Below are 72,089 nucleotides of genomic sequence, written 5' to 3'. Positions count from 1 at the left end.
CAGACCTTCGGCTGGTGGGGGAGGCTAGGGCATCCAAACAAGGTCAGCTTTTTCCTCCCGAAAACCTCGTCGCAGGGCTGAGTTTCCAAAATGACGAACCCGGCTGCATTTCATGAAACCCAGGCCCTCGCTCAACATCATTTTTTTTTTTAAGACGCATTACCCGTGTCGGACCTGTACGTACGATCAAAAGGCGAGATTATTCATCCGTTCATTCAGTTGTATTTTATTAAGCGCTTACAGTGTGCAGGGCATTGTGCTAAGCGCTTGAGAGAGTACAATAGAACAGTAAGCAGACACATTCCCTGCCCAAAACGAATCTCCCCTCCACCTGCCCCTGGTAGATAGGGAGCTTATATAGATAGGGAACTTGTTTAATTCTGTTATATTGGACTCTTCCAAACGCTTAACACAGTGCTTTCCACTTAGTAAGTGCTCAGGAAATACCATTGACTGATCTGCTGTCTGGATCATTTTTCTACAAAAATGTTCAGTCCTTGTTTCTTCCCTCCTCAAGAACCTCCAGTGTTTGCCCAGCCGCCTCCGCATCGGACAGAAACTCCTTATTGTCGGCTTTAAAGCCCTTAATCTTCGTGCCCCTATCTACCGAGAACCGAGTGTACTAAGTGCTGAGAGCTGCTGCTGGAGTATTTCTTTTTAAATAATATTAGCATGGTCCTTGCGATTTATTAGTCCTTTCTGAAGCCTGTGTCTACAGTAGAGTTTGTCTGCTGTGTGACCTTGTGCAAGTCGCTTAACTTCTCTGTGCCTCAGTTACCTCATCTGTAAAATGGGGACGAAACTGTGAGCCTCACGTGGGACAACCTGATTACCTTGTATCCATCCCAGTGCTTAGAACAGTGCTTGGCACATCGTAAGCGCTTAAAAAATACCAACATTATTAAAAGCTCCCTCCTTTCCTACTCCAACCCAGCCCACGCCTGCCTCCTTCCTCCCTGTTCCCTTGTTTTCGTGGAGGATTTTAGAGGCTCTTTCTCGCTCTATAATACGAAGGCGTCAAAAGAATTAATTTGTATTTTCAATCCTCAGGGCTGGTTGCACCTGGCTTTCCTTGCGGGAAAGTTATTGATGACCATGTTTATTTTCAAAGCAATTTCCCTGTCAGTTTCCCTCTGAAAACCAGGACCCCAAACCCTCCCCACCCCTACATCCCACGCACGTTTCAGTTCCTTTTAAATATTTGATTTTCACCCCACCTTCAGCCCCACAGCGCTTAAGTACATCTCTAATTTATTTTCATTCATTCATTCAATAGTATTTATTGAGCGCTTACTATGTGCAGAGCACTGTACTAAGCGCTTGGGATGAACAAGTCGGCAACAGATAGAGACAGTCCCTGCCGTTTGACGGGATTACGGTCTAATCGGGGGAGACGGACAGACGAGAACGATGGCACTAAACAGCGTCAAGGGGAAGAACATCTCGTAAAAACAATGGCGACTAAATAGAATCGAGGCGATGTACAATTCATTAACAAAATAAATAGGGTAACGAAAATATATACAGTTGAGCGGACGAGTACAGTGCCGTGGGGATGGGAAGGGAGAGGTGGAGGAGCAGAGGGAAAAGGGGAAAATGAGGCTTTAGCTGCGGAGAGGTAAAGGGGGGATGGCAGAGGGAGTAGAGGGGGAAGAGGAGCTCGGTCTGGGAAGGCCTCTCGGAGGAGGTGATTTTTAAGTAAGGTTTTGAAGAGGGAAAGAGAATCAGTTTGGCGGAGGTGAGGAGGGAGGGCGTTCCGGGACCGCGGGAGGACGTGACCCGGGGGTCGACGGCGGGACAGGCGAGACCGAGGGACGGCGAGGAGGTGGGCGGCAGAGGAGCGGAGCGTGCGGGGTGGGCGGTAGAAAGAGAGAAGGGAGGAGAGGTAGGAAGGGGCAAGGTGATGGAAGGTCACTCGATCAGCCATTCCTATTTATTGAGTGCTTACTGTGTGCAGAGCACTGGACTGAACGCTTGGGAGAGTACGCTGTAACAATAAAAAGACATGTTCCCGGCCCATAACGACTTTACAATCTCCCCCTCTAGACTGTAGCCTCCTGGAGGGTAGCGGATGAGTCTTCCAACCCAGTTGTACATTTCCGAGGTTTCAGTACAGTGCTCAATAAATACCGATGATTAACCAATCGATCAGTCTGTTGAGTGCCTAGGGAAATTAGCATGGCGTAGTGGATAGGGCCCAGGCCTGGGAGTCACCAGGACTTGGGTTCTAATCCCAGCTCCCCCACTTGTCTGCTGGATGACCTTGAACCAGTCACTTCTCTTCCCTGGATCTCAGTTACCGCGGCTGTAAAATGGGGATAGAGACTGTGAGGTCCACGTGGGACAGGGACTGTGTCCAGCCTGACTTGCTCGTATCCACCCTCGCACCTATAACAATGCCTGCTACGTAGTCATGCTTAAATACCATAATAATTATTATTATTGATTGAAGTTGGAGTACGGTGTTGTGCCGTGGGTTGAGTGGTCCCCAAAACCTGTGCTAGCCACCATTTCTCCCAAGATAACTAACCTCTCCCCGTGAGGGAGATCGTGACTGAGCCCCTCCTTTCCTCTTCTCCCACTCCCTTCTCCGACAACCTGTCTTGCCCCCTTTATTCACCCCCTCTCCCAGCCCAACACCTCTTATGCCCCTATTTGTCATTTATTTATTTTTATTAGTGCTTGTCTCTTCTTCCAGACTGTAAGTTGGCTTTTGTCAGGAAATGTATCTGTTATATTGTTGCATTATACTCTCCCAAGCGCTTTGTACAGTCTTCTGCACACATTAAGTGCTCAATAAATGCAATTGATTGATTAATTGGTAGGGACCTGCAGAATGTCCCTCTCCAAACCATCACTCGGTGGTATTTATCGAGAGTTTACTCTGTTTAGTGCATTTCACTAAGCACTTGGGACAGTACAATACCCTCAGCACTGTGCTCTTTTGTATATATTTTTATTACCCTATTTATTTTGTTAATGAGGTATACATCCCCTTGATTCTATTTATCAGGATTAAGTGGTCTTGTTTTTGTCCAACTGTCTCCCCTGATTAGACTGTAAGCTCGTCAATGAGCAGGGATTGTCTCTATCTGTTGCCGAATTGTACAATCCAAGCGCTTAGTACAGTGCTGTGCGCATAGTAAGCGCTCAGTAAATACTACCGAATGAATGAGTGAATGAACAGAGTTGGAGGACGTGCTCTCCGTGTCCGTCGTTGATGATTTGTGCCGCGATACTAGCCGTCGCGGTGATACCGATATCTTTTAAGTGGTAGATGGAGGGGATACGCATTTCTGCTCCAAAGGTCAGAGGTAATTTTCTCCAATTCCCCAATTATCATCAAGGAAGTGAGGAATGTATCGAGACCCATTTCTCTTAATGAATTGTTTCTAATCATTTTGATGTTACCAGTGCCAGCGTTTCTCAGAGTGATTAATTTTAATCTTCCCAGGTCTCGCAAAAGGGCACTGAAATTGCTTTTGTCACTGGGGGAGTGATAGGTTCAGATGCTTCTGGCTGTGGGTAGCCAGAGCCTTAAGCAGCATGACGTAGCGGGTAGAGCCCGGACCAGGGAGTCGGAAGGTCGTGGGTTCTAATTCCGACTCCACCCCGTGTCTGCTGCGTGGCCTTGGGCAATTCATTTCACTTCTCTGGGCCTCAGTTACCTCGTCTTTAAAATGGGGATTGAGTCTGTGAGCCCCACGAGGGGCAGGGACTAATTTGGTTGTATCATCCCAGTGCTTAGTTCAGTGCCTGGCACGTAGTAAGCGCTTAACGAACACCACGGTTATTATCAGTATGGCCACAGAAAAATGTAGTCAATTGGGGCTTTGGGAGGGCATGTGTGGCTGATTTACTTGGATGAGACGTATTTTATTTGATGATCAAGAGTGAGAGGTTTTCATAGCCGCATTACTCAGGCACACCAATGGCCTAGTGGAAAGAGCAAGGGCCTGGGAGTCAGAGGGCCTGGGTTCTAATCCTGTCTCTGCCACAAGTCTGCTGTATGACCTTGGGCAAGTCACTTTCCTTCTCTGTGCCTTCGTTACCCCATCTGCAAAATGGGGATTCAACACCTGTCCTCCCTCCTACTTAAACCGTCAATCAGGCGTATATACCGAGTGCTTCTTGTGTGCAGAGCACTGCACAGAGCGCTGGGGAGAGTACATTAAAACAATGTAACAGGCACATGACCTGCCCACAATGACTTACAATCTCCACTGTGAGCCCCATGTGGGACCTGATTATCTGGTATCTCCCCAGTGCTTAATACAGTGCTATAGTAAGCACTTAACAAATGCCACAATTATTCAATCATTCATTCATTAAACTATTTATTGAGCACTTACTGTGTGCAGAGCACCAAACTAAGACACGTGCCCTGCCCACAACAAGCTGACAGTCTAGAGGGGAGGCAGACATGAATAGACATAGAGAAATTAATAATTTATGAAATAATGGGGGGCTGGGGGATGTGACAGCCTAGGAGGGGAGCATTCATTCACTCAGTCATATTTATTGAGCACTTACAGTGTGCAAAGCACTGTACTGAGCGCTTGGGAGAGTATGGTAGAACAACAAACAGACACATTCCCTGCCCACATGGAGTGTACAGTCTAGAGGGGGAGACAGACAAATAGGTAAATGAATAAATAACAAATGTGTAAAATAACGGGGAATGGAGATTTGGTGTTCTGGGACTGGGTAAGGGGTGGTGAGGGGATGGGGGCTGTGACTGTCCGGGGCTTATGTCTATTAAGTGCTTAGAACAGGGCTTGGTAAATAATAGGCGCTTAAATACCATCATTATTATTGTCTCTGTCATTTTTACATTTCTATTAATGCCTGACTCCCCTTCTAGACTGTGAGCTTGTTGTGGGCAGGAATGTGTCTGTGTGTTCTAGTGTGCTCTCCTAAGCGCTTGGTACAGTGCTTTGCACACAGTAAGTGCTAAGTAAATATGGTTGAGTGATTGAATGAGAAGCGAGGTGACTTGCCCTAGGTCACACAGCAGACCCGGGGCGGAGCTGGGATTAGAACCCAGGTCCTCTGACTCCCAGGCCTTTGCTCTTTACACTAGACCTCTTTCCAATGAAGAGGATTGAGAGTGAGGATTAAATGGGGACCGTGGCTGATATTGATGACTCTAAGATGATGTAGTGACTGTTAATAATAATAATAATAATAATTGTGGTATTGGTTAATCACTTACTTTGTTCCTAGCACTGTACTAATTGCCGGGGTGGATCCAAGCAAATCAGATTGGACACAGTCCCTGTCCCTCATGGGGCTCATAGTCTCAATCCCCGTTTTACAGATGAGGTAACTGAGGCGCAGAGAAATGAAGTGATTTGCCCAGGTCAGCAGACAAGCGGCAGAGCCGGGATTAGAACCCACTTCCAGTGATTCCCAAGCCCATGCTCTAGCTACTATGCCGTGCTATGTCCATGTGTGTCTGTTCCCTGTTTATTTTTGCCTGTTATCAACTCGATAGCCTCTGTCCTTAATCCAGTACACTGTATCGACAACCAAAATTGCTTGGCTTCATGTGATTGCTTTTTTTTAATGGTATTTGTTAAGCGCTTAGTTTGTGCCAGGCACTGTACTAAGCGCTGGGGTAGGTACAAGTTGGACACAGTCCCTATCTCACAGCTCAGTCTTAAACCCCATTTGATCGATGAAGTAACTGAAGCAAAGAGAAGTGAATGATTTGCCCGAGGTCATACAGCGGACAAATGGCAGAGCCAGGATTAGAACTCACGTCCTGCTGATTCTCAGGCCCGGGGTCTCTCCACTGGGCCATGCTGCTTCTCTGTCTGTACTGGAAACAAGAGTTCCAGCTCGCTTTCAACCAGTCCACCAGAAAGCTGGGTTTCTGCTCCCCTTTGTCCTCCATTCGATCGTATTTACTGAGCGCTTACCCCTCCCTGGCTATCTCTCTTTTCCCTCTCTTCTCTCTCTCCCACTTTTCCCTCTTTTCTTGTCTCGTTTTCTCTCTTCCTTCTCTTCCGTCTCCTCTCTCCCCTTCTCTTTCTCCTCTCTCCTCTCCTCTCATCTCTCTCTCTCCTTTTCCCTCTCCTTTTCCCTCTCCTTTTCCCTCTCTTTTTCCCTCTCCTTTTCCCTCTCCTTTTCCCTCTCCTTTTCCCTCTCCTTTTCCCCTCTTTCTTAGACAGTTGCCACAGGAGGGCTCCACTAGGACATCTGTATTCTCCTTGTGACTTTAGAGTCAAGTCTGATGCAGTCTGGCCGAGGGCAGGAAAACACGAAACAGTGTCACTTTCCTACTCCCTCTAATTTTCCCTTGTCAATACACAGATAAAGATTGGATTTTGGGCTGTGGGATTCAGCACTATGGGAGGGTGGACTCCATCAACTTTGACCGCTCAGGAGATAACAGAATCCTGGCTGTTTTTCCCTTCCTGTGAGCTTCCCTTTGCTGAGGAAATTAAAACTGCGTTCCTGCCTTTCATTCCCAGTCGGAGCTCACAGTTTTCCTGTTTGCCCCGAGGAAGTCTCCCCCCCCCCCCCAGTTGACTTCTTTTAAGATGTGAGATGGACACAATTGTTGCTGTGAGAGAAACCCCCAAAACAGATCCATCAATCAAGCAAGGGTATTTTTTGAGCACTTACTGGGTGCAGAGCACTGTACGAAGCGCTTGGGAGAGTACAGTGTTACAGGGTTGAGAGACATTTTCCCTGCCCTCAACGAGCACACAGTCTAGAAAGGCAGCATGCATAGTGGATGGAGCACAGGCCTGGGAGTCCGAAGGTCATGGGTTCTAATCCCGGCTCCGTCTCTTGTCTGCTGCGTGACCGTGGGCCAAGTCTCTGTGCCTCAGTTACCTCATCTGTCAAATGGGGATTGAGACTTTGAGCCCCATGTGAAGCGGGGATTGTGTCCAACCTGATTTGCTCGTATCTGCGCCGGCTTTCAGTGCAGTGCCTGGCACCTAGTAAGTGCTTAACAAATATCATCATCATGATTATTATTATTATTATTAATAGTCGGGGTGAAGAACCTGACAAAACAGATAAAACTGGCAATCTTCTGCTGGAGAGAAAGCTACAAAATGCTGGTTTCTGAGGACACTGACTATGATATATATATGTGTTTTTATATATATATATATATATGCGTGAGATTCCAAGGAAATAAAAAATTATCTAGTACACTTCCGTGGGGGCTTCCTACATGATCTTAATTTAGACTTGGTTTTAAATGGACATTGCCACTGTTATAATGCTTACAGTTTTTTTTTTCCATGCAAAAGAGAAGCAGCATAACCTAGAGGATAGGGCCTTGGATTCAGAAGGACTTGGATTCTAACCCTGTCTCTACAAACTTGTCTGCTGTGTGACCTTGAGGAAGTCATTTCACTTCTCTGGGCCTCAGTCACCTCATCTCTAAGATGGGGTTTTAAAGCTGTGCACTTCATATGAGCTTCCCACAGAGAAGCTTCCCCAGAGAAGCAGCGTGGCTTAGTGGAAAGAGCACGGGATTGGGAGTCGGTGGTAATGGATTCTAATCCAGGCTCCGCCACTTATCCACTGTGTGACTTTGAGCACTGAAGTCGCTTCACTTCTCTGTGCCTCAGTTACCTCATCTGTAAAATAAGGATGAAGACTGTGAGCCCCACGTGGGACAACCTGATTACCATGTGTCTACCCCAGTGCTTAGAAGAGTACTTGGCACACAGTAAGCGCTGAACAAATAACTGTTGTTATCATTATTATGTGGGACAGGGACTGTGTCCAACCTAATTAACATGTACCTACCCCAGTGCCTAAATTAGTGTTTGATACATAGTTAGCAGTTAAATACAATTTAAAAAGGACCATCAAGTTGGGGGCACAGCCTCTGTCCTATTTAGGATTCCCAACTTAAGTGGGAGGGAGTCTAGGTATCGAATCCCTGTTTTACAGATGAGGAAATGGAGGCTCAGCAAAGTTAGTGACTTGCCCAGGGTCACCCAGAAGGTTAGACTAGAGAGCCCGACTCCTCTATCTGCTGGGTGACTTTGGTCTGGTCACTTCACCTCTCTGTGCCTCAGGTAATCTGTAAAGTGGAGATTAAACCCGAGTCCCCGGCGGAACAGAGACCGTGTCCAACCTCATTGCTTAGTATCTACCCAGGACTCAGGGCAGTGCTTGGCACAGTAATTGCTTAACAAATGCCATTGGGAAAAAAACCAAATGGGACATTGCCTCTAGGTCCTGCTGAGATTCCGTTGAGGTCAAAATGCAAGTGCACATAATTAAAACGAGTGCAGTAAAGAGAAGGGAACCGGGACTAGAATCTCCCAAGCATTTAGAACGGTGTCCTGTAATAATAATGTCGGTATCTGTTAAGCGCTTAATATGTGCAGAGCACTGTTCTAAGCGCTGGGGTAGATACGGGGTCATCAGGTCGTTCCACGTGAGGCTCACAGTTAATCCCCATTTTACAAATGAGGTAACTGAGGCACAGTCACACAGCTGACAAGTGGCAGAGCCGGGAGTCGAACCCATGACCTCTGACTCCGAAGCCCAGGCTCTTTCCACTGAGCCACGCTGCTACCTATGAAGTGCTCCGTTTAATAACGTCGATTGATTGGAACCCAGGTCGTCTGACACCCAGGCCTGTTGTCTTTCCAAGAGGCCACACGGCTAATCAATCAGTCTGTCCTCTTGACTCATCCAAGGTGCCCTTGGATATCGGTAGAAAAGCATCGTTTTACTGTCCTCTGGGAGTGCAGGCAAAGAGGATCATTCAGTAGTATTTATCGAGCGCTTACTATGTGCAGAGAACTGTACTAAGCGCTTGCAGTGTACAGTTCGGCAACAGATAGAGACAATCCCTGCCCATGGACGGGCTTACGGTCTAGTCGAGTAGGTGGACAAGGCATGGAGCAGAAGCAGCGTGGGATCTAGAATTTCCCTCCCGCTCCTCATTCCCTGGTTTCTTATCCCATTCCTTCTCCCGCCTAATCCTAATCATAATTAGTCATAATAGTTCTTGCCGAGCACTGTTCTAAGTGCTGGGATAGGTAAAAGTTCATCAGATTGGGCACGGTCTTCATCCCCATTTTCCAGATGAGGCCCTTGAGGGCCAGAGCAGTGAAGTGACTTGTCCAAGGCCACCCAGCAGACGGGTGGCCTGGATTCGAACCCAGGTGACATGGTTCCTTCCGGGACAGTCAGAGCTGAGTGGTATAGGCGAGTTCTTGGGGCTCTAAAAGTTCTTTCAGGACTCGTAACGAAAAACCGATAAGAAACGGAAAAAGTCTCGGTGCAGTTTTCCGATCAAGATGGGGCTTTCGCACAGATGCCTGTGCTGATTAAGGAGGGCGTGTTTAATGGACGGCCGTCTCCGAAGGCGGAATTATGTCTAAATGCGGAGTGCGTTTCCATGTTTTCAGGGGCTCCAGCTGCAGTTGGAGGAATGCTGTTAGCATTGACAAGTCACTTCTCCAACGGAATCTGTGTGCTCAGCTCATGTTCTTTGGAGAAACTCGTCAGAACAAAGGCTTTAATGCCGTTTTCTTATAAATACTCTCACAGGAAGTGCCAGCAAAAGCAGAATTTAAAAAGCCCCTAACGAGTGAGATTCTAAAGCCAGCTTGTTTCCATGTGGGAAGAAAGAGAAAACTAAGTGGAATTTTTCGGGTTTTTTTTTTTAATGGTATTTAAGTACTTACTTGGTGCCAGGTATTGCACAAAACGCTGGGATAGATAGAGGCTAATCAAGTTGGACCCAATCCCTGTACCACATGAGGCTCACGGTCTTCATCCCCATTTTACAGTTGAGGTAAGTGAGGTCCAGTGAAGTGACTCGACCAAGGTCACTCGGCAGACACGTGGCGGAGCTGGGTGAAGAGCCCAGGTCCTTGGATTCTCCGGCCCGAGCTCTTTCCACTGGACCATGCTGCTTCTCTGAATCATCCTGGTATCTGAAACTCTTCCACTAATCCTCTTCACTCGTGATTTTCCCTCGTGACAGTTCCCCATTGGGACGACCGGAGAAACTCTTGCAGTTCCGCTTCGCCGAGGGTGAATCAGCCAACGTGGCCTAGTGGAGAGAGCGCGGGCCTTGTCTCCTGTGTGACCTTGGTCAAGTCACTCCACTTTTCTGGACCTCAGTGACCTCATCTATAAAATGGGGTTGAGTCTGGGAGCCCCATGTGGGACGGGAACTGGGTCCAACCCGATTGATTATCTTCTAATAATAATAATAATAATGTTGGTATTTGTTAAGCGCTTACTATGTGCCGAGCACTGTTCTAAGCGCTGGGGTAGACATAGGGGAATCAGGTTGTCCCACGTGGGGCTCACAGTCTTAATCCCCATTTTACAGATGAGGGAACTGAGGCACGGAGAAGTTAAGTGACTCGCCCACAGTCACACAGCCGACAAGTGGCAGAGCTGGGATTCGAACTCATGAGCCCTGACTCCAAAGCCCGTGCTCTTTCCACTGAGCCACGCCGCTGCTCTTGTTGAAAAGAGCATGGGCCTGGGGGACTGAGCATGGCTCAGTGGAAAGAGCCCGGGCTTGGGAGTCAGAGGTCATGGGTTCTAATCCCGGCTCCGCCGCTTGCCATCTATGTGACTTTGGGCAAGTCACTTAACTTCTCTGTGCCTCAGTGACCTCATCTGTGATATGGGGATGGAGACCGTGAGCCTCACGTGGGACAACCTGATAAGCCTGTATCTACCCCAGCGCTTAGAACAGTGCTCTGCACATAGTAAGCGCTTAACAAATACCAACATTATTATTATTGGTAGTATTTATTGAGCACTGACTCGGGGCAGAGCACTATGTACTATACAGTGGGATTAGTAGACAGCTTCCCTGCCCCCAACTCGCCTCCAGTCTAGAGGAGGAGACAGATGTGAATTCGAATCAATCGATTATTGAGCAATTACCGTGTGCAGAGGCTCTGTACTAGGTGTTTGAGAAAGTAATAATAATAATAATGTTGGTATTTGTTAAGCGCTTACTATGTGCAGAGCACTGTTTTAAGCGCTGGGGTAGACACAGGGGAATCAGGTTGTCCCACGTGGGGCTCACAGTCTTAATCCCCATTTTACAGATGAGGTAACTGAGGCACAGAGAAGTTAAGTGACTTGCCCACAGTCACACAGCTGACAAGCGGCAGAGCCGGGATTAGAACCCATGACCTCTGACTCCAAAGCCCGTGCTCTTTCCACTGAGCCACGCTGCTTCTCTCCTTCCATTATAGATGAATTGATGGTCTTTATCGAGCACCGACTGGGTGCAGAGCACTGTACTAGGTGCTTGGGGGAGAGTGCCATGCAACAGAGTTGGTAGACACATTCCCTGACCACAAATAGCTTATAGTCCAGAGGGGAGACAGATAGTAATCAAAATTACAGATATGTATATAAGTGCTGTGGGATTTAGAGTGGGGTGACAAAAGGATGCAAAGCCCAGATCAAGGGCGACTCAGGAGGGATTGGGAGAAAAGGAGATGATGGTTTATTTGGGGAAGGCCTCTTGGAGGAGACGTTCCTTGAATAAGGCTTTGAAGGTGGGGAGAGCGATGGTCTGTCGGATATGAAGAGGGAAGTAGAGTTGGTAGACATGTTTCTTGCCCACAAAGAACTTATAGTCTAGAGAGAGTTTATGGTCTAAAGTGCAAGAATATAGGCCCGGGAGTCAGGAGACCTGGGTTCTCATCCCAGCCCTGCCCCTTACTGGCTGTTGGATCCCGGGCAAGCCATTTGACTTCCCTGGTGCCTCAGTTTCCTCATCTGTAAAATGGGGTTTAAATGCCATTTCTCTCCCTCCAGTTTAGATTGTGAGTCCTATTTTGGATGAAGAGGGAAGGGTGTTCCAGGCCAGAGGCAGGACGTGGGCCAGAGTTTGGTGGCGAGATGGACAAGATGGAGGCACAGTGAGAAGGGTAGCGCTACAGGAGCGAGCGTGCGGCCTGCGTCGCAGTAGAAGAGGGAGTAGCAAGGTGAGGTGGGAGGGGGCAAGGGGATTGAACACTTGGGAGAGGATAATTTAACAGACACATTTCCTGCCCACGATGAGCTTACAGACTGGGGGGGAGCAGACATTAATATAAATAAATTAAATTATGGATATAGATATATACCCAAGTACATACTAGAATTCAAAATCTTGCGCAAGGATGATGCAGAAGGGAGTGGGAGAAGAGGAAATGAGGGCTTAACCGGGGAGAGCCTTTGAGGAAGAACCGAGTGAAGAAACGACATTTCCTTAATCGGTTTTCCAGAGTCATGAGGAATGGCAAATGATTACCTTAAGGTAAAATAGGTTTCTCTGCGGGAGCTGTTTGTCTGTCTCTTCTTATGCAGTTGCATCAGGTTACCGACACCCCATTCTCTGCCCATTTTGACGAAGTTTCTTGCAGCTCCCACAGAACTGAGAAGCGGCGTGGCCTAGTGGACCGAGCCCGGGCCTGGGAGTCAGAAGGACCTGAGTTCTAATCCCGGCTCTGCCACTTGTCTACTGTGGGACTTCGGGAAAGTCCTTGTGGGGAGCGAACTTATCTGTTGTATTATCGGGCTCTGCAAAGCGATTAGTACAGCGCTCTGCACGAGGTAAGCTCTCAGTAGGTACGATTGTTTAACCGACTTCACTTTTCTAGACCTCGCTTAGCACATAATAATAATGTTGGTATTTGTTAAGCGCTTACTATGTGCAGAGCACTGTTCTAAGCGCTGGGGTAGACACAGGGCAATCAGGTTGTCCCACGTGGGGCTCACAGTCTTAATCCCCATTTTAGTAGTTGTAGTAGTAGTATAGTAGTAGTAGTATTTAGTATTTATTGAGCGCTTACTATGTGCAGAGCACTGTACTAAGCGCTTGGAATGAACAAGTCGGCAGCAGATAGAGACGGTCCCTGCCGTTTGACGGGCTTACGGTCTAATCGGGGGAGACGGACAGACGAGAACGATGGCAATAAATAGAGTCAAAGGGAAGAACATCTTGTAAGAACAATGGCAACTAAATAGAATCAAGGCAATGTACATTTCATTAACAAAATAAATAGGGTAATGGAAATATATACAGTTGAGGTACCTCATTTTACAGATGAGGTACCTGAGGCCCAGAGAAGTGAAGTGACTCGCCCACAGTCACACAGCCGACAAGTGGCAGAGCTGGGATTCGAACTCATGACCCCGGACTCCAAAGCCCGTGCTCTTTCCACTGAGCCACGCTGCTTCTCATCTTTTCAGGGAGGATTAAGACTCTGAGCCTCACATGGGACAGGGACCGCGTCCAACCCGATTAGTTTGTATCTACCCCAGCGCTTGTTATAGTGCCTGGCATAGAGTCAACACTTAAGAAAGACCATAAAAAACCCCCCAAAGCCAAAACGTTAGGGCGTGAAAAATGGGCGTGAATGACTCTCAGCAGAGAACTGGGGCCCCTCTCCTGAGACCCATAGTTTTTATTTTTATAGGGTTGAGATTATTTACAGTTTGACTACCTCAGGCTGACACAGAGACAGCTAGCCGTTTATCAGCCTGCCTGGGCTTTAATTTTGCTCGGGTTCGATCGCTGTGTTCCTTTCTCGTCGGGCCTTGGAATCGGGGGCCTCTGAAGGGCTGTATTTTTTTGCCGCAAATAAGATTGTTTTCCACTTTCCTGTGTGTAATCTATAAATCATACAAATCCGCTTCGCCATCTCCGTCTCTTTATGGAATTACAGGGGAGGTGAGAGAATCGGAATGGGAGGACTCGCCCCGAGACGTCCTTTGGGGCACCATGTTCTGAAGGAATCCCTCACCCTGTAGACCGTATTTAAAAGAAAAAGAAAAAAAAGGTATTTAAGCACTTATTACGTACCAGAGACTGCATTAAGCGCCGGGGTAGATAAAAGATAACTAGGGTGGACACAGTCTCCATCCCACATGGGGCTCACAATCTTAATCCCCATTTTACAGATGAGGGAAGCGAGTCAAGGAGAAGTGAAGTGACTTGCCTGAGGTCACCCAGCAGAGGAGTAATAATAATAATAATAATGTTGGTATTTGTTAAGCGCTTACTATGTGCAGAGCACTGTTCTAAGCGCTGGGGGAGATACAGGGGAATCAGGTCGTCCCACGTGAGGCTCACAGTTTTCCAGATGAGGTAACTGAGGCCCAGAGAAGTGAAGTGATTTGCCCACAGTCACACAGCCGACAAGTGGCCGAGCGGGGATTCGAACCCACGACATCTGACTCCCGATCCCGGGCTCTTTCCACGGAGCCCCGCTACTTCTCTAGGCCCATGTGCCATCCACTAGGCTACGCTGGTTCTTTGGGAAGCCACTCTCCCCGGCCCAGGGCATTAAGGGCATCTAATCCCGACTCTGCCGCTCGCCAGCTGTGTGACTGTGGGCGAGTCACTTAACTTCTCTGTGCCTCAGTTCCCTCATCTGGAAAATGGGGATTAAAACTGTGAGCCCCACGTGGGACAACCTGATGACCTTGTATCCCCCCAGCGCTTAGAACGGTGCTTTGCACATAGTAAGCGCTTAACAGATACCACCATTATTATTACTATTATTATTAAGGCCGGGAAGCAGGACATTCTGGGTAGGAGCGGCTTTTGGATTGGCCCTGCGGTCTTCCCTACGGGAGGTTGAGGTTTCTGCCATCGGCAGCGTTGCGGACGCCCCCGGGGTAGGTTCTGGATACCTTGAAGGGGAGCGAAAAGAGTCGTCGATAAACGGAAGGACCACCGCTGGTCTGCAGTGTGGCCTTGGGCAAGTCTAGGCCTGTTACCTTGACAGGAAGTGATGCCATTTGGGACGCGGAGCCTCCGCGATCGAGACGATGAGATCGTCCTTGAGCCCCTGACACTCATCCATCCATTCAATCCTATTTATTGAGCGCTTACTGCGTGCAGAGCAGCGTGGCTCAGTGGAAAGAGCCTGGGCTTCGGAGTCAGGGGTCATGGGTTCGACTCCTGGCTCTGCCACCTGCCAGCTGTGTGACTGCGGGCGAGTCACTTCACTTCTCTGTGCCTCAGTGACCTCATCTGTCAAATGGGGATTAACTGTGACGTGGGACGACCTGATGACCCTGTATCTCCCCCGGCGCTTAGAACAGTGCTCTGCACATAGTAAGCGCTTAACAAATACCAACATTATTATTATTATTACTAAGCCCTTGGGAAGTACAGTTCAGCAACCAGTAGAGACAGTCTCTGCCCACAACGGGCTCACAGTCTAGAAGGGCGGAGACAGATTTCAAAACGAGAAAACAGGCGTCAGTGGCGACATTATAAATAAATAGAATGTTATACACATCATTAATAAAAATAAATAGAATTATAAATAGGTACATTTAGACCCAGGTGCAGTGGGGCGGTAGGTGGAGCAAAGGGAGCGAGTCGGGGCGATGGTTGGGAGAGGAAAAGGGGGGTTTAATCTGAAAAGGCCCCCGGACGTAAGGCAGGTACCACACCCCTAAGGCAGGGAGAAGGGGTGACCAGAAATTTCGGGCTCCACCCTCTCTGAGCACTGTGCGTGGATTCATTCCATCCATCCACCCATCCGTCCATCCATGCCGAGAAGCAGCGCGGCTCAGTGGAAAGAGCCCGGGCTTGGGAGTCAGAGGTCATGGGTTCTAATCCCCGCCCCGCCGCTTGCCAGCTGTGTGACTTTGGGCAAGTCACTTCACATCTCTGTGCCTCAGTTCCCTCATCTGGAAAATGGGGATTAAAACTGTGAGCCCCACGTGGGACAACCTGTTCACCTTGTATCCCCCCAGCGCTTAGAAGAGTGCTTGGCACATAGTAAGCACTTAACAAATACTACATTATTATGATTATTATTATCCATCCATTCTCCACGAGGAAGCTGGAACAAGCCAATCTGAGCGACAGCCGCTGTTGGCAAGGGAAAGTCTGTGTGGCCCATTTATTCATTCAGTCGTATTTATTGAGCGCTTACTGTGTGCAGAGCGCTGTACTAAGTGCTTGGAGAAGAAACATGGAGTACTGGGTAGGATACGGACCTGGGAGTCGGAGGTCAAGGGTTTTAATCCCGGCTCGGTCACTTGTCCGCTGTGTGACTCTGGGCAAGTCACTTCACTTCTCTGGACCTCAGTTCCCTCATCTGTAAAATGGGGATGGAGATTGTGACACAGTCCAACTCAATTTGCGTGTAATAATAATGTTGGTATTTGTTAAGCACTTACTATGTGCCGAGCACTGTTCTAAGCGCTGGGGTAGATACAGGGGAATCAGGTCGTCCCGTGTGAGGCTCACAGTTAATCCCCATTTTACAGACGAGGGAACTGAGGCACAGAGAAGTGAAGTGACTTGCCCACAGTCACACAGCTGACGAGTGGCAGAGCCGGGAGTCGAACCCATGACCTCTGACTCCGAAGCCCGGGCTCTTTCCACTGAGCCACGCTCCTTCCCCCAGTGCTTAGTACAGTGTCTGGCCCAGAGTAAGAACTTAACAAATATGATAATTATTAATATTATAAAAGTACAATAGAGCAAAAACTTAACTTCTCTGTGCCTCAGTTACCTCATCTGTAAAATGGGGATTAAGACTGTGAGCCCCATGTGGGACGACCTGATCACCTTGTATCCTCCCAGTGCTTAGAACAGTGCTTTGCACATAGTAAGTGCTTAACAAATGCCATCATCATCAAAAAAGAGAAAATCCCTGCCCACAACGGGCTTACAGTCTAGAGGGGAGGAAGAGAAACACCATGGCCTAGTAAAAAGAGCCTGGATCTGGGAGTCAGAAGGACCTGGGTTCCAATTCCCACTCCTCAGTTTGTCTGCTGTGTGACTTTGGGCAGGTCATTTCACCTCTCTGTGCCTCAGTTAACCTCATCTGTAAAGTGGGGATTAAACCCGAGTCCCAGGCGGGACAGGGACTATGTCCAACCTCATTGCCTAGCATCTACCCAGGGCTTGGCGCATAGCGCTTAACAAATTCCGTTGGGAAAAAAAAAAATGGGACATTGCCTCTAGGTCCTGCTGAGATTTCATTGGGGGGCAAAATAAACATTCAAGTGCACGGAATTAAAACGAGCGCTGTAAAGAGAAATCACGTTATGGGCGTGTTTATGGAAATTAAAGCCTTCTTGTCTTGACTTATGCCGTCGAGTCGTCTCTGACCCGAAGCGACTCCGTGGATACATCTGTTCCAGAACGCCCCACCTCCATCTGCAATCATTCCGGTAGTGGATCCGTAGAGTTTTCTTAAATTTGGAAAAATAGGTCCCTGAATCGAAGGAAGGGGTTGGTTTTAAAGGTCCTTTAAGTACGGCTGAACCTTGACATGCTGTTGGACCCTAATCCTTGTGAGATGGGAAGGAGGCCAATCAAGAGGCCTCCAGTGGGTAGAGGAAATGCGGGCTTTCCTGAGGACGGCTTCTTGGAGGGGATTCATTCATTCAATCGTATTTCTTGAGCGCCTCTTGTGTGCAGAGCCTTGTACTAAGCGCTTGGGAGAGGGCAGTACAACAGTCAACAGAAACATTTATTTTTGGGGGGGTGTTTGAAGAAAAAGTAGTGGCCTGTTGGAGAAGAAGGGGGGTAAGGAGTTCCTCATCTGAGGAAGCAGCGTGATCTAGTGGATAGGGCACAGGCTTGGAAGTGCGCAGACCTGAGTTCTAATCCTGCTAGGCCACTTTTTTTTTAAAAAAAACGCTATTGGTTAAGTGCTTACTATGTTCCAGTCACTGTACTAAATGCTGGAATAGATACAAAGCAATCAGGTAGGACATAGACCCCCTCATCGCTCTCAGTCTTAATCCCCATTTTACAGCTGAGGGAACTGAGGCACGGAGACGTGATTTTCCTTTTTTCCCCCCAGGTCACACAGCAGACAAGCGGCAGAGGAACGCACGCTCATCCTGGGCTGCGAATGTGTCTGTCTGCTGTTCGTTCATTCAGCAGTATTTATTGAGCGCTTGCTATGTGCAGAGCACTGTACTAAGCGCTTGGAGTGGACAGTTGGGCAACGGATAGAGACAATCCCTGCTCATTGCTGGGCTTACGGTCTAATCGGGGGAGTCAGACGGACAAAAACAAGATAGTTAATCACGATAAATAGAATCAAGGGGATGTACACCTCATTAACAAAATAAATAGGGTAATAAAAATATATACAAATGAGCACAGTGCTGAGGGTATTGTACTGTCCCAAGCGCTTAGTGAAATGCACTACACGAGTAAGCGCTCGGTAAATACCACCCATTGATGGATTGGAGAGAGACTTTCTGCAGGTCCCTACCAATTAATCAATTGCATTTATTGAGCACCCACTGGGCGCAGAAGACTGTACGAAGCGCTTGGGAGAGTATAGTGCAACGGTCTAACAGATACATTGCATTATATTCTCCCACGTGCTTAGTACAGTGCTCTGCACACAGTAAGCGCTCAGTAAATAAGATTGACCGACAGTAAATATAATTGATGGGTAATAACCCAACTCCTTCTGACTCCCAGGCCTGGATTGTATCCCCCAGGGCAGCGCTTTTTCTTCAGTGACCTTGTCTCAGACTTGCGCCAGGACTGTGATGGAGCGAGGCCCGTCGTCGTCTTCCCATTTTGCGGACGGTAAACCCGAGGCCCAGAGAGGAGATGTCAGGACCTGGGTCACACAGCAGGCAAGTGGCAGAGCTGTGGCCAATTTTTCCCCATCTTCCTGACTCCTGTATATTTTAATAATAATGATGTTGGTGTTTAAGTGCTTACTATGTGCCAAGCACTTGTCCGAGCGCTGGGGTAGATATAAGCTGATGAGTTTGTCCCACGTGGGGCTCCCGGCCTTCATCCCCATTTTCCAGATGACGTAACTGAGGCACAGAGAAGTTAAGTGACTTGTCCAAGGTCACACAGCTGACAAGTGGCAGAGCCGGGAGTCGAACCCATGACCTCTGACTCCCAAGCCCGGGCTCTTTCCACTGAGCCGTGCCGCTTCTCTTGAAAGGTGTACTTTCCAAGCGCTTAGTACAGTCCTCTGCACACAGTAAGCGCTCAATAAATAGGACTGAAAGAATGAATGGATGTCCAAATCGACGTCACCATCATTCACCTTGGCTTCTCGGCTCTGTACCTTCCCTCCCAAACGTGCCCAATTTGCTTGTATCCACCCCAGCGCTTAGTGCGCTGCCTCGCACATCTCAAGTGCTTAACAAATATCGTTATTAGTCAGAGGTCATGAGTTCAAATCCCGGCTCTGCCGCTTGTCAGCTGTGTGACTGTGGGCAAGTCACTTAACTTCTCTGGGCCTCAGTTACCTCATTTGTCAAATGGGGATGAACTGTGAGCCTCACGTGGGACAACCTGAAGAGCCTGTATCTACCCCAACGCTTAGAATGGTGCTCTGCACATAGCGGGGCTCAGTGGAAAGAGCACGGGCTTTGGAATCAGAGGTCATGGGTTGGAATCCCGGCTCTGCCACTTGTCAGCTGTGTGACTGTGGGCGAGTCACTTCACTTCCCTGGGCCTCAGTTCCCTCATCTGCAAAATGGGGATTAAGACTGTGAGCCCCACGTGGGACAACCTGACTGCCGTGTGTCTACCCCAGCGCTTAGAACAGTGCTCCGCACATAGTAAGCTCCGCACATAGTAGCGCTTAACAAATACAAATACCAACATTATTATTAAGCACTTAACAAATACCAATATTATTATTATTATTATTATTATTATTAGTTTGTGCGGTGCATTAATTGATTCAACGGAATTTACTGAGTGCTTCCTGGGTGCTGAGCACTGTACTAAGCACTTGGGAGAGAACAGTGCAAGAGGAATAGCAGGCCCCTTCCCCGCCCATGATGAAGTAACAGTCTAGAGGGGGAGACGGGAGTGAATATGAATCAAAAAGTCTTTTATAATCTGCGATTTAAGATGTGGTGTGTTGTGTGTCTCCAGGCGGCTCAACTGTATATATTTTCATCACCCTATTTATTTTGTTAATGAGATGTACATCGCCTTGATTCTATTTATTTGCTATTGTCTGTAACCCCGTCAAAGGAGAGGGACTGTCTCTATCTGTTACCGATTTGTCCATTCCAAGCGCTTAGTACAGTGCTCTGCACATAGTAAGCGCTCAATAAATGCTATTGAATGAATCTTAATGAGATGTTCATCCCCTTGAGTCTATTTATTGCTATTGTTATTGTTTGTCTCCCCCGATTAGATTGTAAGCCTGTCATAGGGCAGGGGCTGTCTCTATCTGTTACCGATTAGTTCATTCAAGCGCTTAGTCCAGTGCTCTGCACATAGTAAGCGCTCAATAAATACTATTGAATGAATGAATCTTAATGAGATGTTCATCCCCTTGAGTCTATTTATTGCTATTGTTCTTGTCTGTCTCCCCCGATTAGACCGTAAGCCCGTCAAGGGGCAGGGACTGTCTCTGTTACCGATTTGTTTATTCCAAGCGCTTAGTCCAGTGCTCTGCACATAGTAAGCGCTCAATAAATACTATTGAATGAATCAATGCATCTTAATGAGATGTTCATCCCCTTGAATCTATTCATTGCTAGTGTTCTTGTCTGTCTCCCCCGATTAGACCGTAAGCCCGTCAAAGGGCAGGGACTGTCTCTGTTACCGATTTGTTTACTCCAAGCGCTTAGTCCAGTGCTCTGCACATAGTAAGCGCTCAATAAATACTATTGAATGAATGAATGCATCTTAATGAGATGTTCATCCCCTTGAATCTATTCATTGCTAGTGTTCTTGTCTGTCTCCCCCGATTAGACCGTAAACCCGTCAAAGGGCAGGGACTGTCTCTCTCTGTTACCGATTTGTTTATTCCAAACGCTTAGTCCAGTGCTCTGCACATAGTAAGCGCTCAATAAATACTATTGAATGAATGAATGCATCTTAATGAGATGTTCATCCCCTTGAATCTATTCATTGCTATTGTTCTTGTCTGTCTCCCCCGATTAGACCGTAAGCCCGTCAAAGGGCAGGGACTGTCTCTCTCTGTTACCGATTTGTTCATTCCAAACGCTTAGTCCAGTGCTCTGCACATAGTAAGCGCTCAATAAATACTATTGAATGAATGAATGAATGCATCTTAATGAGATGTTCATCCCCTTGAATCTATTCATTGCTATTGTTCTTGTCTGTCTCCCCCGATTAGACCGTAAGCCCGTCAAAGGGCAGGGACTGTCTCTGTTACCGATTTGTTTACTCCAAGCGCTTAGTCCAGTGCTCTGCACATAGTAAGCGCTCAATAAATACTATTGAATGAATGAATGCATCTTAATGAGATGTTCATCCCCTTGAATCTATTCATTGCTAGTGTTCTTGTCTGTCTCCCCCGATTAGACCGTAAACCCGTCAAAGGGCAGGGACTGTCTCTCTCTGTTACCGATTTGTTTATTCCAAACGCTTAGTCCAGTGCTCTGCACATAGTAAGCGCTCAATAAATACTATTGAATGAATGAATGAATGAATGAATGAATGCATCTTAATGAGATGTTCATCCCCTTGAATCTATTCATTGCTATTGTTCTTGTCTGTCTCCCCCGATTAGACCGTAAGCCCGTCAAAGGGCAGGGACTGTCTCTCTCTGTTACCGATTTGTTCATTCCAAACGCTTAGTCCAGTGCTCTGCACATAGTAAGCGCTCAATAAATACTATTGAATGAATGAATGAATGCATCTTAATGAGATGTTCATCCCCTTGAATCTATTCATTGCTATTGTTCTTGTCTGTCTCCCCCGATTAGACCGTAAGCCCGTCAAAGGGCAGGGACTGTCTCTATCTGTTACCGATTTGTTCATTCCAAGCGCTTAGTCCAGTGCTCTGCACATAGTAAGCGCTCAATAAATACTACTGAATGAATGAATTGTGATGTGGTTGATGTTTGGTGGTGCATTCTCTCGCGGTAGCAGCAGGTGGCGCTGCAGCCCGCGCAGCGTTATCACCTTGGTTTCCTCTAGAACGTCGATTTCTAAAGCGCTCTTCCCTTCAGTCCTAATTAATAATAATAATAATAGTAATATTAATAATGTTGGTATTTGGTAAGCGCTTACCATGTGCAGAGCACTGTTCTAAGCGCTTGGGTAGATACAGGGTCATCAAGTTGTCCCACGTGAGGCTCACAGTTAATCCCCATTTTCCAGATGAGGGAACTGAGGCCCAGAGAAGTTAAGTGACTTGCCCACAGTCACATATAATAACACTTGTGGTATTGGTTAAGCGCTTACTCTGTGCCAGGCACTGTACTAAGCGCTGGGGAGGATACAAGCGAGTCAGGTTGGATCCAGTCCCTGTCCCCCATGGGGCTCACGGTCTCCGTCCCCATTTGCCAGATGATGTAACTGAGGCCCAGAGAATTCATTCATTCATTCAATAGTATTTATTGAGCGCTTACTATATGCAGAGCACTGTACTAAGCGCTTGGAATGTACAATGCGGCAACAGATACAGACAATCCCTGCCTATTGACGGGTTTACAGTCTAGTCGGGGGAGATAGATGGACAAAAACAAGACAACTTAATAGCAATAAATAGAATCAAGGGGATGGACACCTCTCTAACATTCATTCATTCAGTACAATTAATTGAGCGCTTACTATGTGCAGAGCACTGTACTAAGCGCTTGGAATGTACAATTTGGCAACAGATAGAGACAATCCCTGCCTACTGACGGGCTTACAGTCTAGACGGGGGAGACAGATGGTCAAAAACAAGACAACTTAATAGCAATAAATCGAATCAAGGGGATGGACACCTCTTTAACAAAATTAATAGGGTAATAAAAATCTATCCACATGAGCACAGTTCTGAGGGGAGGGGAAGGGAGAGGGGGAGGAGCAGAGGGGAAGGGGGGAAAGGGGGCTTAGCTGAGGGGAGGTGAAGGGGGGGCAGAGAGGCAGCAGAGGGAAAAGGGGATGCTCAGTCTGGGAAGGCCTCTTGGAGGAGGTGAGCTCTCAGTAGGGGGAGGTGAGCTCTCAGTAGGGCTGAGAAGTAAAGTGATTAGTCCAAGGTCACACGGCAGACGAGTGGCAGGGTTGGGATTAGAATCCATGACCTTCTGCCTCCCAGACCCGCGCTCCATCCGGTACACCATGCCGCTGTGTGGAGAGCACTGTACTGAGAAGCAGCGTGGCTCAGCGGAAAGAGCACGGGCTTTGGAGTCAGAGGTCCTGGGTTCAAATCCCGGCTCGGCCATTTGTCAGCTGTGTGACTTTGGGCAAGTCACTTAACTTCTCGGTGCCTCAGTTACCTCATCTGTAAAATGGGGATGAAGACTGTGAGCCCCACGTGGGACAACCTGATTCCCCTGTGTCTACCCCAGCGCTTAGAACAGTGCTCGGCACATAGTAAGCGCTTAACAAATACCAACATTATTATTATTATTAAGCGCTGGGGAGAGCACAATATAACAATAAACAGGCATTATTCCCTGCCCACAGTGAGCTTACAGTCTCAAAGCAGTGTGGCTTAGTGGATAGAGCCCGGATCTGGGGGTCAGAAGGAGCTGGGGCCTAGTCCCGACTCCGCCTCGTGTATGTTGGGGGACTTCGGGCAAGTCACTTCACTTCTCTGGGCCTCAGTTCCCTCATCTGGAAAATGGGGATGAAGACTGTGAGCCCCACATAGAACAGGGACTGTTTCCAACCTGATGAACTTATAATGAGAGTAATTAATAATTATGGTATTTGTTAGCACTTACTATATGGTTATGCTTATGGTTACAGATGGTACCTACCACCTTCATTCATTCACTCAGCCGTATTTATTGAGCGCTAACTGTGTGCAGAGCACTGTACTAAGGAAGTGGGAGAGTACAGTACAACAGTAATCAGACACATTCCCTGCCCGAAATTAGCTTGCAGTCTGGCGTCGGGCGGGAGGGGGAGTGTATTGGACTTTTCCAAGCGCTTAGTATCTAGTCATTTATTCAATCGTATTTATGAGCACTTACTGTATGTAGAGCACTGTACTAAACGTTTGGAAAGTACAGTTTGGCAATAAGTAGAGACGATCCCTACACATCAATGGTCTCACAGCCTAGAAGGGGGGAGAAAGACAACAAAACAAGTAGAAAGGCATCAGTAGCGTCAGTATAAATAGAATTAGTACAGTGGTCTCCCTATTAAGTACTCAATAAATACCTTTGCTGGATTGAAAAGTACTGGGGAACAATTACAATGAAAATGCCCCAGTCATCCAGCGAGCGGTGGCTTAGACTAAGCCCATCCGAAAGTTTTTAAGTGATGAAGAAATGAGTCCCTTGAAATTAATAGAGGGTGAGCAGGATTTGGCCTTATCCGAAGAGAGGTGATTTGCAATTAATAGAGCCTATTAACCTCAGCGAATATGGGTGAGGACGCTGATTTGGGTGAGCTATTTTAGAGACATCAGTCAAACTACCCCCTGAATTTCCTGCCGTTGGCTCCGGGGCTGGGGCAGTCTTGGGAAAACCACCCGTCTGAGCCTCTGTAATAATAATACCCAGACTAAGCCCCCCTTTCCTTCAGCTCCCCTTTTCCTCCCCGACACCCCGACTTGCCCCATTTGCTCTCCCCCTCAGCCCCCCAGCACTTGTGTATATATATGTATATACCTATAATTCTATTTATTTATATTAATGCCTGTTTACTTGTTCTGATGTGTGTATACAGCTCATTCTATTTTTAATGATGCTATTGATTCCTTTTTACTTGTTTTCATGTCTGTCTCCCCCCCTCCTAGGCTGTGAGCCCATTGTGGGCAGGGATTGTTTCTTTTTGTGTCTGAATTGTACTTTCCAAGCACTTAGCGTGGTGCTTTCCACAGAGTAAGCGCTCAGTAAATATGAATGAATGAAAAATAATAATAATAATGTTGGTATCTGTTAAGCGCTTACTATGTGCAGAGCACTGTTCTAAGTGCTGGGGTAGATAGAGGGTAATCAGGTAGTCCCACGTGAGGCTCAGTTAATCCCCATTTTACAGATGACGTAACTGAGGCCCAGAGAAGTGTAGTGACTTGCCCACAGTCACACAGCTGACGAGTGGCTACCAGTTCTAACCGTGTGGGAAGGGGATGTAGCTACCAACTCTGTTGTGTTATACTTTGATTCATTCCGTCATATTTATGGCGTGCTTATATTTGCAGAACACTGTACTAAGCGCTTGGGAGAGTATACTAGGGGAGTGTTTTGCCTCACTTTCTCAAGAAGGTGCGAATAGATGTCAAATCTACTCCTGTTATTCTTTTTCCTGGTGAAGTTGCTCTTTTCACCTTTGTATCGGACATTTTAGGAACTAAAATTTATTGCTATTGTTCTTGTTTTATTGCTATTGTTCTTGTTTTATTTCTATTGTTCTTGTCTGTCCGTCTCCCCTGATTAGACTGTAAGCCTGTCAAAGGGCAGGGACTGTCTCCATCTTTTACCGATTTGTACATTCCAAGCGCTTAGTACAGTATTCTGCACATAGTAAGCGCTCAATAAATACTATTGAATGAAGAAATGAATGAACTGCGTGAAGTGAGGGGAAAAACTCCACACATTCAGCTTTATTTTTCTCTACTCTGTAAGCTCGTGATGGGCAGGGAACGTGTCCGCAAATCCTGTTGGTATCAGACCCTCCCGAGCACTTAGTACTGGGCTCATCTCACCGTAAGCGCTCAATAAATACGATTGAACGTTTTCTTTCGGTTCCCTGAAGGAGAATCAGAGTCAGAGATATAAGGTCTTCTCTAAAACGTGGATAGGGAGGGGGGAAATGCCTTTTTATCCCGTGAATGAGAGAAGATGGTGTTAGAATGGATTTGCTCTGATGCTAAGTCTTTACTCCAAAACATTGGTTAAAATGTGAGCTGAGCTGGGAAATGGAGTTGTTAGAGTTTGAATAGATGGTAAGTGGCTCTAATGCTATTTAAGTGTCTTAACCTTGATTTTTAAGAAAAATCTGACATTGCCTATGCTTAATAGAATGGAAATAGGGTGGAATTATTAATAACCATAGCAAACACCAGAACGGACCCTCTCGCAGCAAATCTGATGCTCCGGGTGTGAGGTCTAAGAGAAGCTGCACGACAAAGTGGATAGAGCTGAGGCCTGCGAGTCAGAGGGTCATGGGTTCTAATCCCGGCTCTGCCACTTTTCTGCTGTGTGACCTTGGGCAAGTCACTTCACTTCTCTGGTTCTCGGTTACCTCTCTGTAAAATGGAGAATGAGACTGTGAGACCCACGTGGGACAGGAACTGTGTCCAACTTGATTTGCTTGTATTCTCCCCAGCGCTTAGTACAGTGCCTGGCCCATAATAAGCAGTTAATTATTATTACTAGTTGGGCAGTGGACCCAGGAAACGTCAAAATGGCAAGGGCAGCAGGAATTAGGGGAAAGCGTCCAGATTTGGGATCAGGAGATATGGGTATGAATTCGCGTTGATAGGGGATTTGGGGCGTAGCGGAGGAGGAAATTATGTTGTGGAGACGTTGCGGAAATTGTGTGGCGGGTTGTCGTAACGGTGATGCAGAGTTCTTTCCTATCCATCGGTATTCACTGAACGCTTATTATGTGCAGATCGCTAGACTAAGCAGTCGGAAGAGGACAGTGCAGTTGGTAAGCTCTCTGCCCACGAGGAGCTTAGATTCTGCTGCGTTCAGAACCCGGTGCCAAGCACTGGGGAGAGCCCATCCGAATTAGTGGATACGTTCCTTGTCCACTAGTAGCTTACAATCCACTGTGTGCAGAGCACTGTGGTAAGCACTCGGGAGGGTATGACCAAGTTGGTGGACGTGATCCGTGTCTCCGGGGAGCTTGGAGTCTACTGCGGGCAGAACCGTGAGCCAAGATGGTGGCTGGAAAGACCTCCAGGGCCTGTGTTGTCTTTCTTTGGCTCAGGTGTGGCATTTCCCCTTGTCGACTTTTAATAGCGGACCGTCTCGGTGCCATTAATTTCTTCTTTAAGTCGTTTGTGGGGCTCCTGGAAACTCTGTCAGAGCTTTCTAAGCATCTTGGCCAGACTGTAAGCTTGCTGTGGGCAGGGAATGCGTCTGTTTATTGTTGTATTGTCATCTCCCAAGCGTCTAGTACAGTGCTCTGCACACAGTAAGCACTCAATAAATACAATTGAAGGAATCGTCTCTTCCGTAGGCTTCCTCCGCACAATCCCGCTTCTCCATTCCCTGAACCTACACCGAAAAAGATTACTCAACTCAGGCTTTTCCTACTCTTCCGGCGACAGTACATGCCGAATCAAAGGGATAGCGTTTTCTTTGTCTTGGATGGTTTTTATAATGCGTTTTATATGCGTGATTACATTTTCAACTTAATTTTCCTTATCATTCACCAGCATGTGACACTTAATGAAATATTTAAGCAACTACTTTTGTTCAAGCAACAAATGGAGTCCGCGTTATTAAATCTAATCTTGGAGAAACTATGCCCAAAAGGAGCTCTTGATCTAAATCAGAGATCGGGCTTGGGTCTTGTAAATGAGATCTTTTAGCAAGTTTTTCTTGTAGTAAGCACTTAGTACGGTGCCCTGCACACAGTAAGGACTCAGTAATTAGAGAAGCAGCATGGCCTAGTGAATAGAGCATGAGCCCGGGAGTCAGAAGGACCTGGGTTTTAATCCTGGCTCCGCCGCGTCTCTGCTGTATGACCTCGGACAAGTCACTTGACCTCTCTGGGCTTCAGGTGCTTCACCTATAAAATGGGGATTAATGCTGTGAGCTCCCTGTGGGACAAGGACGGTGTCCAGCCTGATTAACTTTTATCTACTCCAATGTTTAGCACAGTGCCTGGCACATGACAAGCGCTCAGCCAACACCATTAAACAATTTAAATGACAGAATAAGTGAGAAGCAGCATGGCCTAGTGGAAAGACCCAGGTCCTGGGTTCTAATGCTGCCCTCGTTGAGGGCAGGGAATGTGTCTGTTTATTATTGTATTCTACTCTCCCAAGCGCTTAGTACAGTGGTCTGCACACAGTAAGGGGCTAATAAATGCGATTGAATGAATGAATGATTGACCCTGTCATTTTTTTATGGTTTTTATGTGCTTCCTATGTGTCAAACACTGTACTAAGCACTAGGTACATGTTAAGTAGGCTGGACGCAATCACGGTCCTGCATGGGGCTTAAGGTCTAAGAAGGAGGGAGAGCAGGTATTTCATCCCCATTTTACATTTAAGGGCACTGAAGCCTGCGCAAGTCAAATGAATTGCCCAAGGTCCCACAGCAAGCTACTGACAAAATCGGGTTTAAAACCTCGGTCTTCTGACTCTCAGTCCCCTGCTCTTTCCCATAGTCAGTGAGTCAGTTGTCTTAACTGAGCTTTTACCGTGTGCAGAGCACTGTACTAAGCACTTGGGAGAGGGCAATAGAACAATAAATGGACATTCCCTGCCCACAGCGAGCTTAGGCTGCTTTTCAAATTGCACTTATTCCTCCCCAACCTTTCCAGAGAATTCCAACTTAATCACAAAGTAGCCTAAGGGGGTTTTCTAGGAGAGCTCGCAAAGGGAACTTGAATAATAATAATGCTAATGCTAGTACTAATATTGATAATTATGGTATTTGTTAAGCACTTACTCTGTGCCAAGCACTGTTCAAAGTGCTGGGGTAGATAATAGGTAATCAGGTTGGACACAGTCGCATCCCACACAGGGCTCACAGTCTCAATCCCCATTTTCCAGATGAGTGAACTGAGGCCCAGAGAAGTGAGGTGACTTGCCCGAGATCACACAGCAGACAAGCGGCGGAGCCGGGATTAGAACCCACGTCCTCTGACTCCCAAGCCCGGGCTCTTGCCACCAGGACGTGCCGCTTAGCATCGTCGGGTTGGCCGAAAACCCTCAGGATGCAGGGATCCGCGTTTGGGTGGCGGGAATCCTCGTGCTCTGGATTTATCCATCATTTCTTCAGTGTCCCTTTGACGGGGTTCTGCGGATGAGAAGTGGCGGGCCGTTTAACCTCTCGGCAGCTGACCTTTCTCCTCTCCTCTGGCGGAGCGGCGAAGGCTGCAGAAACGTTGGGAATGGAGCGGGTGGGTGGTCCGAAGGGGAAGAGAGAGAGAAGGATATCGATCTATAGATCCCTGGGGACCGATTTTGCCGGGTTCCGTGTGAGCAGATGGCAGGCCCGGGGCACGAACTCTGCCGGCGCCGCCACCGACGTTCAGAAAGGGGAAACATATGGTTTTCCCTGAGAGATCGCATTATCCCCTCATTTGCAGCTCCGCGTTAATTTGCGAACTATTTAGTGTTCTTCAAAGAAGGTGACACTCGGTTTTCTTCGGAGCAGGTCGAGTGGAGGCGGAAATGGTGGGAGGGTCTTTGAGCTGACAGCTCGGGGTAAGGGGAGTTGGGGAAACTCCTCTGCTCTCCCTCCGGGTTTGCGGGGGAAGACTAGGCTAGGGAGGCAGCGTGGCCTAGTGGATAGAGCGCGACCCGGGAGCCAGAATTCCTCGTTTCTCCTCCTGGCTTCGCCACTTGCCTTCTGCGTGACCTTGGGCAACTCAACTCCAGACAGTAAGCTCACTGTGAGCAGGGAATGTGTCTGTTGTTCTCACCCAAGTGCTTAGTACAGCCTCTGAACACAGCAAGCGCTCAATAAGTATGATTTATTGAGCAGCAGAGTGGCCTTGTGGAAAGAGCACGCGCCTGGGAGTCAGAGGTCCCGGGTTCTAATCCTGGCTCCGCCACATGCCTGACGGGTGGCCTGGGGTAAGTCACTTCACCTCTTTGGGCCTCAGTTACCTCATGTGGAAAATGGGGATTGAAAGTGAGAACCCCAAGTGGGACAGGGACTTCTCGTATCCACCTCATCGCTTAGTACAGTGCCTGGCACAAAGTAAGCACTTAATAAATACCACAATTATTATTATTATTGTTCCTCTGACACCCAGACCCACGTTCTTAGCTGCGCTTCTGTCTTTGTCTCATATTTCTTCTCAGACATGGGATGTGAGCAAGCTTTCGAGCAATTTAGACTTCCGGATTTATTTCCCCTATTATTTATTCATAAATTTTACATGTAATAATTTCTCCATTTTCTTTTAAGCAAGTAGTAAATAAAACTCGTCCTCCGTCCACCCACCATCCGTCCTTAAAGATTCATTCACCTCGGCATGTTTTAAGATCGATTTCCTCAGGTCAGCTTTACAAATAGCTTTTATAACAACCACGTTGGCTATCGTGTACGGACCTCGCCTTTCAAATTAATTCCCCAAACCATTCCTGGGAGAGCACTTGATTTATGTTTTGATTATTTAAAATGTCACTTCTGGGAAGTCAGAACGGAGGGACAAATATAGGCCCGTTTCTGGAGCAAGGAATCACAGGACATCGTTGCGTAGCGTTCATTCAGTTCTTTCGATCATATTTTTTGAGTGCTTACTGTGTGCGGAGCACTGTACTAAGGGCTTGGTAGTGGAAAGAACCCGGGCCTGGGAGTCAGAAGGTCATGGGTTCTAATCCGGCCACCGCCACTTGTCTGCTATGTGACCTTGGGCAAGTTACTTCACTTCTCTGGGCCTCAGTTACCTCATCTGGAAAATGGGGAGGAAGACCGTGAACCCTATATGGGACAGGGACTGTGTCCAACACAGACGTCTTGTATCCACCCCGGCGCTTAGCGCAGTGCCATGATAATAATGATTATTATCAGGGTGGGAGAGCGTGAGCAAGGGGGAAGCAGGAGGATCAGGGAACGAGGGGGTCCGAGTCGGGAGCGTTGCGAGGTGACATTTTGGGAGGAGCTTGGGGAGAGAACCGATAAGAAGCAGCGAGGTGGTGGAGAACCTTGAAACCCGTGGTCGGTACTCACTACGTCGGCATCGGCTCTGTGGTTGTGGTAATGCTTTTTGTTGAGCGGCGACAGTGTTCAGTGCGCTAGACGTTGTGGCCTAGTGGAAAGAGTTTGGGGCTGACAGGAGATCAGGGTTCTAATCCCACCTCTGTCTCTGCTCCGTTGCCGTGGTCTTGGTCTGGTCATTTAACCTCTTCGAACCTCAGTTTCCTCATTTATAAAATGGGGATAAGAAACCATCCTCTTGCAAGCTCTCTACCAAGTATCCTACTATTTTAGGTCTAATAATGATAACTGTGTTATCTGCCAAGCGATTACTATGTGCTAAGGGCTGGGGGCGGGTAGAATAATAACAATAATGATGGTATTTGTCAAGTGCTCACTAGGTGCCAGGCACTGTACTAAACCTTGGGGTGGATACGAGCAAATCGGGTTGGACGCAGTCCGTGTCCCACGTGGGACTCACGGTCTCACTCTCCATTTTACAGATGAGGTAACTGAGGCCCAGACAATAATAATAATTTTGGTATTTGTTAAGCGCTTACTCGGTTGTACCAAGCGCTGTAGTTGATACAAGCAAATCGGGTTGAGCACATTCCCTGTCCCACAGAGGGCTCACAGTCTCTGTCCCCATTTGACAGATGAGGAAACTAAGGCACAGAGAAGGGAAGTGCCTTGCCCAAGGTCACACAGCAGACAAGTGGCCGAGCCGGGATTAGAATCACTGTCATCAGGTCCCATATAAAGCTCACAGTCTAAGTAGGAGGCCTTCTGGAAAAAGACTTTGGCCAGAAAGTCAGGACACCTGGGTTTTAATCTCTTTCTGTTTTTTAAAGGTTATTTGTTAAGTGTTTACTTGGTTCCAGACACTAAACTAAGCACTGGGGTAGTTACAAACTAATCAGGTTGGACATAGTCCCCATTCCCCATGGGGCTCACAACCTTCATCCCCATTTTACAGGAGGTAATAGCGTGGCTCAGTGGAAAGAGCTTGGGCTTCGGAGTCGGAGGTCATGGGTTCGACTCCCGGCTCTGCCACTTGTCAGCTGTGTGACTGTGGGCGAGTCACTTGGCTTCTCTGTGCCTCAGTTACCTCATCTGCAAAATGGGGATTAACTGGGAGCCTCACGTGGGACAACCTGATGACCCCGTATCTCCCCCGGCGTTTAGAACAGTGCTCTGCACATCGTAAGCGCTTAACAAATACCAACGTTATTATTATTAATGGCAGCCCGGAGAAGTGAAGTGACTTGCCCAAAGTCACACACAGCAGTCAAGTGGCGGAGCCAGCATTCGAACCCACGTCCCTCTGACTCCAAGGCCCGGGCTATAGCCACTAGGCCTTAACTTCTCTGTGCCTCAGTTCCCTCATCTGGACAATGGGGATTAAACCTGTGAGCCCCACGGGGGACAGCCTGATTGCCGTGCGTCTACCCCAGCGCCTGCAACATAATGAACGCTTAACAAATACCATCATTTTTATAATTTATTAATAGGCCACGCAACTTGTTTTGATCTGAAACCCACAGGAGGTTTACTTCCTGCAGGAGGTGGCACCTCAGCCTCCTCCACTGAGGCGGGGGTGGGCAAGGGATGGCCAAGCTGCCCTTATTAGTGAAGCAGGTGGTGCTTTTGCCCGGCAAACTAAGAGAACACCGGAGTGAGTCAGTCAGTAGTATTTATTGAGCGCTTAGTGTGGGCAGGGTACTGTACTGAACCCTGCGAAAATACAACAGTAAACAGAATCGTTTCCTGCCCACAGTGAGCTTTTACAGTCCAGAGGGGCAGACAGACCTTAATTATGATGATGATGATGGTATTTGTTAAGCAGCTAGACAAGCAGCATGGCTCAGTGGAAAGAGCCCGGGCTTGGGAGTCGGAGGTCATGGGTTCAAATCCCGGCTCTGCCACTTGTCAGCTGTGTGACTGTGGGCAAGTCACTTCACTTCTCTGGGCCTCAGTTACCTCATCTGTAAAATGGGGATTAACTGTGAGCCTCATGGGGGACAACCTGATTATCCTGTATCTACTCCAGCGCTTAGAACAGTGCTCTGCACATAGTAAGCGCTTAATAAATGCCAACATTATTATTATTATTATTATTACTTCTCTGGGCCTCAGATACCTGGTCTGTAAAATGGGGATGAAGACTGTGAGCCTCACTTGGGACAACCTGATTATCCTATATCTCCCCCAGCGCTTAGAACCGTGCTCTGCACACATTAAGCGCTTAACAAATACCAGCATTTTTATTTTATTTTAAGCTCTTACTCTGTGCCAAACACCGTTCTAAGCGCTGGTGTAGTTGCACGTTAATCAGGTTGTCCTTCGTGGGGTGCACAGTCTTAATCCTCGCTTTACAGATGAGGTGACCGAGGCACGGAGAAGTTAAGTGACTTGTCCGAGGTCCCACAGCAAACAAGCGGCAGAGCCGGGTTTAAAACCCGGGCCCTCTGACTCCCAGGCCCGTGCTCTGTCCGTTAAGCCACACTGCTTCCCCTAGGCCATGCAGGAGAATTTGTGGCAGAGGCTTTGCCTATTGCAAGAGCTCGAAGCCTCTAAAGGAAGAGTATTTTATATTTAACGTTGTCCTTAAAAATCGGCTAGCTCTTTGGAGAGGAAAGACAGACTAGTCTCGGATGAGGATCGGAATATAAGGAGTGCTGAACCGATTCAGAAGTCCCGAGCTGAGGGATCCTGTTTGCTGTTTTTCTCTCCGCAGCTTCTTGACACCAAGTTAAGGGTGAATTATTTTGTTTACAAAGACCGAAATAAGCCAGAATTGGAGCCCGAAAGCCCAGCGCGCGCCGTTCGTCTTGGTTGCGGCCGAAGGGAATGGGTGAAAACCCCGAACCCTCGTGGCAAACGAGCGATCGATGGCAACCTCCCCGGTGACGGCCCGTCCCGTCTGCCACCCTGACCCGCCGGTCACCGCGGTGACTCGGTCCGGGAGCCGGCCCCAAGATTCACCCAGCCGAGATTCACCACCACTCAAATCCCCATAGCGACGCTTCGACTTGTTAGGATGGAAAAATACTCTTGAGGGCAGCAGAATGCTGATTTTCTGTCTGTAGGGTAGACCCAGGACTCTCCTTTTCTCTCTGTTTTCTCTTTTCTCTATTCCTTTCTACCTCTTTTTCCCTCTCTTGCTTTCTTTTATCATCTCTGACTTTTTCTCCTCTCCTTCACTCTCTCCTTTCTTCCTCTCCTTTTCCTTTTTCTCTTTTCCTCCATCTCTCTCACCCTTTCTCTCCCTTTGTCTCCTTGCCTCTCTCTTCCTCCCCCCTTCCTCATCCTTTTTCTCCCTCCCTTCTCACCCTTTCTCTCCCCCCCTTTTCTCTCACCTTTTCTCTCCCTCTCTCTCTCAATTTATGATAGCTCTCCTTCGTGATGTGTGGAGAATCCATAGTGCCCTGAGAGAGCAGGGGTTGCCCTCCCACCCCCCGGGACAGAGCTGGACACGCGGAGCCGAGGATGTCCGGCGTGGAAGGACGGGAATGGAGGCCGACGGGCTAGGACAGAGCCTCATTTCCAGCTGGGATTGATCGTTGCTGTCGTCTCATTGCCCGCATGTGAATTCCCCTAAGCCGAGTCCTTGGTGACAGGCTGCGAGCTCATTGTGGACAAAGAACGCGCCTGTTCTATTTTTATATTGGATTCTCCCAAGCGCTTAGTACAGTGTTCTGTACTCAGTAAGCGCTTAATAAATATGATTGATTTTCTTCTTTCCTCAGCCCACCTGGGGTCCGTAGGTGGGAGATGGCTCTCTCCAAACCCTTGGGGTGACTCGCCAAGCCCCCCTTCTCTCTGGAGGATTGATTATCTTTCTACAACCTTGTCATGGACTCTTGGTGCCTTTATTGTTTGGGAGGATGAATGGGCTCGTTTAGCGTGGTTCAGTGGAAAGAGCCTGGGCTTGAGAGTCAGAGGTCGTGGGTTCGACTCCCGGCTCTGCCACTCGTCAGCTGTGTGACTGTGGGCGAGTCACTTCACTTCTCTGTGCCTCAGTTCCCTCATCTGTAAAATGGGGATTAACTGTGAGCCTCAGGTGGGACGACCTGATTAACCCTGTACTCCAGCGCTTAGAACAGTGCTCTGCACATAGTAAGCGCTTAACAAATACCAACATTATGGGGATTAACTGAGAGCCCCACGTGGGACAACCTGATTACTCTGTATCTACCCCAGCACTTAGAACAGTGCTCGGCACATAGTTAGCACTTAACAAATGCCAACATTATTATTATTATTATCATTATTGTTATTTACGTCTATCATCCCCCACCCCCCGCAAGACCGTAAACTCGTTGTGGCAGGGAATACGTCTGTTTGTTGTTCTATTTTACTCCCCCAAGTTCTTAGTACAGTACTCTGCACACAGTAAATGCTCAATAAATACCACTGAATGATTGGTTTTTAAAAATTTCAAGAGTTTCTATTTATTTTACACTGTAATGAGATGTGAATTTTTTTTCTAAATGTAGTAACATAAAGGAATAGGCTCATCTCTAGTCCTCTAGGCTGTAAGTTCATTACGGCAGGAAACTTGTCTGCAAATTCGGTTGTATTGTACACTCCAAAGTACTAAAGTCAGTGCTCTTTACACGGTAAATACACTGAATAAATGACAAATCTCTACAACATTTTCCCTGAGCTGGTCTGTCCGATAGTGGATAAAGTCCGGGCCTGGGAGTTGGGAGGACCTGGGTTCTAATCCCGGTTCCAACACTTGTTTGACATGTAACCGGGGTAAGTCCCTTCACTTGTCTGTGCCTCAGTTACCTTATCTGTAAAATGGAGATGAAGACTGTGAGCCCCATATGGGACAGGGACTGTGTCCCAACTGATTAGCTTATATCCACCCCAGCGCTTAGTACGGTGCCTGGCATATAGTAAGTGCTTAACAAATACCGTTTAGCAAAAAAAAAAAAGACACCAGTGATGCTGTCACAGGGACACGAGTGATGATGTCGCAGATTTTTTTTTCCAATTTATTGCATTCTGATGATGGATCCCATCTCCAGTCCCAGAGACTCAGAGATTTCCAAAAGCAGCTTCTTGGTTGCTATAGTAACCGCCGGTTTGCTTTCATCTCCCTTAGAGAGCTTCACCCTCAGTCGGCCTTGGGCGAACATCACAACTGACCAACGTTCGCCAGGGATGAGTAGCCTCGGCCCTGAGGCTCCCGGGTCGAGAAGTCAGTTAGTTGTATTTGCTGAGCACTTACTGTGTGCAGAGAACTTTACTAGGCGCTTTGGAGAGTACAGTGTAACAGTAAACAGACACATACCCTTCCCACGGCGAGCTAGAAGAACCCGATAGCAGAGGATGGTTCTCATCTATCGATCACTGGGTTATGGGCCCAGCATGCTTCTGCCGTAATAATAATGATGGTTTTTGTTAAGCGCTTAGTATGTACCAGGCGCTGTACTAAGAACTGGGGTGGACCCAACCAAACCCAGCGGGTCAAAGGTCCAAGTCCTAGGTGGAGCTCACGGTCTCAATCCCCATTTTACAGATGAAGAAAGCGAGGCCCAGAGAAGCGAGGTGACTTGCCCGAGGCCACAGAGCAGACAAGTGACAGATCGGGGATTAGAACTAATGACGTTCTGACTCGCGGGCCCGTGCTGTGTCGACTGTGCCATGCTGCATCGGGTCCTATGTAAGGCTCACAGTGTAGGGAGATCGGGTGTTGAACCCCCAGTTTTCACATGAGGAAACTGAGGCCCAGAGGTCCGTCTTTGGAGTGTGACCTTGGGCAAGTCACTTCACTTCTCTGGGCCTCAGTTCCCTCATCTGTCAAATGGGGATTCAGAATGTGAGCCCCAAGTGGGGCAGGGACTGTGTCCAACCTGATTAACTTGGATCTACCCCAGCTTTTCGAGTAGTGCTTGGCACAGAGAGAGCACTTAAAAAATACCGTTATTATTATTATTATCCTAATTTCTAGGCTGTTTTCACTAGGCCACGCTGTTTCTCACTATCATCCTTCCTATTCATCTCTCTGAAAGATGGCCTGTCATGGATATATTTCTGCTCTTATGCTCAATCTCTCTGATGCTAAACAACCCCAATCCATTCATTTTCCCCCACATTCCCTATTTACTCCTTTTAATTATCTCTGTGGCTCTTTTCCAAACCTCACCCTGGCTCTTTGGGGTTCTAGGATCCAGAACGGGTTACCTGTCGTCTTCCTTGGCTTTCACCCCTTCTTATTAATTCAAAATAGTTAAAAAATGATGATCAATATAGCAATTGTGCTCTTTGGTAAGCGTCTGCTAGGTACGAAGCACCAGGTTAGTCAGAGGACAGTCAGACTGCAGTCTCTGTCCCATGTGGGGCTCACAGTTTCAGAGGGAGGGAGTACAGGTATTGAATACCCATTTTGCAGAGGAGGAAACTGAGGCCCGGAGAAGACTTGTCCACGTGACAGACCTGGGGTTAGAACCCAGATCCTCTGACTCCGAGGGCTGTGTTCTATCCATTGGGCCACACTGCTTCCAGACGAGTGGGTATGAAGGAACCAACTGCCTTAGAGTCACTTCTATTAGCCTCCGTCCCTTAATAATGATGGTATTTGTTAAATGCTTACTATGTGTAAAGCACTGTTCTAAACGCTGGGGTGGCTACAAGCTAATCAGGTTGGACTCCGTCCCTGTCCCACGTGGAGCCATGGAGTTCACGGTCTTAATCCCCATTTTACAGATGAGGTAACTGAGGCCCGGAGAAGTGACTTGCCCAAAGTCACACGGCAGACATGTGGATTAGAACCCATGTCCTCCGACTCCCAAGCCAGGGCTCTTTCCACTAAGCCCACGCATTGTCTCTCTCTATTGCTCTATTGTACTTTCTAAGCACTTAGGATACAGGCTAATGGGGTTGGACACAGTCCCTGTCGCACGTGGGGCTCACGGTCTTAATCCCCATTTTACAGATGAGGGAACTGAGGCACAGAGATGTCAAGTGACTTCCCCAAGGTCACACAGCTGACAGTGGTGGAGCCGGGATTGGAACCCAGGTTCTTCTGACTCCCAGGCCCGCCCTCTATTCACTTTTTTATGGTACTGGCGAAGAACCTCCTATGCGTCCAACACTGTTCTAAGCGCTTTCGTCTTCCCACAGCCGCCGTCCCGTGGAGCAGGGAGGTCGGATCGACTTCTCGCCGCAGAATCCGACTCCCAGAGCGGTTGGAGGGATCCTGTGGCGAGAAAACGACTGAGTGTTGCCCAAGTAAATTCCGAATTCCAATTTTTGAGGAGTTGGGGAGAAAGTTAGACGGTGTTTTGCCTCGGTAGGAGCCTTAGTGAATAATAATGAATAATTATGGTATTTGTTAAGTGCTTACTATGTGCCAGGCACTGTACTAAGTGCTGGATGATCACAATACCTTGGTATGCTACAGCACTTTTATTACCAAAGAGCTCTCAGGTTAATTAGTTCGTTTCAACCCTCACAACAACCCTGTGAGGCAGGGAACTTGTCTGCCAGTTGTGTTTTATCATTCGCTCCCCAGGACTTAGTAGAGTACTCTGCGCCCAGTAGGCACTCAGTAAATAGCACCGGGTAATTGATCTTAATAATATTTTGCCCACGTGGGTCTGATCAGTAATGGATAGAGTTGAGGGCTGGGAGTCGGAAGGCCCTGGGTTCTAATCCCGGCTCCGCCACTTGTCTGCGCTGTCACCTTGGGCAAGTCACTTGACTTCTCCGAGCCTCAGTTACCTCATGTGTAAAATCGGGATTAAGATTGTGAGCCCCATGTGGGACGTGGACGGTGTCCCATCTGATCAGCTTGTATCTACCTCGTGCTTAGTATAGTGCCTGGCACCTAGTAAGCGCTTAGCCAATACCATTAAAAATAAAAAAGACACCAGTGATGATGTCGCAGAAGAATTTGTTCTTTATCGCATTCTGATGATGGATCCCACCTCCCCAATGCCTTTTGACTGTGGGCGAGTCGCATCTCGGGACCTCAGTTTCCCCATCTGTAAAATGGAGTCGATGATACAGGCCTTGTCTTTCGATGGCTGCTCTCCAGCCTGGTCAGTCCGCTGTAGCGGTCTCCCAGCGTCCTCCGCTTTAGGGGAGCGATCCCCGCTCCCATCCAAACGGCCTATGTCTCTGCTGGGATCCCAGCAGGTCTCTCGGCAGCTTGCTTGCGTCAAAGAACAAGATGCTCTGAACAGTCCCAGGGTCCCCGCGGGAGCCCTCGGTTGCCTGCGATGGCTCAGAATACCACCGGCACAGCTTTGTCTCGGAATCTGCCCGCACGGGGACGTCTGCTCTTGGCCGTGGCAGGGTTCAAAAGGAGAAGGGAACAGAGACTGCTTTGTTCTACAGCTCCCGCAGATTTGGAGGGGAGGTAGAGCCAAGGAGCGGTGCCTCCCTTACCGCACGCTCTGCTCGTGGGTGGGCTGCCCGTCCCCCGCTTCCCCAGGGCCGGTGGGAGAGGTGGGATCCTCTCAGGCGGAGGAACCGGCTCACAGTGGACCACCCACTCAAGGTCAGGGGGTCGGCGAGGGCGTGCCAGGCTAGAGGAAGGATGTGGGCGAGAGGTCGGCAGCGAGCCGGACGAGATGGAGGTACGGTGAGAAGGTCAGCTGCGGCCCCCTCGCCTGATTGCCGCTTGCCGGGCTGCTCGGTCCATTGTGGCCGTTTCCCACCTTCCTCTGCTCGAGGTGAGCAGCCCCTCTCCCGCTTGCCAGGCTCATCTGCCCATAGTCTCCTCCTATGCGCTACCCATTTTTGAACAGTTCTACAGAAAGCGAATGACTTTTCCTCGAATTCCTTCTATGGATTTGACATCCATTTTGGTCCTCCCGCCTCCATGTACGTCGAAGGAACCGGACTGCATCTTTTTGGTAATTGAGACTAATGCCCCTGATGCACGGAGAACTCGGAAATCTATTAGTTTCCCATTAGTTGCAGGGAAATGATGAAAATTTTTACGTGGAGGCAGATATCAGCTGTTGAACTTCAGGTTGTCACAGAGACCCATCGAGAGCTATTAATTAAGCCACTCTTGGCAGTCTTTTGATGATTCGATGCTGTAACCTAGTCGCTAGGTTGCTAATGTAGAAAACGTTTCATTTGCTTCTTAAATGAGGAGTAACGAGGGTCGCCAAACATAGGCTGTGATGAATAAACAGAGGTAAAAAGTACCCTCTTTAAATATGTCTCTCACGTACCATTTGGAAGAGCTGAATTCCATCTAGCTTGGAGACTTCGTCAGCGTTGGATGGTAAAAATGGACTTGATTCGTTCAGTTCCACAGTCCTCCGTCAGTCTCATAAAATTAGCTTTGCAGGTAAGTCGAAAAGATGTAACTGGGTCATGGAATTTTTATTTCTCGTCCTTTTTAAACAGCATCGTCTTCAATCTGCAGTAGGGGCAGCATGGTATAGTGGAATAGACACGAGAGAGAACCAGGAGCCCTGGCTCTTCTAGTTTCTAGCTTCGCCACTGGCTTGCTAAGTGACCTTGGACTTGTCATTTTGCCTCACTGGGCCTCGGTTTCCTCATCTGCATGGTGGAGATACTAAAAACCTAGTCTCCCCCTCACAGGAATGTTCTGAGGACAAAACAGAAATAAGGTAAAAGCATTTGGGGACTAAAAGCGCTATATAAAATCAAGCCATCGTCATTTATGTAGTACCACTTGGGAAAAGAGCACTGTGAAGCATGCTTAGGAGAGAGTAGAAGAGTAGAAAAGGGCTTGTGTTCCCTCAATTTTCTAAGCCTCTCAGCCCAGCTTACCCAGTCTGTATTTGATGAAAAAGACAATTCATCTAAGCAAGATTGATCCCTTTCACCTCATCACGTTTGGCTCTAGGCCTGTGGCTAAACTCTTGTTAGCGTTTTTTTTCTGACTCTCTGTTCTCAGCAAGTCCCGTTGGTTTATCTGAGCCAAAGTCACTCTCCCAGATGTGCCCATGTCCCCAAATCCTAGAGTCTCTGGATTCTTAATGCCATCCACCTTTTAAATTATTTTTTTATGCTATTTAACTGCTTCCTAGGTGTCAAACCGTGGGGTAGATAGAAGTTTGGACATAGCCCCTGTCCCATGTAGCGCTCACGGTCTAAATCGTGATGATCCAGATCGTAAATCTGGACGATTTAATCCCCATTTTCCAGATAAGGTAATTGAGGAACAGCAAAATGACTTGCCCAGCGTCTCATGGCAAGGAATCGGCAGAGTCAGGACTAGAACCCAGATCCTCTGACTCTCAGGTCCATGCTCTGTCCACCAGGCTATGCTGTTTCCACTTAAAACCAGTACCTTATACAGGAATCCAAGTTTATTGTTTATATCATGGCATTACGGCAGGATATCATGGTAGTTGTCTCATTTTCCTACAAGACAGTCCGAGTTTCCCCAGTCCTTAAACACCTCCTGGGGTTGCCCATCCATTTCCACATCGTACCGAAACTCCTCACCGTCGGCTTTAAAGCCTTCACTCAACTTGCCCCCTCCTACCTCATGTGGTTACTGTCCTACTGCAGCTCCGCCCACGCACTTGGCTCCTCTAATGCCAACCTTCTCACTGTGCCTCCATCTCGTCTGTCTCGCCGCCGACCTCTCGCCCACGTCCTGCCTCTGGCCTGGAACGCCCTCCCTCCTCATTTCCGACAGACGATCGCTCGCCCCACCTTCAAAGCCTTATTGAAGGCCCATCTCCTCCGAGAGGCCTTCCCTGACTGAGCCCCCCTTTCTTCTCCCACTCCCTTCTGCGTCACCCTGACTTGCTCCGTTTATTCACCCCCCTTCCTTGCCCCCCTGTACTTATGTCCAGATCTGTCATTTATTCATTTATATTAATGTCTGTCTCCCCCTCTAGACTGTGAGCTCCTTGTGGCAGGGAATGTGTCTGTTTGTTGTTCTATTGTACTCTCCCAAGGGCTTAGTACAGTGCTTTCTACACAGTGAGCGCTCAGTAAATATGATTGAGTGAAGGGACTGTAAACTCACTGTGGGTAAGGAGCGTGTCTACCGACATTGTTGTACTCTCCCATTGCTTTGTGCTGTGCTCTGTACACAGTTAAGTGCTCAATGAATCTGATTGATTGGTTGATTGATTGATCGACAAGCCCAGGGTCAGACCTTGTCTTCACAGAGTGGATAGAGCCCAAGCCTGGGAGTCAGAAGGTCACGGGTTCTACTCCCAGCTTCTCCACTCATCTGCTGTGTGAGCTTGGACCAGTCACTTCACTTCTCTGGGCCTCAGTTACCTCATCTGTAAAATGGCGATTAAGACTGTGAGGCCCACGTGGGACGAGGACCGTTCCAACCCACTTTGCTTGTATCCACCGCAGCGCTTTGTCCAGGGCCTGGCACCTAGTAAGCACTTAAAAAATACCATAATTATTAATCACCGTTATACCTACTCAAATAAATGAATGCCAATCACGTAAGTGATGGTAGTTTGCTCTGACATCCAACAGGATGTCCACTCCAGGAATTCTCTGATTCCAAAAGTTTGTTGAAAGCAGCTTGCCTTCCTCTCCTTTCCCCTTCCCACCCCCAGAAGATCTGTTCCTTTCCGCGATTATTATTCCTCAGCCCTTATGTGCATATCTTTAAATTATGCGTTATAAATGACTTATTTATCCATATTAATATCTATCTCCCCCTCTAAACTGTAAGCTCATTTTGGGCAGTGATCCTATCTGCTAAATCTGTGGTATTGGACTCTCCCCAACTCTTAGTACGGTGCTCTGCACATAGTAAGCGCCCATTAAATAACACTGATGGATCCCAGCAGGCTGCCTCACGCGCTTGCTTCCACCTAACCTCAGAACCCACTCGAGAGAGGCTGTCTTAACGAGTCGGGCGAAGGAGGCGGATTTTGGAATAGAGTCTATTTTCTCGTTGAGAAAGCTGAGATTCCGTCTGCCTCGGGGCACGGATTAGCCGACGAGCCTTATTTCCTCGAAGAAGGAAGTGGATTTTGCTCAGAGCGCACGGCTTCTCCCGTTCAATTGAAAAGCTTTTCAATCACAGGCTTTCTTCCTCGTGGGCAATATTAAAGTTACCTGCCATCACTAAGGGATATTAAACTACCTCTTGGGGCCGTTGCCAAATTTCTAAGCAGCGTTTTAGGCTTTGTCAGCAACGATTCACACATCCTTTGTACGTCCGGCAGAGATGTGGCCATTATGATTTCTCACACTAAAACACCGTGGCCCAGTGGGAGAGCGAGGACCTGGGTTCTAGTCCCACCACTCACCTGCCGGGTGAGCTTGGGCCAGTCACTTCACTTCTCTGTGCCTCATTTTTCTCATCTGTGAGGCTGTTGTCCTTCTGATTTCAAGCTGTGACACGCCTTTGGGACAGGGACTGTGTCCAGTTTTATCTTGTGTCTACCTCGGTGCTTAATTCAGTGCTTGGCACATGGCAAGCACATGTCGAATACCACAATTATTATGATTATTTTTGGTAAACTGGAAGTGCATTTATTCAACACCACCAAAATGCTCAATAAAATGCCGAGCTATAGACAGGATTATTACATTGAACACAATCTCTGCCTGACTTTACCGTGGTACCTTGTTTTATGTCCATTTGATTCATTCCTTCCTATTTATTGAGCGCTTACTGTGTGCAGAGCACCGTACTAAGCACTTGGGAGAATAAAGTTTAACAATAAACAGATATATTCCCTGCCCACAATGAACTTACAGTCTAAGGAGCTGAGGTTGGGAGAAGGTTAGAAGATTTGGCCCGAGACATATAGCAAGCAAGTGGCCAAAATGCGGCGAGAACCTGGGTCAATGCTTAATTTGGGCTGACGACTCTTACGCTAGGGTTGTTTTCCCTCTGGACTGTAAGTTTCCTGTGGGCCGGAAAAAGCATACCGACTCTCTTGTATTCTCCAAAGTGCTGCATACAGTCAGCACTCAGGAAATACCATTCAGCGATTGGGAGGTTTGGCTCTTTGTATCAGCCTGGTGTGCATCAGCATTAAGCAGAGGTTGTGCTATAAATGTATATGCTAAGCACTTACTCTGGGCCAGGTTCTGAGCTAAGCACTAGGGTGTACAAGCCAATTAGGATGGACACAGTTCCTGTCTCACATGGGGCACACGGTCTTAATCCCCATTTTAGAGATGTGGTAACCGAGGTGCAGTGAAGTGACTTGCCCAAGGTCACCCAGCAGGCGAGGGGTAGAGCTGGGATTAGAACCCAGATCCTCCGACTCCCACGCCCGTGCTCTGTCCTCTCGACCGTGCTGTTATAGACACTCTAGTTCCTACAAATGCCATCCCAAATTCGCCCCTAATAGATCAGTCGCTCGATTATTGGTGTTCACGAAGTGTCAACTGCATCAGATGCTTGGGAGAAAACAGAACAGCACATTCGGGAGATACATTCTCTGCGTAAAGGGGCTCACGGAGGCTTTCACGTTGAAAAACTCCCGGCCTGACCTGAGTAATTTTTTTATTGAACCACCCAGTGACTCTGGGTCGGTTTTCTCCCTTAAAATGGAAGACTAGGTCTTGAGACTCCCAAGTCATTTGCAAATACTTAGGCCTGGAGGAGAACCAAAATTGGTTTTCTAAGGGTTTTCTCCCTTTATTTTTGTCATTTGTAAATTTCCAGGGAGATCTGTTTCATTGATTTCTGATTTATTTCCACTTAGCTCGTCAAAATGTTTGTCTTGTGCTGAAACCCAAGAAGTCACGATTTTCAAGCACTAAAGTTAATTCCATTTGAGAAAAGTATGTGTTTCCGTAATGAGAATCACAACATTTTGAGTAGGTTTCTTCACGTAACGAACTTCTTCAATCCTAATTTAAATGACTAATGAGAAGAATCTTTAAACTTCTGTCTAAACTCCATCAATTTAAGTTATCCTTAGACAGAGCCAATTAATTTATATTTTGGGCTGCGTCAATTTTAGTACTACATAATTAAAAAAAACCAGCCCATAATACGAGATGATCAAGTTGGACACGGTCCCTGCCCCCATGATCCTTTTGAGGGAAGAACAACAGGTATCTTATTCCCGTTTTACACATAAAGAAACTGAGGCCCAGAGGGGTTGAGTGACTTGCACAAGGTCACACAGCAGGTGAGGGGTAGAGCCGGGATTAGTTAAACCCGTGCTCTTTCCACTCGGCCACGCTGCTTCTCATCTGGAGTACACGCTTGGCAAGAGTTATGATATTTTCACTTCCATTATCCAATCCACTGATCAGTCTCTTTTATTGAGCATTTATTGTTTGCAGAGCACTGTACTAAGCCCTTGGGAGAGTTCTTTAGAACAGAGCGGTAGGCGTGATCCCTGCCCAGAAAGACCTTACTATTACTATGTCTTGATTAATTCCCAGTTTTTATGGACCCCACGGTTCTTAGTTCTCTTTGACTTTCTATTTTCAGGTATTAGTAACTCAATCTCTATGTCCCCTCTGCCCTCTCTCTTTCAATCGATGGTTTCTATTGCGTGCTTTCTTCGTGCAGAGCGCTGTACTGAACGCTTAGGAGAGGACAATATAACAGAGTTGGTAGACACGTTCCCAACCCACACTGAGTCTTTGTCTCCTTGTCTTAATCAGTGTGAGCCTTAATTTTGTGAAGTGAGGGAAAGCAGGAGCCATGATACTAAGCTCCTTGTTTGCCCCATCCTGCCACTGCTAAGCATTGTTCAAAGCCCTGGGGTAAAACAAGCTAATCAGGTTGGACACAGTCCCTGTCCCACATGCGCTTAGTACATAGTAAGTGTCTCATAAGTACAATTGAATGAATGGGCTCACACCTTTTATTCTACAAGCTGATCAGGTTAGACATACCCAATGGCCCACATGGGGCTCACAGTCTTTATCCCCACTTCTCAGATGAGGGAACCGACGCCCAGAGAAGTGAAGTGACTTGCCCAACGTCACACCGCAGACAGGTGGCGGAACCGGGATTAGAACTCAGGTCATCGGACCCCCGCGGGCTCTTTCCACTGAGCCAGCCGGCCTGCCGCGACGGGAGCGGTTAGGTCGGAATGACGGCTCACTGTTCAGTTTCAATCTGGGCCGTTTGGATCGATCGCTTGCCGTGACTGTACCCAAATCATACCTCCTGCTCCTCCTTTTTAGCCGAAAATGTCATCGGGCCAGTGCGTGTGAGCACTTCCAAATTCAATGTCAAGCGGTAAGTAAAGGATGGAATCCTTCAGGCACACTATGCTCTTTCTCTTCATCTTTATTAAGGGTACACTTCCTCCAAGAGGCCTTCCCCAATTAAACCCTCTTTCCCCCCAACCCCCCTTCCTTCTTTGTCATCTACGGGAAGCAGCGTGGCCTTGTGGATCGAACAAAGGCCTGCGAGTCAGAAGGCCCTGGATTCTAATCCCGGCTCCCCGTCTGCCGTGTGATCTTGGGCAGGTCACTTCCCTTCTCTGGACCTCGGTTTCCTCTCCTGTAGAATGGGAATTAAGACTGTGAGCCCCATATGGGACAGGGACTGTGTCCAACCTGAGTAGCTTGTATCTACCCCAGTGCTTAGAACAGCACTTGAAAGTGCCGATTAGAAAGCATATAACAAACACCGTCATCGTTAGTGTGATCATTATCACACTTTGGAATGTATCGGTTTATTGTTGAAGACTATTCTCCCAAGCGTTTAGTACAGTGCTTTGCACACAGTAAGCGATTGAATGAATGCATGACCATCGTCATTCATAGGATCATTATTACGCTTTGAAATGGGTCTATCATATAGAGTACTCTCCCAAGGGTTTAGTACAGTGCTTGGCGCACAGTAAGCGCTCAATAAGTGCAATTGAATGAATGAATGGATCTGACCCTTGTGGTACTTGGGGTTCACTCCACTCTCAGCCCCACAGAACCTATGTACATATCTGTAATTTATTCTTTTTTTTTATCAGCGTCCCTCTGGTCTATAAACTCCTTGCGGGTAGGGAACGCTTCTTCCAACTCTGTCGCGCTCTCCCGAGGGCTTAGCACAGTGCTCTGCCCTCAGGAGGCGCTCAGTAAATACTATTGATTGATGGATTGATGAATAAACCTTAGGACACGATGAAAGTTGAGACCCTCCACCATGGCTCTGACCCAAAAACTGTAGATCAGAAATAATACCTTCCTCTCCGGCACCGAGCGAAAGTTTCTTTGACTTTCAGAACACATTCTGCTCGGTACAGTGCTTAATTTTGTGAAGAGAGGAAGAGCCGGCGTAATGACACTAGACTCATTCTTTGTCCCCATCCTGCCAAGAGAGCAATTTCACACTTTCCCGAATCGCCAAGAGATGTTATACTTGGGTGAGGTGTTAATTAACCACGTCACCGGCGAGACCGAGAAAGTAGCGGCAGCGGAGGGGAGCGTGGAGGTTCGAGGAACTTGCAGTAATCGTACTGAAAATGACGCCCGGGTGATTTAGATGCGGCTGTTGTGACAGGGATGTTTTTGGTGAGTGGAACAACTTTTAATCTCTGCGGGCTGTCCCTCCTCTGGGTGACACAGTCCCTGTCCCACGTGGGGCTCGCAGTCTAAATTAATCCCCATTTTACCGATGAGGCAAGTGAGGCACAGAGAGGTTAGGTGACTGCCCTGCAAGTAATAAGAAGCAGCGTGGTGTAGTGGGTAGAGCAAGGGTCTGGGAGTCATTAGGTTATGGGTTCTAATCCCAGCTCTGTCACTTGTCTGCTGTGTGGCCTTGGGCAAGTTACTTCTCTGGGCCTCAGGTACCTCATCTGGAAAATGGGGATCGAGACGTGGGACAGGGACTGTGTCCAACCCCGTTTGTTTCCATCCCAGCTCTTAGTACAGTGCCTGGCACATAGAGCTTAAAAAAACACTACAGTTAATTCATTGCCATAGCTGGGACAAGAATCCAAGTCCTCTGAATCCCAGTCTGGACTTTTTCCTCTGGGGTTTCACAGAATGATCTGGAAGCCAGTTGCTTCCACACATCGGGTGCGCATTTTGCGTTTCTTTTGGATTCTTGAATAGACTTGAAACTTATAACGTTTAAGGGAGAATGGCTCCCTCACTCATGGGTATTGAGTACTTACGGTGTGAAGAGCACTGTCCTGAGCACTCGGCACCCTACAACAGAGTTGGCAGACATGATCCCTGCCCTCCAGAAGCTTAGAATCTAGTGGAGAAAAAGCCCTTGATCGTCTATACTTCATTAAGTAGTATGAATAATAGTGTCTATTTAGTGCCTACTGTGTGCATAGCACTGCACTAAGCACTGGGAAAGAGGATACAATGCCTGATGCCTGATTGTTGACCTCCAATATACCTGATACAATACTCTCAAAGAAAAAGTTCAGAGGAATTCCGAATGAGAAGCAGCATGGCCTAGAGCCCGGGCCTGGGAGTCAGAAGGACCTGGGTTCTAACCCCCGCTCTGCTGCTTGTCTGCTGTGTGACCTTGGGCAAGCCACTTCACTTCTCTGGGCCTCAGTTCCCTCATCTGTCAAATGGGGATGAAGACGGTGAGCCTCATGTGGGACAGGGATTCTGTCCAACGTGATAACCTTGTGTCTACCCCAGCGGGTTAGTACGGTCCCCGGCACTTAGAAAGCGTTGAAGAAATACCATTAAAATAAAAACCCAAATCCCCACCTCAATCCCAAACGCTGAGAGGGGAATGAAGAATCACGTGGCTCCCTCTCCAACCACTTCTACATTCCAAAGTAGCTCGCAGAGTGGAGACAGTCATCCGGATAACCGTGCCTTTGAGATCACTTTAGCCTCAATTATCTGGATATTTCAGTCCACCGTACAATAATAATCATTATGGTATTTGTTAAGCGCTTACTATGTGCTAGACACTCTACTAAGTGCTGGGGTGGATACAAGCAAATCCACGTGGACACAGTCCATGTCTCCTATGGGGCTCACCTTCTTCATCCCCACTTTACAGGTGAGGTAACCGAGGCACGGAGAAGTCAAGTGGCTTGCCCAAGGCCCCAGAGCAGACAAGCGCCGGAGCTGAGATTAGAACCCATGACCTTCCGCTGTGCCGTTCCAAGAACGTATATGGTTCTGGCCCCGATTTACGGACAGATTCACTCCGATTGTGTATTTGGCATGGGCTGATATTGGTTCTCATGGAAAGTTTTTAGCATAAATAGTAACCACGTTAATAATGGTGATCGTATGTAGTGAGTGCTTACTGCGAGCCAAGCCTCGCCTCAGATCTTGGGGTAGATCACTTCAGTCAGTGAACCGGCGGTATTTATCAAAAGCTTGCTGGGTGTAGAGCACTGCGCTAAGCACTTGGGTGAGTGTGGTGATTATCAAGGCATGATCCCTGAACTCAAGGAGCACTGTGGGCAAGGGAATATGTCTGTTTATTGCTATACTATTTTCTCCCAAACAGTACGGTGCTCTGAACGCAGTAAGCGCTCAATAAATACGATTGAATTGAATACAAGTGAGTGGGGGAGACAGAGCCCTCAGTACAATTCTGACTGGAGGAAAAAGAAGTGGCTATCAATCAGTGGTATTTATTCAGCCCTTACTATGTGCAGAGCACTGTACTAGGGACTTGGGAGAGTATAACTGAGCAGAATTTGCAGACGTGTTCCCTCCCCGTAACGAGTTTACGGTCCGGAAGGGGAGATGTGTCAAAGCTTCAATGGCAGGATGGGTAAATTGGTACAAATCTTGACGTGGAACGACGAGATCATCGTCGGTGATATTTCTTGAGCCCTTATTGTGGGCAGAGCACTGTACCAAACGCTCGGGAGAGTTCAGTATAGCAGGGTTGGTAGACGCATTCCCTGCCCACGAGGAGCTTACGGCTTCGAGGTCAACTACGTGTTTGTTTTTATCCGAAGACTCCTCTTACTATTTGTGGAGTGTCGTCATTTAAAAGCACACCGTCAGCAAGTTATTGCCGTGTTAGCAAAGCTTTGCAATGAATAGAAATTCCAAAAAAAATCCCGAAAACCCGACCAAAAAAACAAAACACCCAGCTCAGAGGCAACTTTCCAATCATTTGTAGAGCGATTATGCAGATTGTCCAGCCAGTTTTTCACGTTAGCACTGAAGAAGGCGAAGAGGAATTGATTGCACTTGGACGACTATCACAGGCAACGCTTTCTAGAGGGACAATCTCAGGCATTTCCAAGCGCAACACTATTAAATAGTAAGATCGTTAAATGTGAATTTCTGAATATTAACTCCTTTTAAGCGTGCATGTGTTCACTATCACCAGAATGGCTTGTTAACATATTTATCAGCCATTATTTATTCACTTTATTAGCAATTAGGTTTCAGAATTGCTTCTCCTATTATGTTCCCCGCTCTGTAAGCTAAATGTCACCCTTGGTTTGGATTGCAAGAGAATTTCTCGCTGAGTAATTCGGCAGGCCGAAATGGTTTCGTGAAAGTAACTCAGCGCCGGCTCTGAATCAACGACGCCGCTAAATCTTTCAGGGTTTCAAAAATAAGTCTTTCTGCCGGGCCGATGAAATGCAGTGACTCCGTAAAATGTTTCTCTTCCCAAGTGCTTTCACCCGACTTTTCTCATTTTTGTTCTCACGATCTCCCTGCGAGGAAGAGACGGGTATGATTGACCTCATGCTACAGTTGAGGTAACTGAGGCCCGGGGAGGTTAATCAGTCAGTCAGTTCCCATTATTTATTGAGTTCCCACTGTGTGCAGAACACTCTGCTGGGTGTCTAGAAGACGAGAAGCAGTATGGTGTAGTGGATAGGGCATAGGTCTGGGAGTCAGGAGGTCGTGGGTTCTAATCCCAGCTCTGCCTCTTGTCTTCAGTGTGACCTTGGTCAAGTCACTTGACTTCTCTGTGCCTCAGTAACCACATTTGTAAAATGGGGATTAAGAATGTGATCCTCATGTGGGATGGGAACTGTTTCCACCCTGTTTACCTTGTATCTACCCCAGTGCTTAGAATAATAATAATAATTTTGGTATTTGTTAAGCGCTTACTATGTGCCGAGCACTGTTCTAAGCGCTGGGGTAGACAGAGGGGAATCAGGATGTCCCACATGGGGCTCACAGTCACTCCCCATTTTCCAGATGAGGTAACTGAGGCACAGAGAAGTGAAGTGACTTGCCCTCAGTCACACAGCTGACAAGTGGCACAGTGCTTGGCATGGAGGCAGCGCCTAACAAATACCGTAACTATTCTTATAATTATTATTTTTTACCCCTTAAGCACTTAGATACCCCAGCCCCACAGTTAAGTCCATTTCCGTCAACTCTGGCCCTTTTCCAATCTGTCATTTATTGTAACGCCCTTTTCCCTCCCTAGGCTGTAATTTCCTTGAGGTTGAGGTGTCCACCAAGTGTATTGCATTGTACTTTTCCGAGTGTTTAGCATAGTGCTCTCTGTATGTAGGACACACTCAGATATAAGCAGCGTGGCTCAGTGAAAAGAGAGGGGGCTTGGGAGTCAGAGGTCGTGGGTTCGAATCCCGGCTCTGCCACTTGGCAGCTCTGTGACTCTGGGCAAGTCACTTAACGTCTCTGTGCCTCAGTTACCTCATCTGTAAAATGGGGATTAAGACTGTGAGCCTCACGTGGGACAACCTGATTACCCTGTATCTACCCCAGCGCTTAGAACAGTGGTCTGCACATAGTAAGCGCTTAACAAATACCAACATTATTATTATTATTATTATTATGCCACTGATTGATTGGCACTAAGCCTGACCTGATGATCTTATATCTACCTCCTCCCTTAGTGCAGTGGTTGGCTCATAGTAAGCACGTAGCAAATACCGTTCTTATTGTTAGTTACTATTTGAACACCCTGAGTGGTCAATCTGTCGAGAGGTTATTTGAACGCCCACGGTGTGCTGAGCAATTAATGGCTAAAAATTAGCACAAGCCTGAAGCCTGTAGCAGATTAGGCTCGGCATCAAAGAAATCGCACCTTCAGTTTTCCAGAAACACACTCGTCGCGTTGGTGGTTTTCCTCCTCCAACTTAACTCCCGCCGACCCCCGGTTTCTCGAGTATTTCAAGATTTTTCCGGCAAAGGACGTCAGAAGTATCAGTGACAGGAGGCGGGGATTAGTGAAATTTCCCTAAATCAGAAACCAGATCTGTGAGTTGATGGGAATTTGAAAACGGGCAGCAGGGCGACCATTTTAATTATGCTTTTAATTTATTTTTTGGGGTATTAAGCTCTTAATGCGTGGCAAGCATTGTCCTAAGTACAAGATACAAGCTAATCAGTTCAGACACAGTCCACATCCCACATGGGACGCCCAGTCTTAATCCTCACTTTATTAGGTGGGAAAGTGAGGTTCAGAGCTGTGAAGTTCATTCATCCATTCAGTAGTATTTATTGAGCACTTACTGTATTCAGAGCACTGTACTAAGTGCTCGCAAAGTACAGTTCAGCAAGAAATAGAGACGATCCCTGCCCACCATAGACTCACAGTCTAGAAGGGGAGAGAAAGACATCAAAACAAACAGACAGGCATGAATAGCATCATTATAAGCAAATAATAATAATAATGTTGGTTTTTGTTGAGCGTTTACTATGCGCAGACCACTGTTTCTAAGTGCTGGGGAAGATAGAGGGTAATCAGGTTGTCCCACGTGAGGCTCACAGTCTTAATCCCCATTTTTCAGATGAGGTAACTGAGGCCCAAAGAAGTGACTTGCCCACAGTCACACAGCTGACAAGTGGCGGAGCTGGGATTCGAACCCATGACCTTGACTCCCAAGCCCGCGCTCTTTCCACTGAGCCACGCTGCTTCCCAGTAGAATTATAATAGAATTATAAGTAGATCTTATATCTCATAATCTTATAATCTTATATCTACCTCCTCCCTTAGTGCAGTGGTTGGCTCATAGTAAGCATGTAGCAAATACCGTTCTTATTGTTAGTTATTATTTATTTAATAGATAAATAGATAAATAGGATATTTATAATAGAATTATAAATAGAATTAGAGATACAGACACATCATTAATATCAATGAATAGAATTATAAATTTGTACATATATACACGTGCTGGGGAGAGGAGTAGAGCAAAGGGAACGAGTTGGGGCCATGGGGAGGGGAGGGAAGCAGAGGAAAAGGGGGGCTTAGTCTGGGAAGGCCTCCTGGAGGAGGTGAGCCTTCAGTAGGGAAGTGACTGGCCCAGGTTCCCACAGCAGATGAGTAGCAGAGCCAGGATTAGAACCCAGGTCCTCTGGCTCCTAGGTCCGTGCTTTTTTCACCAGGCCATGCTGCTGTACCTTCTTTCTTGCCCTGGAGAAATCCAGCCTCCCTTTCCCTGTTCATTCATTCAGTCGCATTTATTGAGTGCTTACTGTGTGCAAAGCACTGTACTGAGCGCTTGGGAGAGTACACTATGTTGTTAGCTAATTTTCTCCTTCCAGCTCTTCTCCTCCTGCCACGTCCCCCTGAGTTTGGTAGCTTTTCCTGGTTCTTCCCATCTCGTGTAGCATCTTTGTGAGTTTAGATGGGCCTTCTGCGTAAGCTCACGGAGCCTTCTTTAATTCCCCGAAATGTTTCTTTAGCTCCTGTCGAGCAGATGTTAATACTGGATCCCACTTAGGTTTTCCTATGAATATCGATTTGGGAAATAAACCAGACAACTTTTAAGACAATTATGATGTACATAAAAGAGAGTTTTTCCCCCTCTTATATTTCCTCTGTGAGTGCTTTGCAGCAGAACTTTTTTGTTTTTTTCTTTTCCACTTTCGATTTCCAATTTTTTAAGTGACTGTGTGCTACCTCTTCAATTAATGATATTAAGCTCATATACTATTGTTTTATTCATTCATTCAATAGTATTTATTGAGCGCTTACTATGTGCAGAGCACTGTACCAAGCGCTTGGAATGGACAAATCGGTAACAGATAGAGACGGTCCCTGCCCTTTGACGGGCTTACGGCCTAATCGGGGGAGGCGGACAGACGAGAACAATGGCAATAAATAGAATCGAGGGGAAGAACATCTCATTAAAGCAATAGTAAATCAGTAGAATCAGGGTGATGTACATCTCATTAACAAAATAAATAGGGTAATGGGTTTTATCATTCTAGCACACTCTCCCAGGCGCTCAGTTTAGTGCTCTGCACACAGCAAGCGCTCAATAAATCGGATTGAATGAATATGCTATGCACTAAGCCTTGAAGAAGGTTCAGGATAATCCAGTTTCTTTCATTTTTTGTCCGGAGTGGGACAAGGGATTTACATAATCAATCAACCGTCGATTATATTGATTAAACACATAACTTATGCAGAGTGTTGTACTAAGATTCGGAAGAGAACACCCAATGTCTGCCCTCAAGGATCAGATTATCAGATTCAGCCGACCGGTATTATTTCCTGGGTGCTTATTGTGAACATTGCAATATTCTAAGGGCTTGCTTGGGCGAGTAAATAGAATGAGTAGACATGATGATGATGGTGGTGTTTATTAAGCACTTTCTATTTGCCAAGCACTGTACTAAGCACTGGGGTAGACATTAGCTAACAAGATTGGACACAGATCATGAGCCCCATGTGACACAGAAACTAAGATGGAGAGGGAAGACTATTTTATCCCCATTTCACAGATGAGGTAATTGAAGCCCAGAGAAGTTAAGCGATTTATCCAAGGTCACACAGCAGGGATTAGAACCCTGGTTTCTTGACGCCCAGACCATTGATCTTTCTTTAGACAGCACCTCCACAGTTACTATTCTATTATACTCTCCCAAGTGCTTAGTACAGTGCAGTAGAGAAGCCGCATGGTGTAGTGGGAAGATCCCGGACCTGGGAGTCAGAAGGTTGTGGGTTCTAATGTCGGCTCCTCTTTTTGGCCTGGGCAAATCGCTTCACTTCTCTGTGCCTCAGTGTCCTCCCCTGTAAAACGGGGATTGAGACTGTGAGCCCCATGTGGGACGGGGACTGTGTCCAACCTCATTTGCTTGTTTCCACCCCAGCGCTTAGTACAGTGCCTGACACAGAGTAAGCGCTTTACAAACACCACAATTGTTATTATTGCTTCGCAAACACTAAACGCTCAATAAATACGATCGAATGAATGCTCTGCACACAGTAAGCGCTCAATAAATGCAATCGACTGACCGGCCTCTTCCCTGTAGAGAGACTTTGAGCATTTTGTGCCCGAGATTTAGTTCGGGAGCCCTCTTTTACCTGACCTTTTGCAGATCAAACTCGAAACTCCACACGACCTAAGAGAAGAGCGGGAAAGCAGCCCAGCCTTGCGCTTCATAGACGGAGCAGAGGATTACCAATCCCAGTACGTGGCTGCCATTTTCTTGTCCCCCCACCGTCTGGTCTTGTAGAAACCTTCCCAAGACCGTCACTCAACTGGAAAATTATGAAAATTACCCAGTACCGGGGGGATTAATCACCGCTGACACAGGCTTCAGTAGGTACCCGGGATAGACAGATTCTAGTAAAGGTCATGTAAGGATCTCGGCTTCTCCACTTGAACAACAAGCAGTTCTCCCCTCCCCCTCCTTGTTGGCTTGGATCATCTTTTCCGTCTGCGTGCTTAACCGTGACTCATGATTGTCAGGACCTTAACTTGAGTGACTGAAACGTTGGCAGAATTCCACCTTGAGTGCTCCTTGATGGTGGAAATTTCTAGGAAGAAATAGGAAGAAAGGGGAGGTAGTAATAAATAATAATTATGGTATTTTTTAAGCCCTTATTACGTACCAGGCACTGGCCTAAGCACTCGAGATAATCGGGATGGACGCAGTCCCAGTTCCACATAGGGCTCACAGTCTTAATCCCCATTTAGAGCGCTCAGTCCAGTGCTCTGCACACAGTAAGTGCTTAGTAAATATGATTGCATGAATTTAAAGATGAGGGAACTGAGGCCCAGAGAAGTGAAGTGATTTGCCCAAAGTCACACAGCAAACAAGTGATCGAGCCAGGATCAGAACTCGCGTCCTTCTGACTCCCAGATCCGGGCTCTATCCACGAGACCATGATGTGGTCTAACAGAAAGACCTGCTAGAGGTCTTGAGTCATGGAGACCCAATCCCAGTCCTGGAGTCATGAGACAAGTCCCAGCCCTGGCCTGCTGTGTGACCTTGGACAAGTCACTTCTTTGGTTTTCAATTTCCTCTTCTGGGAAACGAGGAAAAATTAATAATAATGTTGGTATTTGTTAAGCGCTTACTATTACTATTCCCTCTCCCTCTCTGTCCCTGTCTCACATGGGGTTTGCAGACTGTATCCCATCTGATTATCTAATATTTACCCCAGGGTTTAGCACAGTGCTTGGTGAAAGGTAAATGCTAATGAATTCTGTTATTATTATTGTTATTATTATGTTTACTAACTCTGTTCCCCAGACAGTAGAGCTCTGACTTGGCAGTTATTGCTGAAAGAAAATAATAATAATGATGATGATGATGGTATTTCTTAAGCGCTTTCTTTGTGCTAAGCAATGGGGTGGATACAAACAAATCAGGTTGGATACAGTCCGTCCCATGTGGGGCTCACAGTCTGCCTAGCGAAAAGGCTACGGACCAGGGAGTCGGGAGACCTGGGTTCAGGTTGCGGCTCTAAACTGGCATGCTGTGTGACCTTGGGCAAGTTCCTTAACCTCTCTGGATCTGTAGGGATAAGATATCCGCTCTCTGTTACTATTAATAACATTGGTATTTGTTAAGCGCTTACTATGTGCAGAGCACTATTTTAAGCACTGGGGGAGATACAGGGTAGGTAATCAGGTTGTCCCACGTGAGGCTCACAGTCTTAATTCCCATTTGACAAATGAGGTAACTGAGCCACAGAGAAGTTAAGTGACTTGCCCGAGGTCACACAGCTGACAAGTGGCGGATCTGGGATTCGAACCCTTGACCTCTGACTCCCAAGCCCGGTCTCTTTCCACTGAGCCACGCTGCTTCTCTCGACAGTGAGACTCGCGTTGGACGGGCACTGCGTCCAGATCTGGTGACCTTGTTGAGCTTAGCACTTAACAAGAGCTGGATGAATATACCGATTCTGTTGGATCGTATTCTCCCAGCGCTTACTGGCTTAGGAGGGACAAGAGGGATCCCCATTTTGCAGTTGAGGAAACTGAGGCACAGAGAAGGAAAGTGACTTGCCCACGCTCACACAGCAGACAGGTGGCAGAGCCAGGATTAGAACCCAGGTCCTTCTCACTCCCCGACCTCTGCTGTATCCACTAGGCCGTACTGCTTCTCAGTCCCTTACCGCGGGCTCCGAGATGCATTCACCCGCGATGGCTCCTAGGTCACGAATTCCTTGCCGCCTTGGTGACTTCCGATATTTATTTGAATTTTCTGGTTTATTAACGAGCTCCCCGCATCCCCGCTACAACATCGCTCAGTGTGGTAATTCAATTTGCAGTTTCCATCCCACCCTGCCGTGCTAGGTCGTTGCTTCTCTGCCAGAGCGAAGAACTGAGCTCAGAGGCCCACGGCGAAAGCATTTCGTGATGATGGGTTTTTCGTGATGGAGCTGAACGCGGTGGGAGGGGGCCGGTTTAATAACTGGTATTAAGCGCTGACTGCGTGCTAGGCACTGTACTAAGCGCTGGGGTGGATACAAGTAAATCCCACTGGACACGGTCCCTGTCCCACATGGAGCTCCCGGTCTTAATCCCCATTTTCCAGATGAGGTAACAGGCCCTGAGAAGTGGAGTGACATTTCCAAGGTCCCGCAGAGCACAAGTGGCGGAGCCCGGATCAGAACCCAGGTCCTTCTGACTCCCTGACCCGGGCTCTGGCCACTAGGCAACGCTCATCCCATCAGTGGCCGAGACCAAGACAGGCTCCTTGCTGGTGGCTAGAGATTCCTTGGACTTGCTTAGACAAAGTCCAAGATGCTGTGATTTATGTATTCCTGACAATCTCCCTATTATTGTATTTTGGACGCTTTTGTTTTGGACATTTGATATTTGCCCCAACCCTACACGCCGTAGTTACATATCTTTAAAATATTCCTGCATTCATTCAATAGTGTTTATTGAGTGCTTACTATGTGCAGAGCACTGTACTAAGCGCTTGGAATGGACAATTGGGCAACAGATAGAGACAATCCCTGCCCACTGACGGGCTTACGGTCTAATCTGGGGAGACAGACGGACTAAAACAAGACAACTTGATAGCGATAAATAGAATCGAGGGGAATGGACACCTCATTAACAAAATAAATAGGGTAATAAAAATATAGACAGATGAGCACAGTGCTGAGGGGAAGGGAAGGGAGAGGAGCAGAGGGAAAGGGGGCTTAGCTCAGGGGAGGTGAAGTGGGGACAGAGAGCAGAGGGAAAAGGGGAAGCTCAGTCTAGGAAGGCCTCTCGGAGGAGGTGAGCTCTCAGTAGGGCTTTGAAGAGGGGAAGAGAGTTAGTTTGGCGGAGGTGAGGAGGGAGGGCGTTCCTGGACGGCGGGGTGACGTGGGCCGGGGGTCGACGGCGGGATGGGTGAAAACGGGGGACGGTGAGGAGGTGAGCGGCAGAGGAGCGGAGCCTGCAGGGTGGGCAGTAGAAAGAGAGAAAGGAGGAGAGGTAGGAGGGGGTATATAATATCTTATAAATCACTTATTTATTCATATTAATGTCTGTCTCGCCCTCTAGACTGTAAGCTCATTGCGGGCAGGGAAAGTGCTGATTCTGCCGTATTGTACTCTCTCAAGCGCTTAGTACAGTGCTCTGCACGTAATAAGTGCTCCGCAAATACCACTGATTTATTTGTTAAGCATGACCCCTGTCCTGTGGGACATGCAGTCTCAGTTGTGCAATCTCAGAACTGAGACACGTTGCCGGGAGACTCCTTCATTCAGATATCGATCAGTTAATGGGACTGAGCGCTTTCTGTGTGCAGAGCACTGTACCGAGAACTTCGGAGAGCTCGGTAAGGCATAATTAGCAGACATGTTCCCTGCCCACAAGGAGCTTACAGTCCAGCGATCTGACACAAGAGATTTTGTGAGCCTTATCGTTACGCATTCAGTCGTTTCGTTGCCTTCCCAATAACTCTTGGGACACGAAGAGTGTGGTCATAACATTTCCATTGGTTTTTCTTTGGTCATTTATTGATTTCAGAATGAATAGTGACAGTTTAACGAATCATTTAATTTTCCAAACACTGGGAGTGACTTCATTGGCAACGGAAGGTCAAGGAGCTTATGGAATAGTGACCCCTTCTAAAGGAATTATCTTTCGGACAGCATTCATCGGAGTGATGCAGAATCTAAATTTTCCTTTTTGGGGGGGAAAGGAGGTAGGTCGAAACTCCCGGACTATTCATTTTCTTCAGTCACTGCATCAGGGCATTGATTTAATTTTCTGAAGGGTAGATTCGGCGACTACCCGAGAGACACAAGCGAAAACACCGGCAACTAAATCGATTAAAGATTTGACTTGTAACATTGTATATGAGCGGCACAGGTAATAGTTTGCAAAGCATTTGAACACACTTCAAAAGTAACTACGTGTTCTCTGTAGTACAATACTCAGAATGTTGCTAAGTTATTTCCATAAAAGAGTGGGTTGTTTTGTTGTTCTGTTTTGGTGTCAGCCTCGTGATTCAGCTACCAGATGTAAGTACGGTAACTGGGAAATCAGGAGAAGATTCTGAGTGTCGTACTTGCATTAGTAAAATGGAGAATACATCTGTAGGTTTTTGTATTAAGATGCGAAAAGACGGGCAACTGAGTCAATTTCAGATTTGACTTTCAGCATTGAATTTAAGTGGCACCTGTAATGGTTTTGAAAGCATCTGAACCCAGACAATAAGCAACTACATGTTCTCTAGAGAATAATACTCAGAATGCCGATAGATTATTCCTATAAAGGAGCAGTGGGGTTTTTTTTTCCTCGTGCGAATTGTGTGATTCAGCTACCAGATGCACGTATGGTAACTGGGAAATCAGGGGAAGATTTTGAGTGTCGTACTAGCATTAGTGAAGTGAAGGATTGTAGAATTTTGTGTTACGACGGGTTGACGATGTTGCCGTTTGTTCTGGAAGCCACTTAAAGTCTGTAGATAGAACAAAACTATAGTAGAGGCTATGCTGTGTGCAGAACACTGTACTGTGGACTTGGGAGACGCCTCTAGAACTAACAGACAAGACCGCACGAGGAGCTTACGGTGTAGCAAGGGAGACGCAAATTAAAATAATGAACAGATGGGAGGAAGACGTGAAGAGGATATTTAGGTGAGTATTGAAGTGGTCAGAAAACAGACAGGGGGCCTCGATCCTGTCACTCTCGATGCCGACAGCTAGCCCACATCCTGCCTCTGGCCTGGAACGCCCTCCTTCCTCATATCTGACAGACAATGGCGCTTCACACCTTCAAAGCCTTACTGAGGCCCGTCTCCTCCAAGAAGCCTTCCCTCACTAAGCCTCCTTTCCTCTTCTCCCACTCCCTTCTGCTCCACCTTGACTCGCTCCTTTTATTCATTCCTCCTCCCAGCCCCACAGCACTTAGGTCCATAGCTTTAATTTTTTTTAAAAATTTACAGTCGAGAGCGGGAGACAGACATGAATATAAATAATTAAATGACAGATGTGGACCTAAGGGCTGTGGGCCTGGGAGAGGGGTGAATAAAGGGAGCAAGTCAGAGCGATGCAGAAGGGAGTGGGAGAAGAGGAAAGGAGGGCGCAGTCAGGGAAGGCCTCTTGGAGGAGACGGGCCTTCAGTAAGGCTTTGAAAGAGGGAAGAGTCATTGTCGGATTTGAGGAGGGAGGGCGTTCCAGGCCAGAGGCGGGATGTGGGCGAGGGGTCGGCGGTGAGACGGGCGAGATCGAGGCACAGTGAGAAGGTTGGCATTAGAGAGGCGAACGAAGCGTGCGGGCGGAGTTTAGTAGGAGAGCAGCGAGGTGAGGTAGAAGAGGGCAAGGGGACTGAGGACTTTGAAGCCAGTGGTTCCGGAAGAAGATGGAACTATAATTGGTCCACCGCCGTAACGTGAGCAGAAAGATTATGCACCTTTCAGGTTTCAAACGTTCTCCAAGTGATATATGTCAAAATAATATGATTTGTTTCATACCTCTTGCTGCATCTCAGATTTCGCATCGAAAACTCATTAATACCACAGCACATTTGCAGGAGCAAGAAGCTTAGGAATAGCCAAAGAAAACTACTCCCTCCTGTCTGTGCGGTCCTGAAATTCATATACCGCGTAGGAGTTCTCTGTGAGACTCCTTTGAGGGCAGGGAATACGTGCTTTGTAATTGCTGGTATTAATTGGAAAATAACTTCTCTTCTCCCCAAGTCCTTCCTACAGTATCCTCGGCACTTAGGCACGGCTTTTTCATTTTTGTGCTCCTTAATTCTCCTCGGACTTTGATCCGTATTTTGCATCCGTTACTACTGGAGCTCTTGGTCTTTGGAAATTATTTTATGTCTCTCTCCTCAGCTAGATGGTAATTCCCTTGTGGGCAGGGATCCAGGGTTTGTGTCTTATTTTAGGTTACCTCTCAAGAGCGCCAAGTAAATTCAGTCTGATGGCCTGATGGTTGTACTACCTCGAGTTGTACATACACAAAAGGCATAATCTCTAATGCCAGCCTTCTAGGCGTACCTCGATCTCGTCTCTCTCTCCACCACCACCAAGAAGTCTTGCCTCTGACCTGGAACACCCTCATTCATACCTTCTTTCAATCATATTGATCGAGTGCTTACTGTGTGCAAAGCAATGTCCTAAGCACTTGAGAGAGTACAGTATAACCACAAACAGACATATTTGTTTGTGTCTGGAATTTTTAATTCCTTTCCACAGCGAGCTCACCCTCCCTCTGCTTATCCGATAATTACTCTTCCACCCTTCAAAGCCTTACTGAAGGCACATCTCCTCCAAGAAGCCTTCCCTGATGAAGCCCTCATTTCCTTTTCTCCCACTCCCTTTTTCCACCCCCCTCCACAACCAGCCCCAAAGCTTATGTACGCGTTTGTAACGTATTCATTTCTCTCTCTTCATGTCCATTTCCCCTCCAGACCGTAAGCTCACTGTGGGCAGGGAATGTGTCTGTTATAGTGTTACACTGTACTCTCTTAAAAGCTTAGTACATTGCTATACACACGGTAAGCGCTCAAAAAATATGATTGATTAATAACATAAAACCGGTTGGTTATTCACTTTTTGACCCAGACCTGTGGTGATTACTAAGCGGGTTATAGTAATTATAAGTATGGTTTTTGTTAAGCGCTTACTACGGGCCAGGCATTATACTAAGCAGTGGGGTAGATACAAGCCTGCACCCCTAGGCTAGTAGATAAAAGCTTGGGAGGTTGCATTATAACAGAGTTGGTAGATATATTTCCTCCCCACAGTAAGCTTACAAATCGGGGGGGAAAGCAGACATGAATATAAATAAATGAATTACAGATATCATGATTATGTTGTCTTGTTTTTGTCCGTCTTTCTCCCCCGATTAGACTGTAAGCCCGTCATTGGGCAGGGATTGTCTCTATCTGTTGCCGAATTGTATGATCCAAACGCTTAGTATAGTGCTCTTGCACATAGTAAGCGCTCAATAAATCCTATTGAAAGATATGTTCCTGAGTACTATGGGATTGAGGGAGGGGTGAAAAAAGGGCGTAAATCCAAGTTCAGAGGCGACCCAGAAGGGAGTGGGAGAAGAGGGAATGAAGTCTTAGTCAAGGAAGGCCTCATGGAGGAGTTGTGCCTTTAATAGGGCTTTGGAGGTTTTGAGAGTGATCGTCTGTCAGTTTATGAAGAGGGAGGGCGTTCCGGGCCAGAGGCAGGACGTGACGATCAATTTAAAGGCAACGCTCAGCTAAATATTTCATGGTTATGAACCCGCACTTAAATCTTAAGAGCAATCTGTGGAAAGATGGAGCGTGCACGGATTTTACAGCCTCATAAAACAAAAAAGAAATTTACTTGTGAGGAAACAGCAGCATCATAGAGGAGGAAAACCTTTTGGCGGATTATTACTTCCTGCTGAAGATATTCCTTCCTCCCTTCTAGACGGCAGCCTTGCCCAAGATCCGAGCAGTGGAAAATAATCAGCCGCCGTGGATTTATTAAGCCCTCTCTAGGGGCCACACACTGCACTAAGCTCTGGGGTAATTACTTGCTAATCAAGTCAGACGTGCTAGTCTTCTCCTTCCCGGCATCTCATTTCCATTTTACAGAGGAGGAAACAGAGGCCCAGAGAGGTCAAGTGCTTAGCCTCAGGCCACAGAGTAGGCCAATGGCAGAGTCCGTAATTTTTTGTTTTTCTGGTATTCGTTAAATGCTTACTAAGTGCTAGGCACTGTTAGAAGCCCTAGGTTCTGGACTGGAAGCTCTTTGTGGGCGGGGAATGTGTTTATTGTTGTATTGTACTCTCCCAAGTGCTTCGTACAGTGCTCTGCGTACAGTAAGTACTCCAATCGTATTTATGGAGCACGGTACTAATTGCTTGGGATTGAATGAATGGGGTAGATTCAAGCTCATCAGGTTGAACGTGGTCCCTGTCCCACGTGGGGCACAACGGTCTCTATCCCCACTTTTCAGATGAGGGAACAGAGGCCCAGAGAAGTGAAGCGACTTGCTTAAGGTCACACAGCAGACAAGTGGTAGAGTCAGGATTAGAACCCAGGTCCTTTGGACCCCCAAAGGCCTGTGCTCTGTCCATTAGGCCACGCTGGCTCCCTGTCCCTGGCCCTTTTCACTAGGACGTCTTTGGGGGAATTTCCGAGGTATCTGAAGCGACCTCATCTTCCTCCAAGGTTTACATTAAAAGCCGATTCAGGTCTCCCTGAGCACCATAATAATAAACAGGAAACCCTTTGGCCCTCTGGCACAGAGGGGGAAACATATGGACCAAATGATCATGGTATTTATTGAGTGCTTATTGGGTACAGAACACTGTACTAAGCACTTGGGAGAGTACAATACAACAGAGTTGGAAGACACGTTTCCTGCCTACAAGGAGCTTACAGTCTATAGGAATGTTACTTATAATAATAATAACTGTGGTATCTGTTCATTCAATCATATTTATTGAGCACTTACTGTGTGCAGAGCACTGTTCTAAGCCTTTGGAAAGTACAATTCGGCAACAGATAGAGATAAGCCCTACCCAACAACGGGCTCACAGTCTAGAAGTGGGTGACAGACAACAAAACAAGTGGACAGTTTAAGTGCTTGCTATCTGCCAGGCACTATACTAAGCCCTGGGGTCCATAAAAGCTAATTGGATTGGACACATAGTAAGCGCTTAATTAGTACCATAATTATTGTTATTTTTATTACGAGCGAATTGGGTTGGACAGAGCCCCTGTCCCACCTGCGGCTCTCACAATCTCAATCCCCATTTTAGAGATGAGGGAACTGAGGCACAGAAAAGCGAAGCAACCTGCCCAAAGTCACAGAGCAGACAAAGGTCGGAGTGAGGATTAGAACCCAGGTCCTCAGTAATACTTATAATAACAATGGTATTTTCAAGGGTTTATCATGTACCAACCATTGTGATAAGGGCTGGGGTAAATACGTGATAAGCAGAGAGAAAAGAGTCCTGTTCCATGTGGGGCTCATCGTCAAAGAGGGAGGGAGAGCAGGCATTTTTTCTCAGATGAGGAAACTGAGGCACATCTCAGTGAAGTCTCTTGCCTACAGTCACACTGCAGGCAAGGGAGGAGCTGGGAGTAGAACCCAGGTGTCCTGATTCCCAGGAGTAGCCGTGTCCCTCTCCAGCCAGGGGTCAAGTTTTCAAAGTTGTCATTAAAAAGAGTGTAGTGGCCTCCTGTCCACACACTTGACAGTTTCCATTTAAGTTATTTCACATCAAGGTAAGATTCTACCCTGTCATTTCTAAAGTGCCTAAAATCCTCTATCCAGGCAAAGGTTTAAAGTCAACTGACTTTCCCCTCGAAATAGAATCTTTTGTGGCATGAACAAATCACACAAGCTATGGTGGTATTTTTTTTATGCATTCAATTTGTAATATTTGTAGAGTTCGTTAAGCGCTTACTATGTGTCTAGCATGACTAAGGATGGGAGTGGAAACAAGATCATCAAGTCAGACACAATCCGTGTCCCATGTGGGGCTCAGTCTAAATAGGAGGGAGGACAGGGATTGCATCCCCATTTTACATTATGGAAACTGAGGCATAGGGAAGTTAAATTACTTGCCCAAGGTCACACAGCAGATAAGTGGTAGAGATAGGATTAGAGAAGCAGCATGGTTTAAGGGGCACAAGCCTGGAAATCAGAAGGACCTGGATTGTCATCCCGGCTCCTCCACATGTCTGCTGTGTGACCTTGGGCATGTCATTTAACTTGTCTGCACCTCAGTTCCCTGTGAAATGGGGATTAAGAGTGTGAACCCCATGTGAGCCAGGGACTGGGTCCAACCTGCTTGACTTGTCTCTCTCCCAGTGCTTAGAACAGTGCTTGGAACATAGTACATGCTTAGCAAGTACTATAATAATAATAATAATGATTAGTAGTAGTAGTAGTAGGAGTGGGTCTTCTGACTCCCAGTTCCCTGCTATTTCCACTTGGTCATGCTGCTTTTCATAACAGGTTGACTCTTCAGGGTATCCTATCCCTCACAATAAGGTAGAGAATATTAGTTTTATAACCGTCTTTTTCTGCTTTATATTCGGAGGGGCGCTTTCCAGCCATCTCTCCCTGAAACATGGCCAGAAGGGGACTTGATTCATTACAGATGGAGCAATTTGGCCTCATTAGTTGGACACAAAAGAGGATATTCCAACACTGCCTAGAGCTGCGAGAAACCCCTTGTTGCATCCCGAGACCCATCGGAGCCAAACTTGTTTGCTGTAAGATCACCTTGGCTGTGTTACTGAGGTCTCCAACTGTACCTTATGGCCGCGCCTCAACCAGAATTGGGAAGAAAGCCTGGAATTAGAGCAGAACGGCTTATTACAGCTTTCCTGAAATTGTATAATTTCCAGTTAGCGTGAGGCAGTTGATGGAACGGATTGAGGAAACTACTATTGTAGGGCTTTCTGGGTTATAAAGAGCGAACTTCATGGGGATGAAGACTGTGAGCCCCACGGGGGACAGGGACTGTGTCCAACCCGATTTGCTGCTATATCTACCTCGGCGCTTAGTTCAGTGCCCGGCACACAGTAATTACTTAACGCATACCACAATTATTATTCACCCCACGCCTTGTGATTTGTCATGCATGCCTTATCTGGCACTTCGTGGAAGATGGAGGAACGCTGGTCTTGGAGAACTAGTACGACCTCTTTCTTTAGGAGGGCTCAAACACCTGTGAGATTCACCCTGTCTGTGTTCCTTTGGTTTTCCCGCTCCGTAAAACGTCGCCACAATCCACACTCCATTTCTAGAAAGTGGATCAGTGCTAAGCGCTTAGGACAGTGTCCTGCACACAGTAAGTGCTCAATATATGCGATGGAACGAATGGATTCCCCCCGAAGCGGTCAGGTGATTGAAACAAACTGCCACCCCGGGTTGCCGAGATGATATATTCGGGCCGACTTTTACCTCCTCGGGGTCCCAAGCCGTTGGATCAATTGACTAAAGGGCTCAGGGAGTCCTTCTTTGCTCTTAGCAAGCAGACCTGAGCAAATGGTAGGATGGCATTCCAGCCTCCTCTATATTTTAATAAATCTCCAGAACACTTGGTCCCAGGAAAGGGGATTTCTCTCCGGAGACAATAGCTTCCATGCGAAATGTCAGCTAGAAATAGATACAGGATGAGAAACAGTCTAAGGTTTCAGCTCCTTGCTTCAGCTAACTCGTACGGTTGCCGGGCAAAAGCCCACAGCCGGGGAAGGTGATCTTGGAAGCGTTCTTCCAGGAATAATAATAATAGTGGTATTTGTTAAGTGCTTACTATGTGCCAGGCACTGTACCGAGCGCTGGGGTGGATTCGAGTAAATCGGATTGGACGCAGTCCCCGTCCCACATGGGGCTCACGGTCTTTATCCCCATTTTACAGATGAGGGAACTGAGGCCCAATGAAGTGACTTGACCAAGGTCACACAACAAACAAGTGGCGGAGCTGGGATTAGAACCCCCTTCCTTCTGACTCCCAGGGCCGGGCTCTGTCCGCTAGGCCACAATAATTGATCGGTCTCAGACTACTTAGTTTTTCCACTGGATTCAACACAGGTTGCTATGTTAGGAATTTTCTGGAAGGTATGAGAAAGTCTGTTACGTTAGTATGGATTAGCCATGTTCTTCATGGGAAGCAGTGTGGCCCACTGGGAAGAGTACGGGCCTGGGAGTCAGAGGACCTGGGTGCTAATGCCGCTCCGCCACTTATCACCTCTGTGACCCTGGACAAGTCACTTCGCTTTTCTGTTTCCTCATTGGTAAAATGGGGATTAAGTCCTACTCCTGCTTACTTAGACTGTCAGTCCTATGTGGGGCAGGGACTGTGTCCAGCCTGATTGCTTTGTACCCACCCCAGCACTTAGTACAGTGATGGGCACATAGTAAATGTTTTTTAGCTACCCTAATTATTATTCGGATAGGGATCCGAATAAAATCGCTATAATCCGCCCTTTCCTCTCCATCCAAATTGCTACCGCCTTAGTGCACGGATTTATCCTCTGCCACCTTGATTATTGTATCACCCTCCTCCCTGGCCTCCTGCCTCCTGTCTCTCCCCACTGCAGTCCATACTTCACTCTGCTGTCCAGATCATTTTCCTTGAGAAACGTTCAGACCATGTTTCCCCACTCCTCAAGAACCTCCAGCGGTTCCCCATCCATCTCCACATCAAACAAAAACGCCTCACCATTGGCTTTAAAGCACTTAATCACCATGCCTCCTCCTACCTCACCTCAGCTACTCTCCCACTGCAGCCAGCCCGCACACTTCACTCTTCTAATGCTAACCTTCTCACTGTACCTCGATCTCGTCTATCTCACCTCCGACCTCTCGCCCGCATCCTACCTCTGGCCTGGAAGGCCCTCCCTCCTTATATCGGACGGATAATTGCTCTCCCTCACTTCAAAACCTTATTGAAGGCCCATCTCCTCCAAGAAGCCTTCCCTGACTAATCCCTCGTCTTCTCTTCTCCCACTCCCTTCTGCGCCGCTCTTACTTGCTCCTTCGTTCATCCTCCCTCCCATCCCCCCCGTACATTTGTATATGCCTGTATATATCTGTAATTTATTTATTTCTGCTTATTAATGTCTGTCTCCCCTTCTAGACTGTGAGCTCACTGTGGGCAGGGATTGTGTCTGTTGTTATATTGTACTCTCTCAAGCACTTAGTACAATGCTTTGCACCCAGTAAGTGCTCAATTAATGTGATTGAATGAATGAATGAATGATAGGTATGGATTAGGTACAGGGAAGCAGTCTGGCCTAGTAGATAGAGCATGAGCTTGGGAGTCAGAAGGACCTGTGTTCGAATCCTGGCTCCGCCACTTATCGGCTGTGTGACCCCCGGCAAGTCATTTCACTTCTCTGGGCCTCAGTTACCTCATCTGTAAGATGGAGATTAAGACTGTGAGCTCCATGTAGGACAGGGACTGTGTCCAACCTGATTTGCTTGTATCCACCCCAGCGCTTAGTACAGTGCCTGGCGCAGAGTAAGTCCCTAACAAATACCACAGTTATTTTTATCGCCATGGTAGGTTTGGGATAGGCCTGTTCTAGTTAGGGATGGGAATGCAAATTCTGTTTCCAGAATTTCAGGTACTAACTATTCCATAGGCCCGAGTGGACCAAAATGAAAATAAATCTCTGCTGGACCTCGTTTGCCGGTGTTGTCAAGGCAACCTTTTATTCCGCATTAAAAAGCTCCAGTTTGGGATGTGCTGAAAAATCAATGAAGATAAAAATGTGTACAAGCATTGCTATTAAATTAAATTGGATTAAAAACACGGAAAGCCAAAAAGAAGATAAACAGATTATGAACAGTGCTAATATTTGGCTTGCAAAAGGAAGACGGAGCAGAAACCTGGTGATTAAGATAAGAGAAGGGCAAATAAAACAAAATTATCCCAGAGACGATGGACTGCAGGCAGTCCAACAGGGGGAAGACTAAACTTAACCCTCACCCACGGAGAACGATAACTTGTTGGCTCATTCTCTGCCAAATACTTTTCATCGCATGCCGTGGAGGAAAAAAGAATGGAACCTAAAAGAGAAATCAATCTGTGACATTACGAGAGGTTAGGAGGAAGAACAGCAATGAGAAATAATAATGATAATGGTACTTGTTAAGCGCTTACTATGTGCCAAGCATTGTTCTAAGTGCTGGAGTAGATACAGGGTCATTAGGTTGTGTCACTTGGAGCTCACAGTCTTAATCCCCATTTTACAGATGAGGTAACTGAAGCCTGGAGAAGTGAAATGACTTACCCAAGGTCACACAGCAGACAGTGGCAGAGCTGGCACTTCCAAGCCCGTGCGCTAAATCGTCCTGGCCCAGCCCTCACTCAGAGAGTTGAATAATAATGTTGGTATTTGTTAAGCGCTTACTATGTGCAGAGCACTGTTCTAAGCACTGGGGTAGATACAGGGTAATCAGGTTTTCCCACGTGAGGCTCACAGTCTTAATCCCCATTTTACAGATGAGGTAACTGAGGCACAGAGAAGTCAAGTGACTTGCCCACAGTCACACAGCTGACAAGTGGCAGAGCTGGGATCCCATGACGATCTTGAAATTCACAAAATTAAACAAATAGGAATTTTGAAAGAGAAAGGGGCAAAAAAAATGAATCATCAAGGAACATAGGCTTTGCCCACAAGTGATTCTGCCAAGCTGGAATTATCCACTCCAGCATAGGCAGCATTAGAAATGTGAATAGCAAACATCTCTGAATTTTTTAGAAGGAGTCTCCAACTCTGCAGTACCATAGGGCAGCGTGACCTAGTGGAAAGATCACGGGCCTGGGAGCTGGAGGACTTGGACTGCAATTCCGACTCTGCCAATTGCTTGCTCTGTGACCTTGGGCAAGTCACTTAACTTCTCTGTGCCTCTGTTCTCCCATTCTCCCTCCTACTTAGACGGTGAGCCCCTGCAAGGGGCAATCATTGGCGTTTATTGAGCATATGCTATGTGCAGAATCCTGTACTGAGTGCTTGGGAGAATATAATCTAATAGAGTTGGGAGACACGTTCCATGCCCACAAGGTGCTTATAGTCTGGAGGAGGAGACAGACGCTCAAAATCAATCAGGCGGTCACTGGTATTTAGTGAGCGTTTCCTGGGTGCAGAGCACTGGACTAAGCGCTTGAGAGAGTACAACAGAGTTGGTAGATGCATTCCCTGCCCACAGTGAGAAATTAAATACTTGAAGGATACAGCGGTAATTAAAGTGGAGATCAGAAGAGAAAATGACAGGGGCTAAGAGAGATTCTGTTGTCTTCAGATCTTGGCACAACAGTCCATCAGTGGTATTTTTTTGAGCGCTTCCTATGTGTAAAGCATCATACTCAGCGCTTGGGAGGATCCAATACAGGAGAGTTAACAGATTCGTTCTATGTCCATAACGAGTTTGCATTCTAGACAACTTCTAAGTCTCTTGAAATTACTACTCATTTGATTGAAACATGCCTCCCAAGGTACAAATCCATATTTGAAGCTTTAATATTTTATGTCCTGCACACAGTAAACATTGAATAAATACCACTGATTGATAGTATCTGCAAATTATGATGTCTTTGCAGGGTAGAGACTGTGTCCGTATGACTATCTTTTTTTAATGGTATTTTTTTACGTGCTCGGTAGGTTCCAGGCACTGTACTGAGCACTGGAGTGGATACGAGCTAATCAGGTCTTACACAGTCCCTTTCCCACTTGGGGCTTCCGGTCCCAATCCCCATTTTACAGGTAAGGTAACCGAGGCAGAGAATCGTGAAGTGATTTGTCCGAGGTCACACAGCAGATAAGTGGCGGAGCTGGGATTGGAACCCACGTCCTCTGACTCCCAGGACTGAGCTCTTTCCACTGGGTCATGCTGCTTCTCTCGGCAGCCTTAATGGTGGTATTCGTTAAGCGCTTACTATGTGCAAAGCACTGTTCTAAGCGCTGGGGGGATACAAGGTGATCAGGTTGTCCCACGTGGGGCTCACAGTTTTTAATCCCCATTTGACAGATGAGGTAACTGAGGCGCAGAGAAGTTAAGTGACTTGCCCAAAGTCACACAGCTGGCAGGCGGCAGGGCCGGGATTCGATTTAGCCTTCTAGCTAAAACCTTTCTGCTAACATTGTGCACAAAAGTCCTGCAGGGGAAGATGGGGAGAGGTGTAGGTCTATTATTTGGTTGACTTATTTCTAATTAATTAGCTTTATGGTTCAAAAGACTGATGATAATAAGCAAGTGTGATAAATAGTTAGCCATTAATTCGGTCCAGGGGAAGGATTGCGGGGAGGGTCCGAAGACCCAACCTTTCTGTGTCTGATTTCATCTCCGTTTAATATTAATAAATGTCCTCCACGGTGCGCTGTCTGTTGAAATCAGTGTCAGTTAACCGAACAGAAACAGCGTTTTTCAAAATGGCTTTTCAGATGAATGTATCGATACATCCCCGGAGGAGGGCAGATTGGAACGGTGAACATTTTTACCTCTAAATTAGGCTCAGAAATTGTTTTGGAAAATGATAACTTTTACTCTGTACCAGACACTGTATGAAGCGCTGGGGTAGATACGAGGTAATTGGGTTGGACGTAATCCCCGTCCCACATTGGACTCACAGTCTTAATCCCCTCAGTGTTTATCTAACTAATCCCTGAAAAGTGGCATTGTATCCCCTTCTAGACTGTAAACTCATTGTGAGCAGGGAATGTGTCTGTCATACTGTTAGATTGTACTTTCCCAAGCGCTTAGTACACTGCTCTTTAGTAAGCGGTCAGTAAATACCATCGATCAAGTGATTGATAGGGTTTCTCAACTGCCTCGCCTCTTCCTCCTGCTCTCACCCTTTTCCTCCACCCTGAAATTCCCCCCACCTTCAAGCCCAGCAGACCACAGCTCTCCCATCTTCCCCAAAGCCTCCCCCAAATCCCTTCTCCTCCAGGAAGCCTTCCCTTTTTCCTCCCCAACACCCAAAGACAATTCAAATCAAGCCACCCTTACCGTTTGTTTATTTCCATCAGTGGTACTTGGTGAGCGCTTACTGTGTGCAGAGGAATGCCTTAGGGCTCGCTGTGGGCTCATATGTTGTTGTACTCTCCCAAATGCTTAGTACAGTGCTTTGCACACAGTAAACACTCAATAAATACAATTGAAGAAGGAAATGGCACTCAGATTACTAGTAGCTTGTCTTAGGACCCTAATGAAGCCTGAACTGTCAGACTTTGTCAACTTGGTTTTATTGACCCGTCAGTGAAACCTTCAGGAAAGGCTGGAATTTTTAACCCAAAGTGTTCTCTGTTGTGGTTTGAAAAAACAGGTGGACCAGGGCCATTTTCCAGAGAGAAAACTGTGGCCGAAGCGATTTTGTCTCCTTTCAGGAACCCCTCATGGTCGGAAGCCCTGAACTGATGATCTCCTAGCGGCTGTTTGGAATTTATGAT

This window comes from Ornithorhynchus anatinus, chromosome 15 (genome assembly GCF_004115215.2).
Source record: "Ornithorhynchus anatinus isolate Pmale09 chromosome 15, mOrnAna1.pri.v4, whole genome shotgun sequence".
NCBI classification, from domain to species: Eukaryota; Metazoa; Chordata; class Mammalia; order Monotremata; family Ornithorhynchidae; genus Ornithorhynchus; species Ornithorhynchus anatinus.
Note: the sequence above shows the minus strand (reverse complement) of the source record.